Source organism: Limanda limanda, chromosome 16 (assembly GCF_963576545.1).
Source record: "Limanda limanda chromosome 16, fLimLim1.1, whole genome shotgun sequence".
Classification (NCBI taxonomy): Eukaryota; Metazoa; Chordata; class Actinopteri; order Pleuronectiformes; family Pleuronectidae; genus Limanda; species Limanda limanda.
In genome coordinates, this window is record NC_083651.1 from 5,462,244 (window position 1) to 5,513,373 (window position 51,130).

The 51,130-nt window shown below is 41.9% G+C and overlaps 4 protein-coding genes across 5 annotated transcripts; 2 read left to right on the forward strand and 2 right to left on the reverse strand.

Moving 5' to 3' along the window:
• Positions 1–1,603: 1,603 nt before the first annotated feature.
• LOC133022001 (ras-related protein Rab-17-like) lies at positions 1,604–6,045 on the reverse strand. The gene is made up of 6 exons (XM_061089013.1): positions 5,743–6,045; positions 4,856–5,007; positions 4,640–4,765; positions 4,454–4,547; positions 3,588–3,752; positions 1,604–1,719 (listed from the first exon to the last, which is right to left on the reverse strand). Exons 1-5 carry the CDS (start codon positions 5,906–5,908, stop codon positions 3,622–3,624), a joined length of 669 nt encoding a protein of 222 aa, XP_060944996.1. The 5' UTR covers positions 5,909–6,045; the 3' UTR covers positions 1,604–1,719; positions 3,588–3,621.
• Positions 6,046–7,960: 1,915 nt separating this feature from the next.
• On the forward strand, positions 7,961–29,116 carry LOC133021697 (collagen alpha-3(VI) chain). The gene is made up of 8 exons (XM_061088654.1): positions 7,961–8,228; positions 14,883–14,991; positions 16,764–17,363; positions 17,943–18,542; positions 19,119–19,718; positions 26,162–26,776; positions 27,046–27,645; positions 27,781–29,116. The coding sequence occupies exons 2-8, from the start codon at positions 14,907–14,909 to the stop codon at positions 27,816–27,818; spliced, it is 3,138 nt and encodes a 1,045-aa protein (XP_060944637.1). The 5' UTR covers positions 7,961–8,228; positions 14,883–14,906; the 3' UTR covers positions 27,819–29,116.
• A 4,698-nt stretch (positions 29,117–33,814) lies between these two features.
• On the forward strand, positions 33,815–34,932 carry LOC133022045 (trace amine-associated receptor 13c-like). Its single transcript, XM_061089060.1, has 2 exons — positions 33,815–33,987; positions 34,113–34,932. Exons 1-2 carry the CDS (start codon positions 33,815–33,817, stop codon positions 34,930–34,932), a joined length of 993 nt encoding a protein of 330 aa, XP_060945043.1.
• A 12,152-nt stretch (positions 34,933–47,084) lies between these two features.
• On the reverse strand, positions 47,085–50,030 carry LOC133021941 (ras-related protein Rab-17-like). 2 transcript variants are annotated; one of them, XM_061088952.1, is made up of 6 exons: positions 49,771–50,030; positions 49,043–49,194; positions 48,827–48,952; positions 48,632–48,725; positions 47,777–47,944; positions 47,085–47,197 (listed from the first exon to the last, which is right to left on the reverse strand). In XM_061088952.1, exons 1-5 carry the CDS (start codon positions 49,934–49,936, stop codon positions 47,811–47,813), a joined length of 672 nt encoding a protein of 223 aa, XP_060944935.1. In that variant the 5' UTR covers positions 49,937–50,030; the 3' UTR covers positions 47,085–47,197; positions 47,777–47,810. The 2 variants fall into 2 exon arrangements, with proteins under 2 accessions (XP_060944935.1, XP_060944934.1); XM_061088951.1 differs by lacking the exon at positions 47,085–47,197 and having other exon boundaries at positions 47,624–47,944.
• Between the last annotated feature and the right edge of the window lie 1,100 nt (positions 50,031–51,130).

The following is a 51,130-nucleotide window of genomic DNA, read 5'->3' on the forward strand; positions in this document are numbered from 1 at the left end:
ATTCCAAAGAATAACACATCTCCACATGCTGAACATTACACGTACACGACACTTGTAGCTTCACTTTCCAACACTGATGATGATTCCAGATGATTTGTGCCGCAGAAACATCCCAGTAATGAAAACAGTCTTAATAATAACAAATAAAATACTTCCTTTAATTCATTGCTTATGTGTGAAAGTCAACTGGGAGTTAAGTGGAATTTTGAATTCTCAACTGCAATTTTCTCTGAATTAATTTAATAGTCATGATGATAACTTTATTTATGGGTTTTGAGAAAAAATGAAATGAACACTGTGAGAGAATAAAGTCATTTTGAGATTTCTACTGAAGCTCCGGTCACAGAATCATTTAGTCCAGAAGCAGAAGGTAAATTCTTCACGTGAATTTTCCCCTTTAAGATCCGATGTGATCGTTTTCCAATGTAAGTCTTGTGTATTTTAAGTATCATACATATTTTCCTCGGGAGGTCGGTGATGGCATCATCAACTTCCCCCCTCCACCTCCCAGCTGGAATATAAAGAGATGATGAAAGAAGTGATTAAGTGAAACCGACACCCAGAGACAACATCGTCCTCCCAGTGCAGGTGAGATCTCAAATCAATCTGTGTCTCTCACAGTCGCATTATTTGCTTTGGTCCAATCTGCTGTGGTTTTGACTGGGCTTTCATTTCATCAGGGATTCTACTGGGAACCGCTACTTCGGTTTCTACTGGGCGATCAGGAAGAAGATATCCCTCAGGGCATTTAACAGTAAGTCTTCCTCTTGGTTTAGTATTCATGCTGTGTTTTCACTTTCTTTAAAACATAAGAATTCAAAAATTCAAGAGCAAAATCAAACAGTCTAAGGCAAATTAGCAAAAACTGATATTGGTGCTGAAGCATAAAAGACTGTTTCAAAAATAGGACATGTGTTGAACAAAAGCAAAATATTCCTTCAGATGTGATTGATTGTGTTGTTTTTGTTGTGTGTTTTGTGTGTAGCTCAGTGATGGGGCTGTGTGCAGTCCTTTGTGTCGTCCTGCTGCTGCTGAGTCCAGCTCTCAGCGACTCTAATGGACACGGTTCCATGACAATAAGAAGTAAGGGATCCTGAAATCAAATCAATGCCTGAAGTGATTATGAGTTTGTTGCCATGTTATTCTTCAAAACGTCTGTTTGGTGATTGACTGTCACATGTCCTTGCTTGTTTCACAACCAGTTCTTCAATAACTAAGTTACATGACCATTGGGGAAAATACCATTAAGAAATCTGGAATTATATAAAAAGACTAAATGTGATAAATGCTGTAGATTTACTCTGGTAAAAAAAAAAAAAATGTTAAAAAGATAAGAATAACGAATGAATAATAAAAGGTTGAATTAGGTCATTTAATTTATTGGATTGAATGTACTTTAATTATAAGTAATTATTATGTATTTCATTATATATATTTTTATCTTCTCCTGTATAGTTTTGGGCTGAAAACCATAAAGTGACATTCTGCAGCTTCTCCTCTTAGTATGTTTATTTTCACAACACTGGAAATCGACCAGACTAAAGGACAAATTAAATCATAACGAGCACAGTACAAAGGATACAAAGTTATATCATGTATATCATGTTCACCAGCAAAGTCATGTTTTTTATTTCCTGCTGTGTCGTTCAGATCCAAACATCGATGCGTCCTGGTACACGGGCCGAGGAATCAGACCTGTGGGGAGGTTTGGCCGAAAAGCTACGAGGAGAAATGAGCATCGTGTCACAGCCGGAGTTTACAGACTAAAGACCGACAGAGACGGCAGAATCTGGATCCATCAGTGATGACAACCACCGGAGGATACAAGAGAAGAGAAGAGAAGAGAAGAGAAGAGAAGAGAAGAGAAGAGAAGAGAAGAGAAGAGAAGAGAAGAGAAGAGAAGAGAAGAGAAGAGAAGAGAAGAGAAGAGAAGAGAAGAGAAGAGAAGAGAAGAGAAGAGAAGAAAGATAAGATCTTTTATCAGTCCCACAATGAGGAAATCTGCAGATGATATCTACTATGCTCTCTTTTCTTTTCAGTTTTCTAATACACATTGGACATTTTTTTTAGTTTTTGTCATTTTCTGAAAAATACTTGTGTTGTTTCCGTCACTACAAAAGCTCTGATGGTGAAAAGTAAAATACTTTTCATACAAAATCCATTAAAAATGTTTTTCCTTGACAATTGTTTTGTAAATTCAATAAAGAACATTAGACAATAAAGTTTTAATGCAGTGTTTGTACCACTGGTGTGTTCTCCTTCCAATCACTTTTATGCCTCATTTCAAAAATTACTTTGAACTCTTCTCTGTCAAGAATTGATAATTATGCAACTTATTCATTGTTTAATTATCACTTTGGTTATGTCCATAGCTCAGCTGTTAAAATGAAGACACACTTTTCACTGAGATGATTCCGGGGGTTTACACAACATCTGCAAAGGGGCGTTGTTGTTTTTTTAGATTCTCAATATTTATATACAATGAAAACCAAATGATTCCTGTTTTATAGTTTTATTTACTTCAAGTCATCTTCTCAGCAGGAGGTCTGCTGTCTTTCTTTCTTTAACTAAACCAAGCAATCAGTTCCTCTGGCTCTGCACAAGCTTGGTTTCATCAGCTCAACAAAGCCTCTTCTGAGTGATGCTTGAAATCAGGAACACAAAGTTCACACTTAGAGGAACACTTGTTGTGTGTGTGTGTGTGTGTGTGGACATAACATAACAAAACATTTAGCAAGAGCCCGACTGCAGGGGAGAGAAGTCGGTTTATATAAGAGCGTTGATGCAGCCGAATGAAGACAGAAATCCTCTTAATCCCAATTTTATGGATGCCCAGGGACTATATTTGGGTTATTTATGACTGTTGATGACTGAAGGATCTGGGAGAACTAAGGGGAGGAGGAGGAGGAGGAGGGGGGGGTTACAGCCTCCTGCAGCGGATCCTAAAGAACATACAACGCCCTCTGTCCCTTCTCCTCTCCTCCTGGTACATGTCAGAGGCAGAGGTGATATAAGTACACACATCCTTTACTCAAGTAGAAGTAGCAGATACCTGTGTGAAAAACAACTCAATTAAAGGTATAAAAGTATATTTATATAATATATTGATTAAACCTCTTTACTTTAGTATAAGTATATAAGTACAGGCTCTAAAATGTGCATATAAAAGTATAAAAGTAAAAAGTTAATTTCTACCGGCTGTTTCTGTGCTAAGCAAACTGAGACTCATGTCACATTAATAGAGTCTGAGCTATTTAAGTTAAATCACGTTTACTTCAAGGAAATTAAAAATAATAAACTAAAAACGGGGGTTAAAGCAAAAACATAGTTTATAGGTTCAATTCCTGTGAAGTGAAACAACCTGAAACCTGAACCTTTCAAAAAAGAGACACAACGTTTATTCCTCTCGATATAAACAAAAGTGTGTTTATCTCATTTATTTTTTAGGTTTTCTAAAATTTCCCATGTCAATGAAAAGAGGGACAGTCACATTAACTGTAATAAATTAAGTTATCAAACGTTCCTGTCGTCCCAAGTCGTCTCATATCGCTCTGCTCCAACCAATGCAGTGGATTTCATTACATTACCTCCGTCTCTTTCCCTCTTTTCTCCTCCTCTCTTCTAGGGCCCGACTCGGCAGCAGGAAGCAGAAGAAGCGAACGTGTCCCCGCGTCGCAGATTCACCACCGGGGTCTCCCTCCACTCTGACAGACCCTCCTGCTGGGCGCCTACACACTCGTACACCCTGAGGGCTGAGCCACACAGCCCTGTTAGAACATGCATCTCATGCACACTGGTATTACACAGGAACAGGTCAGAGGTCAGAGGTCAGGAGATCAAGAAGGGAACGAAGGCTGGTCACCGGTAAAGACCTTTAGTTGTCAGGAAGTGTCAGGTTGATGATGAACCAGTGCTGCTTCTGTTGGTATCTACTGCCCACTAGGGGTGGGTGTGTGGCCTTTTTGTGGACTGGTTTCTAAATCCAGGTAAGATAAGCAATGAATATAATCTTCATATAGTCTATATCTAACAGTTATTGATTGATGGGGCCTGTTAGGTCAAAGCTTCTCTGAAAACACAGGGAACAGAGAAATGCTCACAGAGACCTTTTCTTCTTAGAAGACTCAGTGGCCTGGGATTCAGTCATTAGATTGTAGAATTTGAGCACAAATCTCAAAGTGTTTAAACTTTTCATCTAAAGGCATAGCTTCCACCTTCTGCTCAAACAGTTTGAGCCAGTTTTAGCTCTAGGGGGCGCTATAGAGTCTCTCTGGCAACTCAATCGTTATAAAAAGTCTTTCACTCCAAGTGCTCCTAGTTTTCCTTACCCTGCAAAGTCGTTGTTGTGTTTTGTATGTTGTCGATTCGTTTGTCTGTAAGCCAAAGACAATTTTCCACTTTTGCAGACAATACAGTTCTATTTTATTCTAAATGACTCAACACATTTACTCACCTATAGCTGCAAACAACTCGCTGACCTGGAACCCCGACAATGCAGATGTCTCTGAAAAGTACAAGCCCCTGTCGCTGGCCAGCCCCTGTCCTTCCTGTGTGACAACAGACACATCAGAAATAATGTGACTATATAAATTGGGATTGATTGTGATACCATTTATTGTGTTGTCATCCTTGTGTGTACCTGCACTGAGACTTGCCTCTCCTCAGCCAGATCCCCCTTGTTGCCCACCAGCCACAGGACACTAGATCCTGGGATGACCTGCTTCTCCAGCTCTCTGAGCCACACCTGAGCTCTGAGAAACGTTTCCTACAGATGCAAGTACACAAACAGATGCAACACAAGCCAAGAAAAGCCCAGGCGACTTATTTATCATGTGCACGTGTGTGTTTCTTTTACCCTCTTGCTGATATCATAGACCAGGAGGGCAGCGTGGGCTCCTCTGTAGTAAAGAGGGGTGACACTGTGGTATTTTTCTTGCCCTGCCGTGTCCCATATCTCAAAGCGAAGATTGACGTCACTCAAATACACCATCCGGGTCAGGTAGGCACCTGGAGGGTCAGATGGCAAAATTAAATATTAAAGATTAAAAATTTAAATGTCTCCCAGTGAGTTTTTAGACTTGATCTTGACTCCAGTATAGTTAACTTGTTTTTGAGGTATCATCAGGTGTGTGAAATATGTGTAAAGTGCTTTTGTATGATACAACCAGGGCTGGGTCTAGGCAGGGGCAAGAGGGGGCCTGGCCCCCTCAAATAAATGTTGTGCCCCCTCAAACTAAATCCCAATTTATAATAATAATAATATAATAAAGCACAATGCCCCCTCAAGATTTGTGGCTGCCCCCTCATACATGCCTGTCTAGACCCGGCCCTGGATACAACTAGATCAAACTTTTCTTTAACGACAACATTTAAGTTCGATAGTTTGGGAAATTAATGTATTTACTTGATGCCACTCTCAAGTCTGTGTGTTATTCAAACGTATGATGAAGGTATAGTAATGAGTCAGTTAGCCTAGCTTGAAAACAAGTGGTGTTTTCATGTTGAGCAAAATAAATCCGGCCTATAAACCACTGTCGAACATTAACTAGGTTGCATGAGAGATCTGGAGGTGTTTGTCTCTGTTAACCTCTTGATACAGTTTCCAGGCTGTATTTTATTCACTGTATAACTTTACTTTGAGCGTGAACAGACATCAGAGGCATCGATCTTCTTCCAGCAAAAGAGCAGAAACACAAATTTCACACAAAGACAAGATCAAAATCAATTTTATCGTGAACTCACAGCCAACAGTAGGCGATGTGCTCTTGAACTCATCCTTCCCAAACCGCAGAGCCAAACATGACTTGCCCACTCCAGAGCTCCCCAGAAGAACCATCTTAGCCCTAAGGGTTTGCACAGGTCTCCTCAGACGAGCTCCTCCTGGCGACATCGGGAGATTCTCCCCCATGAGAAGAACAGGTGAAGCAAAGTCTGTGAGTCCTGATCCGGTACAGATAAATGTTTTCCTTCTAAAGAAGCAGCAGCTGCTCCAAACTGCACAGAGGAGCTGACACGGCTTCTTTGAGGAGAGAGTTTGACGCAGCGTCAGCTTCAACTTGCAAATCAAAAGTAAAACCAAAGTCCAGTCTTAACTTGCAATACAGCACAATAACACACAATCTCACTTCTCCACTGAGTCATAACAACATAAATCTGGACTGTTCTTCCTTGTTGGCTCCTCACATGACACCTCTACACCACAGGGGGGCGGCATTGCACTGTTTACGCCTCCTGCTGTACCAGTAACAACCAGCAGGTGTCAAGCCTCTCAGTTTATGAACACGTGTTGAATTCACTCTTTTATGTTCCTCTGTGCAAATTTTGTTTTGAAAGAACAAAAAAAAATGTATTCACTGAAATGCATGATCATTCATAATCAATACCATTTTAATAAGTGTTGGTTTTGGAATCACTTCCATATCCACAGCCAAACTCTGTGACAAGTCTGAGCCCGTAAAATAAGGAAAGATGGAGGAGATTAGACCCCATGACACTTTGGCAGCCTGCTCATGACTGGCTTACAATCTGAATCACAGGAAACAGGACTTTATGGTGAGTCAGTGTCACAAACATTAAAAGGTCTCACGGACAGAACGGTGAGGAATGAAAGAAAAACACAGACGTTGAGGTGAAGTCCCTGCCGGGCGTTTTACCTTCTTATCAGAAGTAATCCAACATCCATTCACCTTGACCATTCACATGACGTCACGACCATTCACATGTGCTGATCGTGCACATGTTGGTGTAAACAGGAAAAAACAGGTGGTCTGTTTAGAGTTGGTTGCTTAGTTGCACATTTAGAAAATATGTGGACGAGAAACAGCAATGGTGGAAAGAAGTAAGAGCAGTATTTATTTTCTTGGACTGACAACAAGGTGGATTCGTTACTGACAGAACTTAGTGTTCAGCACTTCAGTCCTGACCAATAAGATCCAGTCAGGAAGTGACAGATGTTCCCTCATTTGTTAAATCGATGTCTAAACTCCAAAAAGTAACAGGTGTAGTAATTGACTGTTGAAAGTCTACACATCTTTCTCTGCAGACTAAAGACTCATCTTGTCCGACTAAACCTTGGTTTAGAAGATGATGGTTTAATAAACATCATCAAAGAAATGCATATATGAAGTTTAATTGCACTTATATGTTGCACTTTGTAGATTGGCTTTTTTTAAGCTTATGTACTCACGTGATTCTTGTTGTTCTGGGTTTGTTCCCTCATTGTCCCCCCTTACAGACTCATTTATATAACTCCGCCTCCCTCCCAGCACTGGGAACTGGGTTTCTGCTCATTCTCATGGTTGTCATGACGATAGCCATGTTGCTATTGCTGTAGCAGCCAGAAAGAACATCTGTGATTCATTGTCATTTTGACAATCTCAACAGAACTTATTTTCTGATGTTGGTCTGGTGAACGTGACCGGATTCTGTTGTGATCCATGAGTTGATGAAACACACGGATCCGGTCTATGAGACTTTCTGTTCAGTAACAGGTTCGGCCCGGTTCACACAAGGTAAACGACTTGGTGATGTTTTAGCAGATCTTCTCTTTTGAGGAAACAGATCCCCTCTACAGTGTCTTGTATTAATCAGCTGTCTAGTGTTTGTGTTTCAGTCTGTCGAAAGGTTTTGTGTCAGATGTCAAACTCTTACATTTTGGAGAAGTTTAAAAACAAGTTTAATCCAACAAAGCAGAGCAGAATCTGATCTGCTTCATCCACATTAATCTGATCTAATCTGTTCATTCTGCAAAATGTGCCTCTGTGAGGAGACAGTTATAAAAAATAGGCCACATTTGCTGTGACGCATTTCATTTTGCAGTTGCAATAAACAACCAAGTTTGTAGCGCTGTCTTTCTCCTGCAGCAAGGCGGAGGAGGAACAGAGAGGTGGCAGCACTCCAGGAGTTTGGAAGTTTGTCCCATCCCAGTCTTGAACTCAGCACCACAGCTCCTCTGGTTTGAGACTGGAAGGGTGTCTGTCTCTTTCTGTCTCGGCCGTTTACCCCCCCTTCACTTAGGACCCCTTCCTCTGTAATCAGGGACCTTATCACTGCTCTGCTCAGCCACCGTCCCTCGGGAGGTGCTGGACAAGCCAGCGAGGGGAATTTACCAGGAGGAGAATGACCCAAAGTCCAGCTTGCAGGCATTTTACATAAGTGATTTATTATTTAGGCATTTTTCTTTCTTCTCAAAAAACAAATACAGTGGAGAACAACTACTTCAGCTCAGGGTAAGTTTCTAAGTTTGCTATTTTAGAGAATGTTGCAGAAAGATTCTTGCACACTTGAATTTTAATACTTCACAACTAGATTCTAGTCATAACATGTGAGCCTATGATAGATGTCATAACTACAGCGTTGCACAGAGGTTTTGGATTCTAGCTCATAAATATCAGACAGCATGCGTTTAGCAGCGTGACTGAAATGTCTTTAAAAGAACTCTGACATTTTAGAATACATGTTGTAAGTTGCTGGGACCTGAGAGAAGTAAGATGTGTGTGTTTTATTCCATCTGCTTCATCCACATTAATCTGATCTAATCTGTTCATTCTGCAAAATGTTCCTCTGTGAGGAGACAGTAATAAAAAAATCAACTCAAGTTCTAGGCCGCATTTGCTGTGACGCATTTAATTTTGCAGTTGCAATAAACAACAAAGTTCGTGGTGCTGTCTTTCTCTTGCGGCAGCGTTCACATTTTGTGCTGCACAAATTAAGTTGTTTTATTCGTCTCAACATTACAGTGAACATTTCCCATTACTAATAATTCTCCCTGAGCTTCTTCTTCCACATAGTTTTGTTTTTGCATGAAATCGGTTGCTAAGACACAGAAGGGAAAAACTTGGTCCCTGTTCAAGGGCAGAAGCCCCTATGGCCCTATTGAAACTGTAAGGATTTTTCTTATTATTATTTCCCTTTGGGGGAGTTTTTCAGGGTCTAGACCAGAGGTCTTCAACAGGGGGTCCGCGAAATCTTTGGTTGATTAGACAATTTTTTAAATTTTTTATAATTTTTTTTTTTTTTTTTTCACAAATTTAATTGTCTTTCAATACACATTAACATGCATCCAACATATTGTGAGGCTGCTTTGACCCTCTGCCGGACAACCTCCATCCATCCAAGATTAGATAAGTTGTGTGCTACCCATCAGGGTCCGACATCTCACTAATGTGGGAGTATGTGTGCCATCCACAGATGAGGATTCACTGTCTCTTCTACATGTATGTTTAAAATAAAAACATGAATCTGTGAATTACTTTAATAGCTCAGTGTTGTATGCAAGATGTACAGTGGGTACGGGAAGTATTCAGACCCCTATAAATATTTCACTCTTTGTTTCATTGCAGCAATTTGCAAAAATCAAAAATGTTCATTTTATTTCTCTTTAATGTACACTCACCACCCCATCTTGACAGAAAAAAACAGAAATGTAGAAATTTTTTCAAATTTATTAAAAAAGAAAAACTGAAATATCACATGGTCATAAGTATTCAGACCCTTTGCTGTGACACTCATATTTAACTCACATGCTGTCCATTTCTTCTGATCCTCCTTGAGATGGTTTTACTCCTTCATTGGAGTCCAGCTGTGTTTAATTAAACTGATTGGACTCGATTAGGAAAGGCACACACCTGTCTATATAAGACCATACAGCTCACAGTGCACGTCAGAGCAAATGAGAATCATGAGGTCGAAGGAACTGCCCAAAGAGCTCAGAGACAGAATTGTGGCAAGGCACAGATCTGGCGAAGGTTACAAAATAATTTCTGCAGCACTCAAGGTTCCTAAGAGCACAGTGGCCTCCATAATCTTTAAATGGAAGAAGTTTGGGACGACCAGAACTCTTCCTAGACCTGGCCGTCCAGCCAAACTGAGAAATCGTGGGAGAAGAGCCTTGGTGAGTGAGGTAAAGAAGAACCCAAAGATCACTGTGGCTGAGCTCCAGAGATGCAGTAGGGAGATGGGAGAAAGTTCCACAAAGTCAACTATCACTGCAGCCCTCCACCAGTCTGGGCTTTATGGCAGAGTGGACGACGGAGGCCTATCCTCAGTGCAAGACATATGAAAGCCCGCATAGAGTTTGCCAAAAAACACATGAAGGACTCCCACACTATGAGAAATAAGATTCTCTGGTCTGATGAGACCAAGATTGAACTTTTTGGCGTTAATTCTAAGCGGTATGTGTGGAGAAAACCAGGCACTGCTCATCACCTGCCCAATACAATCCCAACAGTGAAACATGGTGGTGGCAGCATCATGCTATGGGGGTGTTTTTCAGCTGCAGGGACAGGACGACTGGTTGCAATTGAACGAAAGATGAATGCGGCCAAGTACAGAGATGTCCTGGAAGAAAACCTCTTTCAGGGTGCTCTGGACCTCAGACTGGGCCAAAGGTTCACCTTCCAACAAGGCAATGACCCTAAGCAGACAGCTAAAATAACAAAGGAGTGGCTTCGGAACAACTCTGTGACCATTCTTGACTGGCCCAGCCAGAGCCCTGACCTAAACCCAATTGAGCATCTCTGGAGAGACCTGAAAATGGCTGTCCACCAACGTTCACCATCCAACCTGACGGAACTGGAGAGGATCTGCAAGGAAGAATGGCAGAGGATCCCCAAATCCAGGTGTGAAAAACTTGTTTCATCATTCCCAAGAAGACTCATGGCTGTACTAGCTCAAAAGGGTGCTCCTACTCAATACTGAGCAAAGGGTCTGAATACTTATGACCATGTGATATTTCAGTTTTTCTTTTTTAATAAATTTCTACATTTCAGTTTTTTTTCTGTCAAGAACGGGTGCTGAGTGTACATTAATGAGAAATAAAATGAACTTTTTTAGATTTTAGCAAATGGCTGCAATGAAACAGAGTGAAAAGTTTAAGGGGTCTGAATACTTTCCGTACCCACTGTATGTTTATAAATGGCAGTGGCATGGCCACCCTATACCTTGCACATGTTTAAATTAAAAACATGAATATATGAACCCGTGTAATATTTGTTGGGACTGAGGCCCAGTGATCTGAGTTTTCAACAAAGGCCCATAAAACTTGAGGCCTAAACGCGATCCTGAGACCAGCCCTAGAGTGTTCCGGGGTGTCGACACCCCAACCCCCCCCCCAGCAGCAGGCCCTGGTGGGAGATGCTGCAATCAGCTCTGCTGAGATCCAAATGAAACCTGAGATGTCCGCTGAGGGCGAAGCCCGCCCCTGGTGGCCAAATCCTGACAACTCAATTGGCTGGAGGGCCACACTGACCCCTGACCCCTCCTCCAGGGGGCTGGTACCTCCAAGGTACTACAAAAGGTGCTGACCTCCCAGAAATCATTCTCTTTTACTCAGATGCCCAAGCTACAACAGAACCCCTAGGGGTTTTACTAGTTAACTCGGTATTTTTAAGAGACTCTCTTTGTCCTCCTCTTTTCCACCCTACTCAAGTTGCAACAGACCTTCCGAGGCCGACCACGCGACTCAGTAACTAAGGAGGCGATTAGACGTTTGTTTAATATCATTTTATTTGAAGTCGTTTCATTTTCTTTTATCTCAGTCGACGTTTTTATTTTGATAGGACGTTTTGCTGTTTTAACTTTAAAGGCCGAAACAGGAAGCACCCGCGGGACGGCACTTCCACAGACTTTTTCTTTTTCCATGACCCACAAACGGCTTCCACAAAGCCGTTCCCTGCAGAAGCGCGACGTTCATCCCGCTGAGGAGTAAGAGACAATTCACTCCGTTCCTGTAAACCAGCACGTTCTCCGCTGTTACAGAAGAAAGGCGAAGTTTCATTCCGTCAAGGCAGCAAGAAGAATTCGCTTCCTTTTCCGGTCCAGCGGCCGAGCCCGGAGCTTTGCTCGTGAGAGAGACCACGTGATTCACTGGCCCCCGACACATTCGCGCAGACGCGCAGGCACATCGCGAGGGTTGTACAGTAAGAGACTTGATTATCTGGGCAGATACGTAGCATATTGTTTAATGTTTGAGTGTATTTGTTTGTGGGACCTCCGTGTCTCATTGTTTAGCCACGCAATTCGGCTACTTCCGGTTCATTTCCGGTTACGGCCTTGTGCCACAGTTTTTAAGCGCCGTGACTAAACGTCTCCGGCTGCACTCGTTCCCGTCTGAACAACCTTACAGAGATTTTACCGTCAGACTTCAGCACACAACGCCGTTTGGGTGCTGAGCGGTAAAGTAAATGTAACTCGTTTCTGACGGTGTTTTTAAGAGCTTCTTTGAACTCTCCTTGCATGCCTTCTCTCTCTCTCTCCTTCTAAACCGACCTATACACCCGTTCCGATCTGTATTGAGAATACAGTTCATGTAACATAGTTAAATCTATATTTAAAGGGCCTGAACGCATCTGGCCGCCATTTTGAAGCCAAAACTGAGCTAGAACAAAGAACCCCTTTGTTCTGCCTCCTCCTTGTGTCTTACACGTGGTCCGGCGGCCATTGGAGATTATGCATCTCTAGACCCGCCCTCAATTCTGGCTCTAAATTCATAACGAACCCGCCATTTTGTTTTGTAGTTTTAAGCCTAACATTGTCGGCCTCCATCTTGGATGTGACGTCACTACGTGACTGCGTCATCGCCACGCCCCCCTTCTTTGTCTCTCTCTCTCTCTCACACACACACACACACACACACACACACACTTTGATAGACACAGACAGACGCACACACACACAGATACACATAGATGAATACATGTGTTTTCTAAATTGTGATAAATGCTGCTGCTGTTGTGATCTTTGAAATATGGGAGTTTGTTAAGATGATGAATCATTAAATAACACTAACTTTATTTCACACACACACACATAGACACATACACACAGAGAGACACTTTGACACAGACACACACACACACACAGACAGACATACATAGGTAGACCGCAGGTTTACATGTATTTTCTGAATTGTGATAAGTGCTGCTGCTGTGTTTTTCTTTGAAATATTGGAGCTTGTTAAAATGATGAATCATTGAATAACATTATAACTTTATTTCCCCTTTTTAATAAATACTTTTGTAATTAAAGTATCTGTAGTCTGTGATTATTTGTGCATAAGTGTGTGAATACAGCTGGATTATGATTGCCTGTGCTCGAACTTAGAAGCCTTCACTGTTTATTAAGTAATCGTTAATATTAAAATATTGACATTATTAATTTGACATTTATCATTATGAGACTGATAATTATAGCTTGACATCGTTGGTCCCTGGAAACCAGGGTGGTGCCCCTCTACGATAAGTTATGGCCTTATCATTTTTAATTATTTTTAATAAATAATCTTTTATTATTTTAATAATCATATTTCATGATTATTAATAATTAGCCAACGTCAAGTCTACTCCTATTGCACAACATATTTGAATAGCTTAGTATTGAATGTACAATATCAGGGTAGTTATGTTGAACATGGCACTAGGTCCAGTTTAATATAAAACACAATTTTATGCAATATATATAGTAGGGGGTCCCTGCTCCATCTCTCCACCTGTTTGGGGGTCCTTGGCCTGAAAAACGTTGAAGACCTCTGGTCTAGACAGTCTCAAAAAGTTATGAAACTTGGCAGGAAATTCAAGAACTACGGATATTTTACTATTCTGGAGTAATTTGAAATGGGCGTGGCAAAATGGCTCAACAGCGCCCCCTGGAAAGCAGCCCCTAGGTTTCCCTTTGACCGATCTTCACGAAAAATTGATACACAGGTGTATAATGTTCAGATGCACAAAAAAGTCTCAAGGAGCATTATGAAAAACGCAACAGGATGCCCGCCATTTTGGATTTAGTGGCCATTTTGGTTATATTCCACATTTTTACTTTGACGTACTTGTCCATGGGCTTTCATCAGATCAACTTAAAATGTAGATGAGTGTCATCACAACAAGATGGAGAAAAAAACAAGTTATCAAAATATCAACTTTTCGTCACACCGTGTGACTGTGGCGTGGCGTCAAAGTTTGATTAAAAGCCATCAAAACACGAGCTTCTGTATCTCGCACATACACGATCCAATCGAGTCCAAATTAGACATGTAAGACAAAAGTCCCGCCCTGATGACATCGACACAGAAATCATTACTTTAATTCACAGCGCCCCCTGGTGGCAACAGGAAATGTCTTGTTTTTTGCATGTCTTACACTTGGATGTGTTCCTCCTCATCCATTGACCTCAACCATGTCAAACTGTAACAAATGGGTCTCAAGACATTGATAATGAAGACATAAGATTACTGTGACTTTTCGTCAAACGCCATAGTAATGGCGTGGCATCAAAGTTCATCAACTCGCCGTGAAACACGAAATTGCTCTAACTTCCGTGTTCATGGCTCTATCTCACTCAAACTACATGTGTGTATCAACAGCCCCCCCCCCCATGAAGATATTCAGATGGTTTTAAGGCCGTGTGACCGTGGCGTGGCGTCAAAGTTTGATTAAACGCCATCAAAACACGTATGTCAAATTGAGTGAGTTAGATATTCAGTTTGTTTGCATTAAAGCAGGAGTTCACTGTGCTGCTCTGTTTTCCTCTGTGGCGGCGAAGGGAAACCATGGTGTTGTACACATGCTGTTCGTTTTAACAGGTGGTTCTGATCAGTACCACCGCTGTGGCTCCCGGGTCTGCACTGATGTCCTCAGGTCAAACAGGCTGTGGGCATGAAAGGGTTAAAATAAGGTTAAAATAAGGATTTAAACAATTAAGAGGTCAGGTTTTGAAATGGCACCTTTTTGGACAAGGGGAGCAAGCTCTATTCTGCCTGGTGATAATGTATTGAGATGGATTATTAAGCAACTCAGTTATTTTCACACTGCAGCAGTTACATTTCTCATCTTTCTCTTATGTGTTGTGCTGAAGATTAAATGCTACACTTTTTGTTTTTCATTTCCCAGGCGTGGCCTTTCTCTCCTCTGAAGATGAGGCGGCACCGGTTGTTACCGTTCTGTGCGCTTCTGGGCGTCCTGTTCGCAGGATTCCTCCCAAAACTCGATGCTCAGGAAGGTAAGTTGAACCAAGTTAATCTCAGCAGTGCGATCTTTTTGCAGAGGATCTCTTTCTTTTCAGCAAAGCTCAGTAGGAGATGAATTTGTCGATCAATTATTTAATCTGCATCTACACCTGTTTAAATATTGAATTTTACGCAAACTAAACTAAAATATTTACAAAGTATGGAATGTATTTTTCTCTTCTTCACTCCAATGAGCATTGGTGGTGAAGTTAATAGAATGATTACTATTATATTAAAATGTGATTTCAAACGGAGTATCTCAGTGAGAAAGAAACATTTAAATGAAATCCCAGAAGCGGAGTTCCAAGTCCAGTCGGATGCTGTTGATAAACAAAGCAGAAAGATTCTCTCAAAGTTAGAGTTTCATGTAAAACCATGACAGTTTATATTCATGTTTAGGTACTAAAACAATTTTTTGGTCCCAAACGCGAAGCATCTTTTTCACTGGTCTTTGATTCTGTCCTCTACACACTCTCTTTTGAAGATTGTGCACAAGGGTTGGCAGCAGATGTATACTTTCTAGTGGATTAATCTTGGAGTATTGGAAAGGAGAACTATGAGCATGTCAGACATTTTCTATACAGCCTGATACAATCGCTGCACCAGGTTGGAGAGGACAGGTTTAAATTTGCCCTCGTGCAGTACAATACCAGGCCTCAGACTGAGTTCCAGCTCAACAGCTTCCCATCAACACAGGGTGCCCTGTCACACATCAAGCATATGTCTTATCGTGGTGGGGGTACCCGCACTGGCCTGGGCCTGGAATTCTTGATACGTACACACTTGACCAAGGCATCGGGCAGCCGGGCTGCTGAAGGCGTGGCGCAGGTGGTGGTGGTGCTAACAGACGGGCGATCCCAGGATGACGTGGTGGAGCCGGCTCAGGTCCTGCGGCTGGCAGGCATGGAGATGTTTGCAGTTGGAGTTCAGGATGCAGTGGACTCGGAGCTCAGGGAGATGGCTAGTCGGCCTCATGACACTCATGTTTTCAGTGTAGACTCATTCCTCTCCTTGCGGGACATAACCCAAGATTTAGTAGTGGGTCTTTGCGGCGCAGTGGCCCAGTCATGGGGGGCTCCGGTGGCAAATGAGGCCCCTGTGGCTGGAGGAGGGACAGGTAATGAAATGGGACCAGTGTCACTACTATACTTATATGTGAACATGTGCAGGCGGAAGATGCTGCATATGTGTTGTATTCCAATCATATCTCTTAAATTTCAAGGAAAAACAAATGCAGGATTTAACGAATTAATCAATTGCATGAACTCATAATTAATATAATTTATTGTACAAGGTAAGATATGTTTGTGCTTAACATTAAATTGCTTTATTTTAAATTGCGATGAGAGCTTTTGACGGGTGGTGATAACACAGTTTAAGTAACAATTAAGAACTCTTTGTGTTCTGAACTGAAATATTTTGAAAATTTAAACTAAAAGACATTTAAACAACAGAAAACATTTCAAATGCTTAATACCTGACTGCATGGTTCAGATCTTGTTGTATTGAACACTATACAATGTGGTGGGACATTATCTCAGCTAGTACAATCTAGGAAAAATGTATCACACATTTGTATTATTAACAGACAAGATCATAAGTTAACACACATCCCAATTAATTGAATACAAATACAAAATATAGATCTAATGACAGAAAATCCTTTGTAGCATATGTTAACTCAATATTCACAGATTTATTAACATTTATTGTCTAAAACATTGTTTTTATTGTCATTCATGTTGAATTCTTCCTTTCTTTTCAGTCTTGGTTGTTGGAAAACGAGACATCATTTTCCTTATGGACAGTACCATGGGTGCAACGCTAGTCATCTCTGTGCGCGAATTCATCAAGCGGTTTATCGACAGCATGCCAATTGGTCCCGATGATGTTCAAGTGGGTGTGGCCACGTTCGGAAATATCCCTCGCCTCGAGATGGATCTCAACTCCCATGGATCCACAGAAGCCTTGACTGCTGCCTTGTTCTCCATCAAACCAAGACCTGGACAGAGTGTCAATATTGGAGCAGCTTTGGAGTTTGTGCGAACCCAAATGATAGCTCCTGAGAAGGGAAGTCGTTATCAACAGGGGATACCGCAACTTTTACTGCTGTTGACCAGTAAAAAGTCCAATGACAGTGTGGAAGCACCTGCCATGGAATTGCAACGCATGGGTGTCCTGTCCCTGGCCGCAGGCTCCAAGGCTGCTGACGAGCAGGAGCTGAGGCAGATCGCCTCTACTGACAGCCTCGTGTTCATGCTGAGGGACTTCCGTGGACTGCTCCGCCCACCCATCCCAGATCCAATCATTGGTGCACTCTCCACTCTAGCTGGGGTGGTTGTGACTGAAGTACCCACAGAGCCAGGTGTTGTATTCCAATCATATCTCTTAAATTTCAAGGAAAAACAAATGCAGGATTTAGCGAATTAATCAATTGCATGAACTCATAATTAATATAATTTATTGTACAAGGTAAGATATGTTTGTGCTTAACATTAAATTGCTTTATTTTCAATTGCGATGAGAGCTTTTGACGGGTGGTGATAACACAGTTTAAGTTACAATTAAGAACTCTTTGTGTTCTGCACAAGAAATATTTTTAAAATTTAAATTAAAAGACATTTAAACAACAGAAAACATTTCAAATGCTTAATACCTGACTGCATGGTTCAGATCTTGTTGTATTGAACACTATACAATGTGGTGGGACATTATCTCAGCTAGTACAATCTAGGAAAAATGTATCACACATTTGTATTATTAACAGACAAGATCATAAGTTAACACACATCCCAATTAATTTAATACAAATACAAAATATACATCTAATGACAGAAAATCCTTGGTAGAATATGTTAACTCAATATTCACAGATTTATTAACATTTATTGTCTAAAACATTGTTTTTATTCTCAATCATGTTGAATTCTTCCTTTCTTTTCAGTCTTGGCTGTTGGAAAACGAGACATAATTTTCCTTATCGACAGTACCATGGGTGCAACGCTAATCAACTCTGTGCGCGAATTCATCAGGCGGTTTGTCGACCGCATGCCAATTGGTCCCGATAATGTCCAAGTGGGCGTGGCCACGTTCGGCAATAACCCTCGCCTTGAGATGGATCTCAACTCTCATGGATCCAGAGAAGCCTTGACTGCTGCCTTGTTCTCCATCAAACCAAGACCTGGACAGAGTGTCAATATTGGAGCAGCTTTGGAGTTTGTGCGAACCCGAATGATAGTTCCCGAGAAGGGCAGTCGTTATCAACAGGGGACACCGCATCTTTTACTGCTGTTGACCAGTAAAAAGTCCAGTGACAGTGTGGAAGCACCTGCCAGGGAATTGCAACGAATGGGTGTCGTGACCCTGGCCGCAGGCTCCAAGGCTGCTGACGAGCAGGAGCTGAATCAGATTGGCTTCACTGACAGCCTCGTGTTCATGCTGAGGGACTTCCATGGACTGCTCCGCCCACCCATCCCAGATCCAATCATTGGTGCACTCTCCACTCTAGTTGGGGTGGTTGTGACTGAAGTACCCACAGAGCCAGGTGTTGTATTCCAATCATATCTCTTAAATTTCAAGGAAAAACAAATGCAGGATTTAGTGAATTAATCAATTGCATGAACTCATAATTAAAATAATTTATTGTACAAGGTAAGATATGTTTGTGCTTAACATTAAATTGCTTTATTTTCAATTGCGATGAGAGCTTTTGACGGGTGGTGATAACACAGTTTAAGTAACAATTAAGAACTCTTTGTTTACTGAACTGAAATATTTTTAAAATTTTAATTAAAAGACATTTAAACAACAGAAACCATTTCAAATGCTTAATACCTGACTACATGGTTCAGATCCTGTTGTATTGAACACTATACAATGTGGTGGGACATTATCTCAGCTAGTACAATCTAGGAAAAATGTATCACACATTTGTATTATTAACAGACAAGATCATAAGTTAACACACATCCCAATTAATTGAATACAAATACAAAATATAGATCTTATGACAGAAAATCCTTGGTAGCATATGTTAACTCAATATTCACATTTTTTAACATTTATTGTCTCAAACATTGTTTTTATTCTCATTCATGTTGAATTCTTCCTTTCTTTTCAGTCTTGGTTGTTGGAAAACGAGACATAATTTTCCTTATCGACAGTACCATGGGTGCAATGCTAATCAACTCTGTGCGCGAATTCATCAGGCGGTTTATCGACAGCATGCCAATTGGTCCAGATAATGTCCAAGTGGGCGTGGCCACGTTCGGAAATATCCCTCGCCTCGAGATGGATCTCAACTCCCATGGATCCACAGAAGCCTTGACTGCTGCCTTGTTCTCCATCAAACCAAGACCTGGACAGAGTGTCAATATTGGAGCAGCTTTGGAGTTTGTGCGAACCCGAATGATAGTTCCCGAGAAGGGCAGTCGTTATCAACAGGGGACACCGCATCTTTTACTGCTGTTGACCAGTAAAAAGTCCAGTGACAGTGTGGAAGCACCTGCCAGGGAATTGCAACGAATGGGTGTTGTGACCCTGGCCGCAGGCTCCAAGGCTGCTGACGAGCAGGAGCTGAGGCAGATTGGCTTCACTGACAGCCTCGTGTTCATGCTGAGGGACTTCCGTGGACTGCTCCACCCAGCCATCCCAGATCCAATCATTGGTGCACTCTCCACTCTAGTTGGGGTGGTTGTGACTGAAGTACCCACAGAGCCAGGTGTTGTATTCCAATCATATCTCTTAAATTTCAAGGAAAAACAAATGCAGGATTTTAATAGCATGTGAAATTGGTTGTGATGTGTGAAATTGTTGATTGATGTCAACCCAACTGAACACATAAGTGACATTTTGGGCAGATTAGTTATCAAAACAACAATTTGGTAACAAATGCACCATGAAACAATTAGAGGATTAGCTTTGCAATTTTGAAAGTTACAAAATGTTGATGTCTTGCAATGCAATAATAATAATAATAATAATAATAATAATACATTTTATTTCACAGCGCCTTTCATGTCACTCAAGGATGCTTTACAATTTAAAACAGGAGCAAACAAATAACAAAACAATTAAAATTAAAAGTGCAAGTAAAAACAGCATGGCAACTACAGTGACAATGCAATCCTGAAAAGGTGGGTTTTGAGAGAGGATTTGAACTGAGGGAAGGAGTCAATGTTTCGGATGTCAGGTGGGAGTGAGTTCCAGAGTTTGGGAGCAGAGCGGCTGAAAGCTCTGCTCCCCATGGTGGTAAGCCGGGCAGAGGGGACAGTTAGATGGATGGAAGAGGAGGATCTGAGGGAGCGGGTGGAGGTGGCAGTGTGAAGGAGGTCAGACAGGTAGGGAGGGGCAAGGTTGTGGATGGCTTTGAAGGTATGAAGAAGAATTTTAAAGTTGATACGGAAGTGAATTGGAAGCCAGTGGAGTTGCTGTAGGATGGGGGTGATGTGGTGGAACGAGGGGGTGAGGGAGATGATACGGGCAGCTGAGTTCTGGACCAGTTGGAGTTTATGGAGGGATTTCTGGGGGAGACCAAAGAGGAGAGAATTACAGTAGTCGATACGGGAGGTGACCAGGCTATGTACAAGAATAGAGGTGGTATGGGGGGTGAGGGAGGGACGGAGGCGATTTATGTTACGGAGATGGAAGTAGGCGGTGCGGGTGGTGATGTTGATATGAGATTTGAAGGAGAGTGAGCCATCGACGATGACACCCAGACTCTTTACCTGGGGGGAGGGGGAAACTATGGAGCTGTCAATTGAGAGGGAAAAACTGTCAACTTTGAGTAGAGTGGATTTAGTACCGACTAAAAGGATTTCGGTTTTATCACTGTTAAGTTTGAGGAAGTTTGAGGTGAACCAGGTATGAAGTGCAGAAAGGCAATCTGTCAAGGATGAGGGAGGAAGAATGGAGTTGGGTTTGGTGGAGAGGTAGAGCTGGGTGTCATCCGCGTAGCAGTGAAAAAGAATATTGAATTTACGGAAAATAAGGCCAAGGGGAAGGAGGTAAGTAATGAAAAGGAGGGGACCCAGGACAGAGCCCTGGGGGACACCAGAGGAGACAGGGGACGGTTGGGAACGGAAGGATTTGAGTTGGATTAACTGAGTGCGGTCTGAGAGATAGGAGTGGAACCAGTCAAGGGGGATGCCAGTGATGCCGATGGAGGATAATCTGTTGAGGAGGATGGTGTGGGAGATTGTGTCGAAGGCCGCACTCAGGTCAAGGAGGATGAGGATGGATAGTAAACCGGAATCAGCTGCAATAAGGAGGTCGTTGGTGATTTTCAGAAGGGCCGTTTCAGTGCTATGGCGGGGACGGAAACCAGATTGGAACTGTTCATATAAACTGTTTTGAGATAGATGGGAATGGAGTTGAGAAGCAACGGTTTTCTCAAGTATTTTGGAGATGAAAGATAGGTTGGAGATGGGGCGGAGGTTATTAAAGTTGTTGGGATCTGAACCAGGTTTTTTGAGGATTGGGGAGACAGCAGCCGTTTTGAGGGGTGCGGGAAATGAACCAGTAGTGAGAGAGGAGTGGATGATAGCAGCAATAAGAGGGAGCAGTGAGGGGAGGCAGGATATGACCAGGGCAGTAGGTAGGGGATCTAACTGGCATGTGGATGGTTTTGATTTACAGATGAGATCAGAGATAGCAGAGGGATCAGGGAGATAGAAAGAGGAAAATGGCAGACTGTAGGGGAGAGGTTCAGAGGAGGGGGCAAGTGAGGGAGTGGGGCTCAAGTGCTGGTGAATTTTTTTAACTTTCTGATTAAAAAACTGAAGAAGGGAGTCACACGTGTCCGAAGAGTACAGGTGGGGGGGTAGGAGATCTGGGGGTTGAAGGATTTTGTTGAGGAGTGAAAAGAGTGCCTTGGAGTTGCCATGGTTGGAACAAATAAGACTGGAATAATAAGTGGATTTGGCAGAAGCGATAGAGTCCTTATACTGTAAGATATGATTTTTGTACATGTCATGATGGACAGTGAGACCAGTCTTTTTGTGGAGACGCTCAAGTTGACGTCCTTTGGACTTGATGGAACGGAGTTCAGGGGTGAACCAAGGGGCAGAATGGGAGAATGAGACAGACCGAGTTTTAACAGGAGCGAGGGAGTTGAGAATGGTAGTGAGCGAGGTATTGTAGTGGAGAACCAGTTCATCAGGGGAGGAGGAGTAGTCCGGGTCCGGTATAGAAGCGATGGTGGAGGATAGGGTGTGAAGATTTATGGCCTTGATATTACGGAATGAGATGAGACGTGGTGGCTTGGTCATGGAGAGGCGGAGTGTGACATTGAATGAAAGGAGGAAGTGGTCAGTGATGGGGAGTGGATCAGCTGTGCAGTTGGAGGGAGTGAGACCAGAGCAACATATTAAGTCCAGTGTGTGACCTTTGATGTGGGTAGGGAAATCAGTGAAAATGCGGTAACCAGAGCTCTCAAGGCAGGATGAGAAGTCACAGGTGAGGGGGAGAGTGGTGTTGTCCAGGTGGATGTTGAAATCGCCCAGCATAATCACATTAGGGGAGAGAGTGGAGAGATGGGCGAGTAGAGCAGCAATGTCATTTAAAAACTCAGAGTGGGGCCGAGGTGGACGGTAAACGGTGGCCACAATGGTGGGAGTAGGGCCAGGTAGTTTACAGGCAATGCACTCAAATGAGCTGGATGCAGATACAGAGACGGGAATCACTTTCCAAATCTCGCGGTGAATTATCGCGAGACCTCCGCCGCGACCTGAGCCACGGGGTTGCGAGATGTAAACAAACCCAGGAGGGGTAGCGTCGTTGAGTTGCGAAAAGTCATTTGGCTGCTGCCACGTCTCTGTCAAACAGAAAAAGTCATACTTGCGGTCGGTGAAGTAGTCCTGGACAATATGGCCTTTGCTCGTGAGTGAGCGGATGTTCAGAAGCCCGAAGTTGATGGTGGAGTTGTCATTATGGACAGTAGTGCTAGCCGACCTGGGTAGGCTGGCTAGCAAGCTGGGATCAACCCGGCGGCAGCTGGTGTTTCTCGGAGGGCGACGAGTGGAGGACCAGAAGGATTTTATTGGTTTGGAGTTGTCCGTATGGAAGTTCCGGCGGGAGCCACGGTGAATGTATTTTCGGCGGTGCAGGAGAATGACATCCCGAGGGCGCAGCACCGCAGGCGGAGGCTCAAACAGGTGGGAACGGAGCCGGAGGAGCTCGGCAGCCGAGTACTGGAGAAGACCAGCCACGGGTCGGTGGAATATCGACAATGTATTCCAGGCGAGTGCCGAAGAAAGTATAAACTTGGCGGACAACATTTTTAACCGAGAAGCCAGATGAGCTTTCTAAACACAATAAAACAATAAGAACAGCCGGTGAGTAGCGGCAGCAAGACGCGCCAGCGTGCACACCCCAGCGACCGGAAAAAAGAAATGACAGAGTGGTAGACATTTGCTGATGATAATGATGCAAGTATAAATGTCCACCACAAAACACTATAGGATGATTTTGCAGCAAAAGTTGAGCCGGATTCCAAAAAAATTAACCAAATGATTACATCCTCTTTAGATGTTAGCAACACCGCGCCATTTACACTCAGTTGGTGTTAAACATGGGACATCGTATTACAAATGAGTAAGTCTTTGTTTCTTGTGCTTTTTTCCTCAGTGGTGGAGATAACCACAGTGCAGACTCAAAGAGTGATCAGAGATATAGTCTTCCTTGTGGATGGCTCAAACTACATCGGCAATACTAACTGGCCCTGTAACGGCCCCCCCGCTTCTCCATACAAACTTCTGAGTCTCTTGACTGATGTACACGGCTCTTTATTTTTGTATCTGGCCTGCCGTAGTAGCACCGTAAAACTGTAATGACAGTTTACAAGTAACAAAGATTTTAATCATTAAAACCAAACACTAACGTTTAAAATACAACGAACAAACAAATCGCCACGTGAGACACATCCGACTCGTTAACGTGACATAGCGACTCCCTTCCGCACCACCCGCAGCAAAGTAAATTGGACCAGCTTCCTTACCTCGTTCCGCTTGGCGAGGGGTGTTAAGCTATTGTAGTTTGGATGGTTCTGAGGTCCGAGAAGTGCCGCAAGGCTGGCGTCCGGTTTGGTTTCCGCTCCTGATCTGCGCCGGGCTGTACGGCCGGTATTTTATTGCACTGGGGCGGAACGGAACGAGGGATCTGGTGTGTCGATTAAAACCGTCCGCTCCTTTGCTGCAGGTATTAATGCGAGGGGAGTCGCTACGTGTAAAGACAATAAAATAAAACTGAAAATACCCCAAGGCCTAGCTGCACATAACGACAAAATAAACCGAACCCAAAATAGCAGAATAAACAGTATGCATAAACTGGCTGGTTGTGCTGACAGTTACAGGCCCTATGTGAGAGACTTCATGATCAATGTGGTCAACCAGTTAGATGTACGCCCTGAAAGGGTCCAGATTGGCCTAGTGCAGTTTGCTGCAGATCCAAGAATTGAATTCTATTTGAACAGCTACAACAACAGTGCAGATGTTGTGAATACAATCTCTCAACTCAGTCTGATTGGAGGCTCAGTTTTGAATACAGGAGCTGCCATGAACCATGCCCTCGTCAATGTGTTTTCCTCAGCCGGGTCACGCAAGAGGCAAGGAGTCCAGAAGGTGTTGGTTCTGATCACAGGTGGTCCATCCCAGGATGAGGTCAAGACCGTAGCTGATAAGGCAGGTCTGGGGAGAGTTTTGATCTTCACAGTCAGTTCTGGGCAAGCAGATGAAACCCTCCTGAGATCAGTGGCCTTTGTTCCAGATTTGGCTTATCATGAGAGGAGCTTCTCTTCTTTACCCGCTATGGCAGAAGTCATCATGCCAAAGTTGATAACAGTGGTTGGCGATACAGATATCACATATTTAGAGGAAACAGAAGAACCTGGTGAGTCTCTTTCAATATAATAAATCTTTAGATAAATGACATAAATGTGATGTCAGAATCACTTTTTGTTTTCCCGTAGTTACTGTAGCCTGAAGGGCTACCTTCCTTTAAATCCGATAGGTGGTTTCAAGAAATTCAGAATACTCTTGATTCCAAGTATGAACTTGATTCTGCGTCATCATCATAGTCATAGCTTGCAAATTATCTTCTTTTTCAGATCATTTATTTTATCAATATCTTCCTTTTGATCCCTATCATAATGGCTTTCTAGACACTTCTTTAACTTTTTTTGTTTCTTCCTTTATATTTACTTCAAAATACTGAGTAAATGGTTTTGGTAAAGAGTTATCTCATATGAATCATGTCCTTTTCTGCCAGCATTGTCATAAGGCCCGTCTCTGTATATTCAAGCAATTTGGAATCATCTTTCATTTTTTTTCTGTTTGCATGTTTTTTGATTTTTGAATGATGCACCAAATTACAATTCATAGCTCCATAAACAAGTTTCTTTTATTCAAAATAGGGAGAAAATTAACTATTGTCCAGAAAAGTTATGTACAAATTAATGAGCCTTTCTTATATTGCTCATTAAGAGATCGACATACCAGATTAAAAAACTTGGGCTTCAAATACAAGAGGTGTACAACTCTTATCCAACATTTTGGTATGTCATCAAATGTTTTGCATTTTAAATAGTACTGAACGCTTCCATCTTAGTCAAATTTTCCTTTGTGTTTTCTGCTGATGCCCGGAGAAGTGTCTGGGTCCTGATATTTTAATTCAGCAGAAACAGTATTTTGTTTGAGATGTTATCAGCCATCTGGTGGATCATAAATTCACTTTCTATACGGATGTTTAAACTTAAGGGCCACAGATGCAACATCATTGGAGCCAGTGTAGACTTTGGAGAAGGTTGTTGTTTTAAAACATTTCTTGCTCATTCACAAAATATAGAATAACAAAAAATATTTATCTTGGAGAAACATAAATCTTGAATACTTTTTAAAGATACACACATTCAGGTATTTCCAAGCAAGTAAAATGGAAGCTATGTAATATTGGCATGCATAGCAGCAGTGTTTTGCACTAATTGTCACCAATTGTGTTGTTAATCCTCTAAATATTTCAGCATTTTCCAATTAAGGTGAGAAATATCATCATGTTGCATTGTCAAGTACACCACTTTTTACTGTATTTCAGTCATTGTGTATATTTCTGTCAGGAACTTTATAGTTAGCACTAATACAATTTTCTTTTGTTTACCATCTTTTTGAACAGCGGTGACACCAGCACCCGCACAGGGAGTGAAGAGGGATGTTGTTTTTCTCATTGACGGGACGACAGCTGGACGTAGCGAGTTCCCTGCCATCCGGGACATGATAAGAAGAGTTACGGAGAAGCTGGATATTGGATTGGATAAAGTCAGAGTTTCTGTGGTTCAGTACAGTGATGAGCCAGTGTCCGAATTCCTTCTGAATGAACACTCCACCCCAGACGAGCTACGCCAGGCTGTGGCGAGGCTTCAAAGCAGAGGTGGAAACCTCCTAAACACAGGACATGCGCTTGGGTGGGTCTCCAGACGCATCTACCAGAGGTCAGCAGGAAGCCGCATTGAAGAGGGTGTTCCTCAGTTCCTCATTCTAGTTACAGGTGGCAAGTCATCAGATGATGTGTCCACGTCAGCTGACCTGCTTAAGAGAAGCCATGTTGCTCCTCTTGCCATTGGTTCAAGGAACGCAGACCCAAATGAACTGAGACAGATTTCCCTGAAGCCCGAACTTGTATTCACAGTTGACAGTTACCAGCAGCTTCCGAGAGTGGAGACCCAGCTCATTGAATCTGTGAAAACAATATCCACTGATGATATCATTACTCATGTTCCTCAAGTGGAAGGTAAGAAATACTATCTCTCATATTGAAGGTTTACAATGACTTTGAAGTGATGATTGGTGTTTTCAATAATAGCATTTGATGCATGATTTGTTTTGCATTTGCCATTTAGCTGAGAAAAGACTCACTGGTGTTGCAGGAGAAACATTCCCAACGTCTGCAAATCACTGAAGCCTCTAGAGTTCTGTTATATTGGTGGAATTTGACATTTTTTAATGCTTTATTATTTTGGTAATATGCTTGGAAATCTCTTTGCTGTGTTTTCATTACAGTTTCCCTGAATCTTGGGAAGAAGGATATTATCTTCCTTATTGATGGCTCAGACAATACTGGTCCTGAAGGCATCGCTCACATCCGGGACTTCATCCTCAAAATAGTTCGACAACTCGATGTGCAGCCTGATCAAGTTCGAGTGTCTGTTGTCCAGTATTCGGACAAAGTCAAATCCGAGTTTTCACTCAACTCACACAACAACAAGCCCGCTGTTATTTCTGCCATCCAAAGACTTCGCCAGATGGGTGGACGGTCATCAGACCTGGCTGACGCCATTAAATATGTTATGCAGAATGAGTTAATACCCTCTGCTGGTGTTCGTCTGTCTGAGGCTTCCCAGCATCTTGTGGTTCTCACAGGTGGACGTTCTTCCCAAGATGTTAGTATGTATGGACCTCTGCTTAATAACAGCCGGGTAAACTGCATCGGGGTTGGAGCTTCAGGTGCTGACACAAGACAGCTCGGCCAAATTGCCACCAGCTCAGAAGATGTCCTTCACGTCCCTACTTTCCCAGGTCTGTCAGCAATCAGGGAGAGGTTTATTACCAGGCTGAGTGGGACTATGCCTGAGGAAACACCCACACACGTCTACGATTCCGGTAAGTTGAGCAAAATTCTTCAGAAACATATATATCTGTGTTCAGGAATCACATGTCAAAATGCAGTCAATGTAACTCAATTTATTCACATGTCCTGAATTGTTTTTAACCTCATCCTTCTCCTCGTGGCAACAGACCTGCCTGCGGCTAAGAAGGCTCCTGGAGACACTTGATTATGAAGTGAGGGGGTAGCTGTGTGTTGGGGTGCAAGACGGTCCTAAAAGTAATTATCTTGGTTCATGCTATTACAATTTACAAAATAACAATGACGTTTCAGTTTTCTTCATGAATTGACGTAGATCCACTGCAGGAGCATATTGTTAATTTGATGCCTGTGGGACGTGGAAGTCGAAGAAACATCGTGTGGGAAACAGAAATAGCTACAGGAACTCACAACAACAACAACAACAACAGCAGTGGCTGAAGGGAAGATTGAAAAAGGTGGGGATTTGGAGCTTTAGAAATAGCCCAGTGTTACTCTCTCTCTCTCTCTCTCTCCAGTTATTCCAGTTAAAGGGTGAATTACTTATATTGACCGTCAGCTGGAGCGGGACGGCTTTGTGTTTTATAAAAAATTTGTTGCTATTAATTAGTAATTTTACCATATTCATATTATGATTCAGTTACACATGATGTGCACTAACATTACTTCAATTGCGAAAGCATTTACATTTGTCATAATAATCTGATATTGTTAAGATGCTTATTCCAATGTTGCAGGTCCTACAGCTGGTAGCTGGCCAGTCTGTAAACACTTTAATATCATCTGTCACATATTGTTAATGTTTTGTGATATTTCATTCATATCTTTGTGAAGGAGAAATGAAAAGCCAGTTTAAATATCTACTTTAAGGTGTGTGAGTGTGAATGTGAAGGAAATTAATTCAGTCTGTAGAGAAATGCACAAACAGTGGATTGCAGCTGGTGACCAAGACAACTGAACTGCAATAAGTCATAATTCATCTTTTAAAATATACATATATATATATAATTAAACGTTTTGTATTGTCACATAATATAAACAAATTCGAATTTGTATTATTTTCGGTTTTTCTGCATATTTATAGCAACAAGACACTTAAAGAAATGTGACTTTTTCTATATCAACATAATCAGTAGGTTTATATTCAACCTAAACTCAGATTGTAACAAAATTCAAAGGAACAAAAACTATTGATTTCTTTCTCATTATCTCCTCAATCAATTAATGTCAGATAACTGTATGTTGCATATTCTGAATCCAGATGTTGAAGGAAATTGTGTTTTTGAAGATGATTGAATAATTCACATTAGTTTTGCGTTCATGCAGTCGAGTGACAAATTAAATGAAAACGCTCAATGAGACACAAAACCAGAGCAAATGCTTTGGTAAAGTTTGAGATCAGAGAAGAATCCTAATAGATGATCATTATATGTCTCAACATGAATTCTATTAATTGTCTATTTCTTATTAAATTATTTACAAACGAAATCTTCTTTTGTTTGTTTGTTTTTGTTTGTTTTTTGTGATCTAATAAATGTAACATGAGATTTCCTGTTTGGCCTTTGCTGCTGTGCCTGTCACAGATCTGCATCATCTCACCATAACCCTGACAAATCATTCAACACACATTGTTCTCGTCTTCTAATAAAAATCACTGACACGACAAAATGACACGACAGCCCTGTTACCAGTTATCAGAATAAACAGGAACATGTCCAGTATGCAGTGGAATAAAGTCTGTGAGGGTCCTGATGCAATAAGACACTGTCATTCCAAAGAATAACACATCCGCCTCTTCCTGTTCTACAAACTCACAACACAAACATCAAACTGATGCTGAACATTACACGTACACGACACTTGTAGCTTCACTTTCCAACACTGATGATGATTCCAGATGATTTGTGCCGCAGAAACATCCGAGTAATGAAAACAGTCTTAGTAATAATAAATAAAATACTTCCTTTAATTCATTGCTTATGTGTGAAAGGCAACTGGGAGTTAAGTGGAATTTCCAATTCTCAACTGCAATTTTCTCTGAATTTGTTTACTAGTAATGATGATAACTTTATTTATGGGTTTTGAGAACAAATGAAATGAACACCGTGAGAGAATCAAGTCATTTTGAGGTTTCTACTGAAGCTCCGGTGTTGGGACATGTTTTTTGCGCAAACCTCAGGCCTCTCTATAGGCCTGTATGGGTAGTCAAAACCTGAAGCACATGTTCTTTGTCTTGAGAAAGCCACATGTGCTGGAGCGAACTCAATCTCCCAGTGTGCAACGTGTTTTCTTTGTTCTTGGAAGGCCACGAAACTCAGGCTCCCAGAGAGCTGCATGTCCCCTTTGTTTCAGCAACTTCACATAGAGGTCTGAAGTGCTACTAGGATCAGATGCCATTTGGTCACTCTGGCCACATGACCTGAGGGTCATCAGCTCTATAAAAGACCAAGGCTCCCCCAATTCTCTGAATTTTCTGAGTCGTGTGGTCAGGCCTCAGAAGGTCTGGTTACAACTTGAGCAGCAGGAAAATGGCCGAGTTCTCTGGGAGCACAGCGGTTTTGTTGTACCTGAGAGGTCCAGCCTCCTCAGGAAGTGGTCATGGGCTCCAGTTGGCTCTCAGCCAATGAGATGTCAGGATTCAAATCTCAGGGAGCGGTTAGAAACACAGTGGGGGTCCTCTGAGGGAGCCCAGGAAATGCTCCCCTGCTGGGAGAGGCTCCATGTTGTCTGAGGAAGGTGTGAATTAAAAGTGAAAACTGGTTGTATTGGTTTCAGCTGGGCCTTGTAGGCCTCAAGTATTTACAAGCCATTGTTTGATGGTCAGCACTCAGGACTCTCCCCCAACAACAACATGCAAATCGCTGCTCACGGCTGTATTTATATTAAGCTCTATAATATATACTATATACAACTGGTTGGACATGCTGGCTTTTTTTTAAACTATTGTACAAGAAACACGAAAAGCATCAACAAGCTGAAATGGTTACAACATGCAAATCACTGCTCCACAAGCTGAAATGATGAATGATCTGGTCTGGAATGTATGGGGGCAGGAAAGAGATTGACAGGGCTCATTGTTCAGGGTTGTCTCTTGAGATTTAGCTCCAGGGAAGAAGACGGAGGAATGACAAGATCAGGTATGTCCAACCAACCAATCACAAAGTTAAAAAAGTTACAGCTTTGCATAACTTCACACAAACGCACACATACAGACACACACGCACATAAACTCCAAGATGTATGCAAATCCTGACACGTGACATGTGTTGGTAGGTCTCCATGTGTGTCAGGGATGTGAACTGTGTTTTTTATTCAGGAGCATCCTTTAGAGCAGAGGTCTTCAACGTTTTTCAGGCCAAGGACCCCCAAACAGGTGGAGAGATGGAGCAGGGACCCCCTACTATATATATTGCATAAAATTGTGTTTTATATTAAACTGGACCTAGTGCCATGTTCAACATAACTACCCTGATATTGTACATAAAATACTAAGCTATTCAAATATTACACGGGTTCATATATTCATGTTTTTAATTTAAACATGTGCAAGGTATAGGGTGGCCATGCCACTGCCATTTATAAACATACAGTGGGTACGGAAAGTATTCAGACCCCTTTAAACTTTTCACTCTGTTTCATTGCAGCCATTTGCTAAAATCTAAAAAAGTTCATTTTATTTCTCATCAATGTACACTCAGCACCCGTTCTTGACAGAAAAAAAACTGAAATGTAGAAATTTTTGCAAATTTATTAAAAAAGAAAAACTGAAATATCACATGGTCATAAGTATTCAGACCCTTTGCTCAGTATTGAGTAGGAGCACCCTTTTGAGCTAGTACAGCCATGAGTCTTCTTGGGAATGATGTAACAAGTTTTTCACACCTGGATTTGGGGATCCTCTGCCATTCTTCCTTGCAGATACTCTCCAGTTCCGTCAGGTTGGATGGTGAACGTTGGTGGACAGCCATTTTCAGGTCTCTCCAGAGATGCTCAATTGGGTTTAGGTCAGGGCTCTGGCTGGGCCAGTCAAGAATGGTCACAGAGTTGTTCCGAAGCCACTCCTTTGTTATTTTAGCTGTCTGCTTAGGGTCATTGCCTTGTTGGAAGGTGAACCTTTGGCCCAGTCTGAGGTCCAGAGCACTCTGAAAGAGGTTTTCTTCCAGGACATCTCTGTACTTGGCCGCATTCATCTTTCCTTCAATTGCAACCAGTCATCCTGTCCCTGCAGCTGAAAAACACCCCCATAGCATGATGCTGCCACCACCATGTTTCACTGTTGAGATTGTATTGGGCAGGTGATGAGCAGTGCCTGGTTTTCTCCACACATACCGCTTAGAATTAACGCCAAAAAGTTCAATCTTGGTCTCATCAGACCAGAGAATCTTATTTCTCATGTGGGAGTCCTTCATGTGTTTTTTGGCAAACTCTATGCGGGCTTTCATATGTCTTGCACTGAGGATAGGCCTCGGTCGTCCACTCTGCCATAAAGCCCAGACTGGTGGAGGGCTGCAGTGATAGTTGACTTTGTGGAACTTTCTCCCATCTCCCTACTGCATCTCTGGAGCTCAGCCACAGTGATCTTTGGGTTCTTCTTTACCTCACTCACCAAGGCTCTTCTCCCACGATTTCTCAGTTTGGCTGGACTGCCAGGTCTAGGAAGAGTTCTGGTCGTCCCAAACTTCTTCCATTTAAAGATTATGGAGGCCACTGTGCTCTTAGGAACCATGAGTGCTGCAGAAATTATTTTGTAACCTTCGCCAGATCTGTGCCTTGCCACAATTCTGTCTCTGAGCTCTTTGGGCAGTTCCTTCGACCTCATGATTCTCATTTGCTCTGACGTGCACTGTGAGCTGTATGGTCTTATATAGACAGGTGTGTGCCTTTCCTAATTGAGTCCAATCAGTTTAATTAAACACAGCTGGACTCCAATGAAGGAGTGAAACCATCTCAAGGAGGATCAGAAGAAATGGACAGCATGTGAGTTAAATATGAGTGTCACAGCAAAGGGTCTGAATACTTATGACCATGTGATATTTCAGTTTTTCTTTTTTAATAAAGTTGCAAAAATTTCTACATTTCTGTTTTTTTTTCTGTCAAGATGGGGTGGTGAGTGTACATTAATGAGAAATAAAATGAACATTTTTGATTTTTGTAAATTGCTGCAATGAAACAAAGAGTGAAATATTTATAGGGGTCTGAATACTTCCCGTACCCACTGTACATCTTGCATACAACACTGAGCTATTAAAGTAATTCACAGATTCATGTTTTTATTTTAAACATACATGTAGAAGAGACAGTGAATCCTCATCTGTGGATGGCACACATACTCCCACATTAGTGAGATGTCGGACCCTGATGGGTAGCACACATCTTATCTAATCTTGGATGGATGGAGGTTGTCCGGCAGAGGGTCAAATCAGCCTCACAATATGTTGGATGCATGTTAATGTGTATTGAAAGACAATTAAATTTGTGAAAAAAAAAAAAAAAAAAATTAAAAAAATTGTCTAATCAACCAAAGATTTCGCGGACCCCCTGCAGTACCTCCGCGGACCCCCTGTTGAAGACCTCTGCTTTAGAGAACGAGGTCTACCCGGCCAATGAAGACCACCACTATTTATTTATTTCTTATTATGCTATATTCTCTGTACTGTAAGAAAAATGAAATGAAGATGGACGACACATCTCAACTTCCTCCTGTTGCACATGAATAGTATAACCTGTGCAGCAGTGATGGTGGAGTCGAGCCACAGCATCGAGGTCCCGCTGTTATACGCACTCCACCAGTTACGAGTTGATCTCAGCTTTCCATGACCAAGCTGACAGTGTTTGTATGAAAGATATTGTAGGGGGATATTTGTGGGAGGAAGTGGAGACAGGTTGTCCATCTTTATTTACAACCTCTGGTTTATATAACGAGCCTAACGGGGCAATGATAAACAAACAAAGAGGAAAAGCTTTGTGAATCTAAAAATATGAACGCTGAACAGTGGAGGAGGGAGGGTGGTATGAAGTCGGGGGAATAGATGATGCAAGAAAGGAGAAGAAGTGACTGAAGAAAGGAGAAGTTTGATGGTTGCCGTGGAGAGAGAACTGCCAGGGGGGTGCGTGCTGGAGAGATAAATCAGTTCTGGGACTGAGGAGCTTCAGTGGGCTTCTCGCGGCTCCTCCTTCGCTCTGGTGATGCAAACGCTCCGGGAGGCTGAACTCTGTTTCCCGCTGCTCCTCAACTCGTCCTGCAGGAAGCTGGTGCTCCCTCAGCCTGAGAGAACCATCTCCTACCTCCTGCTGTCGTCCATGTCTCTGCTCACGGTGACGCTCAACCTGCTGGTCATCATCTCCATCTCACACTTCAGGTCACCAGATGTGTTTTTGAATGCGTTTATTTGACTCCTCACAGATTTCAGACTGCGGCGGCTGCCAGTGCAATGATAACTGATGCTGTTAATGATGTGAAGTATCTGGTGTGTTTCCTCCCCAGGCAGCTCCACACTCCCACCAACCTCCTCCTCCTCTCTCTGGCCATCTCGGATTTCCTCATCGGCTTCCGCATATCCTTTCAAATTGTGCTCCTCGACGGCTGCTGGCTGCTCGGTGACCACATATGTGTTGTGTTTATCATTTTGGATTACATCATCACCTCTGCCTCCATAGGAACCATGGTGCTGATTTCTATCGACCGCTACGTGGCTATTTGTGACCCCATGCATTACCCGACCAAATTCACTCAGAGAAGAGTTAAAGTCCACGTGTGTTCGTGTTGGGCGGCTTCAGCTCTGACTCAGATTCTGCTGCTGAGGGACAAACTGATGGACCCGGGCAGCTCCCACTTTTGCTATGGAGAATGTGCTCTCTTTCAGGATCAAGTTTCTGGACTTGTTGATCTACTTCTGTCCTTCATCGGCCCGGTCAGCATCATCATCGTTCTGCATGTGAAGGTGTTCCTCGTGGTCGTGGCTCAGGCCCGTGCCATGCACTCCCAAAACGCAGCCGTCGCTCTGGTGAAGGTCAGAGTCAAGAAATCTGAAATCAAAGCAGCCAAGACCCTCGGTGTTGTCATTGCTGTGTTTCTGATTTGTACCTGTCCATATTTTTGTGCTTCACTCATTGGCCAGGACCAGTCCTTCAACATTATATCTGATACCTTTGTGATTTGTCTGTTTTACTTTAACTCCTGTCTCAACCCCCTGATCTTCGCCTTCTTCTACCCCTGGTTCAGAAAATCCATGAAACTCATTGTTACACTGCAGATACTGAAGTCTGGCTCCTCTGACTCCAGGTTGGTGAAGAGCGTGCAGTGACACTGAACAAATATGAGTTTTTTTATGATGCTCATTTCATGCACGGGTTGATTCCAGATATACTGTGCATAAACGAAGTTCAAGGAAATCCAGTCAAAGAGCACAGGTTAAAAAGAGTAAAAGAGGTGAAGAGATTGAAAAAGGTAAAGTAATAACTCACAGTTTAATTCACAATCAACAATCCTCTGCATATCTGTGTTTAACTTATACATACATATATATATATATATAGTATTATAGCATTTAAATTGTCAATCCTCTAATATGTATTATTTTATAGAATTGTATTTTACTATTTTTACATTAAGCTCTTTTACATTGTTTTATTTGAATGTATTTCATTATTGCTCTAATTACACTGCTGAGCTGACCTGTTCTTGTCCTTCTGCACTTTCCATTGTACTGTTTAACCCTTGATTAACTTGAATATGACAAATAAAACTTGTTGAAGAATGAATTTTGTATAAAAAGTTGGACATAAGTTAAAAATAGAGACGATGTGGGGGGGGGGGTGATAAAGACACTTTGGGTTCATGGTCTTGTCAATATTTATAAATGATCAATGAGCCTACAGGTCTTATAGTTTGTGATTGATATGGTTTGTTAATAATCATTTAAACATAAAGACACAACCGTTAGCAATGATGCATGAATGTAAGATAAGATGATAAATAGATAAATAGCAACTGTGATATACTGAAGTGATCGAGAACCTTCAGTTTCCTGTGCTCTGCAGCTTTGTTTCAGAAAATGTTTTTTAACTCACTTTAAAACAAGAATGTTCTTAAAACATGAATTTCAACTTGATCTCGTTGTTGAAATTCAGGAAAATGACAGGAGCAAATATGTTGTCGTTTCAACTTGAGGCCAAACAGCAAATGTTCTGTGTTATGCCTTTGTTTTATTTATTTTTATATATCAATCAATCAATCCATCAAATTTTATTTGTATAGCCCGTATTCACAAATCACAATTCGTCTCATAGGGCTTTAACATGGTGTGACATCCTCTGTCCTTAACCCTCAGCAAGAGTTAGGAAAAACTACTAAAAACCCTTTTAACAGGTAAAAATACGTAGAAACCTCAGAGAGACACATGTGAGGATTCCTCTCCCAGGACGGACAGAAGTGCAATAGATGTCAAGTGTAGTAAAACATCATCGGGATTAAAGTTTTTAGCAGCATATATAAATGTGATGAACCTGTATAATGCAGTTGTGCACAGGTGAGCTTGTGAGCCTGTTGTGATGCTGTTTCAGAGTGAAATGAGGTTGACATGTGGAGAAATAGCAAAAGAACGAGAACAATAGTAACACAATAGCTGTAAAGGTCCTGATACAAACTCACGCATCCAAACAGGTAAACACACGTGCACATCCACGTACACACACTGTTTCTATTAATCGAGCATTTACATTCATTTTCACATAAAGCTTGACGGGATTATATGATTTTTAAATTATCCTTATTATTGCAATTTTCAATGAGGAGATCATTGAATAATTGAACAGTTTTGATCCTTTTTCTTTTCATGTAGCTGTCTCAGTTCAGACTTTAACCCTAGAACACTAACGTCGGGTGTTTTTTAGCCAAGCGAGTGTGGTCATGGGTTTTTCATTGTGTTGCTGCTGCTTTTGTTGATTGTGAAAGTAAATAAATGTCAATTTTGTTCCTAATTTGCTCTTTTTTTACATAAAAAAAATTGAATATAGAGACAGAAGATTCATAAAGTATTGGAATGAAAAGCAGAATCAGTAACAGTCAAATTGACACAGCAAAGAAATACAGGGAGAGTTTTCCCTCATTCATGGATAAATAGATCAGAGTTGACTACTCAGAAACGTTATGTTTGCTTCAGGTCCAGTCCAGGGTGCTTTTATTTTAACTTTTCAAAACTGAACATTAAAGATCCAGTGTTTAGGATTCAGGGGACTCGATCAGCAGGAAATGAAAATGAGGTCTTATATTGTTATTATTGTATAATCCCATGGAACTAAGAGTGATGTGTTTTCGTTACCTTAGAACCAGTTTTGAATATCCACGTTAGGAGTGGGTCCTCTTCACCATGTTTCTACAGAGGCCTAGAAGGGACAAACCAGGCCCTGGCTCCAGAGAGGAGCTTCAGATGTTTTACATTGTGGGTCCTCTGGAAGGGAGGCTGGGGCTTTTCAGCTGGTTGCATTTGCAACTTCACCACTAGATGTTGGTCTTGTATCAGTCACTGCGGTTACATGTGTCCGATTGAAACCCGATGTCTGGCGTTGTCGGGTTTCAATCGAAGATCCATGTCATGTAACTCCACAAATCTAGATTTCTTGTGTCCGACTGAAGTCGGATAACCACCCCCAGATAAGTAGATCGGATCTGGCTGTATATCGGACAACGCGCGCATGTAACTCTGGAAGCTAGACAACAACTGGAGAAGACGTCTTTGCGCATGCTTGAGATCCTGCCCCCCCTCCTCCCTCCCTCCCTCCCTGGCCGTGACCCGGAAGTCGACACGTAGATAAAATGTCGCTGCCCGGTGCCGGCCAGCACTCGCCATTACCATTCTAATCAAATGCGCTGTTCGCATTCGCAGTACTCCTAGAGTAAACATGCACAACATCATGTAGAGGGACGTAGCTTCACCTTGCTCTCCGTTCGTCATCTTTCTCGCATGCTGAGTTGAAGGCTGTTGTTGTTTTTGTGTTGCTAGTGGTGAGGAGGTCAAGCGGAAATGGCAGGATCACCACTAGCTGTAATGAAAACAGCGCCACCTATCGTAGCGGGGTATGAAATGCTTTCGGACAAGAGTCGGATTTCTCAGTGCCATGTACCCTGAGATAGAGCAGTTAACCCCCCATGGATAGAGAAACCCGATTTCGGCTGAAATCGGGTTTCTGCCATCATGTAAACGTAGTGAGTGTAGTCACAATGACGCCATCTCCCCTGCACATGACGTAAACAACTCTATCAAGCCGGTTCATGCTTCCAGTGACGTCACACCCGTAGACTCCTGCCTCCTGCAGCAACAATTAATGAATCCCAAAGGAATCAAATTGTAGCAGGTAATCTGTTCCGTTATTATGGAAAGATTCTGATATATGAAACTGGGCCTTCACTCTGATCTCAGCTACAAACCTGTACAAACGATTCAGATTCCGTCGTGGGGGAAATAATTTATCATGTTAACGCCTCAAAACTGCTTCTGTGGTTGTTTCTGCTTCAGTCGGTCCAAGACCACATGTTGCATGATAATTTGCACACACATGTGTCTGATGAATATCAGTCTCTTTAACATATCTGCTTTCTTTCATCAAGATCCTTGAATTATTCTCTGGGTAATCAAAGCAAGTGTTTAACAGACGTAATAGTGAGGCGGGTATAGTTGAACCTTTTGATATAGTTGAACCTTTTGATGTCTATGAAAAGGTTCAACTATACCAGCCTCACTATTACGTCTGTTAAACACTTTGTTTGATTACCCAGAGAATAATTCAAGGATCTCGTTGAAAGAAATCAGATATGTTAAAGAGATTGATATTCATGAGCCTGTTCAAATTGGTGCAGATCCAAGTAAACCTCTGGATAGAGAATTTAAATGTGATTTCATAAGCCAGCTGTTGGGCCTCGGCGCAGGTCTGAACCAAGGGGCAACATCCTGGCCTGAGCGATGAAGCCGATGCGGAAGTGAAAAAAGCTGCAGTTCCATGGGAAGCCGCTACGCCTGGCTCCAGAAGCGATTTTAGAGCAGAATAAAACCTGTTTACAGCCTGGTACAAAATTTGGTTTTAGTCTCAATCGCAAGGTTATTCTTTCAAGATAACTCTGAGGGGGGTGAATTTAATTCTAACTCCCTCGTTTAAGCGATAAAGAGGTTTGAAATTCACGTGACGTCACAGTAAAGTCGACAGACTGCCACTGCTAGCCTGGTGTCTGCTTGTCTCCAGCGGAGCTAACAGGCTAATGGAGTGAACACAGGCTGAGACCATGGAGAGGCTTCCAACCGCACATCGGAGGAGTAACACGGTTTGAAGAGCTGCTGGTTCTCCTGACTGAGCACCTACAGGTGTCTGTGCTCCCGCTTCTGTGGTAAGTGAAGTTTAGTCTTTTATTTAGTTGTGTAATTAGTTATTCCCAGGTACCGGTGTCTCTGTAGCAGGCTCACTAGCTTAGCTACGCTAACCAGCAGTCAAGAGACCACCAGTAATAGGATGCTAACCGGGCTAACCGGACCGGACGGGAGTTTTTATCTACACACACCGGGATGCGCCGATCCCCCAGCACAGAGAAGCGGTAGAGTTTGGTGATGAATCTTTTAAACTGAGAGAGGAGACTGTGTGTGTCCGGAGCTAACGTGTCCGGAGAATTAGCTTCACCACGTATCATAACTAATGTTATATAAAGCTGTTTCACTCACCATCCCATTTGACTTGACTGTGTGACACAGATTCTTATTCTGCAGAAACAAATTTACTGTGATCAACTGAACCCTGAGTATTTAAAGTCACATCTGCATTGTAAGAGCAGCTGTTTTAAAGTAGCATAACGTCTCCTAAAGCTCTTTATTCAGAGTATTGGTGTTGTGTTGTAACGTGTTACAGTGAAAACTAAACGTGTCTGCTACCTTCAGTTTTTACATCGTTAATCTTAGGCCGACTTCACTGAATTATTGTGTTAATTATAAATAAATTATAGGAAGTGTAACTTTACTAGAATAGACAGTCACATAGAGAAGCTCAGGCTGATGTACACAACCTATTTCCTAAGCTGAAATGATTACCCGTTAGCTCCCCGGTTAGCATGTAGCGAGTAGCCAGTTAGCCGTAGCCTGAGCTAACCAGGAAACTAGAGCTCGTCTGCCGTCGCTAAACTGTGAGTCAGCAGTCACGCTGCTCGTCCTTGCCCATTGATTGGTCAGCGAGGAACGAGGAGGAGTCAGCACCGGCAAGATGGCGCAGAAGGAACGCCTCCTACTAGCTTCATTCACCCTCTGCAGAAACCAATGGGTGACGTCACGGACGCTTCGTCCATTTATATATACAGTCTATGGTCTGAACTCTACTGATTGACATTCTATAAACTTTATTATCACTGCACTATCATCACTGAAGTGTGATCAGTTAAGAAGACTTAGAAGTTATTAAAAAACAGAGTTTATATCCAATATTCAAAAAATATTAAAGGAAACTTTAAAAACATGAAGAATTCTTCTTGACAGAGTTTGGTGGATTTGCTTCCGAAGCTGTGCTGGTTCAGGAAGCAGAGGATCGTGGGTAATATCCAGTGTTCACTTGTGTTTCAGGAACTCGACAAATTGATAGACTTTGATTTTTCTCCACATGAAAACCAGAAGGAGTCACCGTGTGTGGCAGCAGAGGGCGCTGTTGCTCAGCAAATATTACACCGCCTTGCTTTAAGACAGGGGTTTTCAACTTGTCCCAGGGACCTGGGTGCCAGACGAACTTAGCCCCTCCCACACCATTTGGGGTCGGGAAGTTCGGTCTGGCATTGCTCCGTTGGGGAGAAACTATGGCCGAACAGGAACTTATCGGACCAATCAAATTGTCAGGGCGGGCTTTATACGATGATGGACAGATGATCAACAGTAACGTAATCAACCATGTCACCAAAGAGCGCTTGGGACGCACCGTGAGCGCCGATGCCAGCTGTTAGCACGGTGCTGCGCCTCTTCAGGAACTGACCAGGCAGTATACTTAGTTAGAAGGAGAGAGACAGAGAAAGAGAGCATGTATCTTGCAAGAAGGGATAGGCATAATTATTCGACGATCGATTAATTGATCATTAAGAATTAGTCTTTCATCGATAAAACTATTGCATGTTCGCTATTTGGCAGGAGGTCGTTATATCCGAGGTGCCCTGAACGCAGCACAGCGAGGCTGTTAGCAGCTGGAGGAAGCAGCCCGGAGCTAGCCTCCGCGGCTCGGCTTCATGTCCACACACGGACCGTCAGTCCACGGGGAAGGGAACCCGAACCCGGAGCGGCTAGCTGCCCTCTCAGCGGGGCTTAGGAGTACAGCAGCGCATATTTTCAAGTGTAACCATTGAACGGATTCCGTTTAACTGCCACAAGAGTTGTTCATCTTGTAATAAAGATCTCAATGAGGAAACGCGCTGTGTTGTGTTTTCTTTTTACCGTGGTATCGAAATTGGTTTGTGTTATTTTACTGGTATTGGCACAGATACTGAAATTTTTGGTATCGTGACACCCCTACTTACAAATGGTAAGAGAAAGTCTTGACTGTCTGACTTAGTAAATAACTCACAATGTCGCTTTACATACGTCACATACTACGTTGCTCTGATTGGTTGTAGGTCTATCCAATTGAGCGAAGAGGCATTTCTTTTCCTGGTCCGGTTTAAACACGCCCCATAATCACAGCCCAACGGAGCAGTATCAGACTCATATTCTGACTAGAATTATGAGTATGACAACGTCAGGCTAAGGGACCACCTTTCTGACTAAAATGAATCAGTGGCCCACTGATGTGCCTTCTTGCGCGCGTGCCTACGTGTTTGTGTGTGTGTGTGTGTGTGTGTGTGTGCAGCATACGTGCATGTGGATAGAAGGAAGTTTTAACATTTGGTATTTCCCAGGTTGGTTTTAATTAAAAACCTCAGACAAATCCAGAAAAATCTTTTGTTATTGCTATTAATTGTTTTGGCTATTATGCCAAATTATTTTTGTTATTACAAAGTATTTGTTTTTCGCTCTTTTGTTTTTTTAATATTTTCATTATTAATTCTGCCGTTTTGGGCCTTCTTTTTGGGAAAATAAAAATTCCTATCATACAAACTACATCTCCAAGACTTCCTGAGAGTTTTTCTACCGAGCTCAACCGCTCTTCTACATCTACCTTCAACACGCATGCACAGGGAAAAACTACTGGCAGTTTCTATCCCCAGGCCGGTTTCAAGGTTCCCCTTATCACCTATATATTATTTTAGACATATTTTTCTTATTTGAGATATTTTTCAGGATATTCAAGAGTAAGCTGAAAATGTGTTAAAATATCAAAACGAATTTCGTTGACCCCCTGCAATGCCGTCGCGCAGCAGAGGTCACTGTTGCTCAGGAAATATTACACAGCCTTGCTGTAAGACATCGCTGACGTCAAGTCACACCGCCTGTTTGCTCCACTGGTCATTTATGGTGATTATTTAAAGGGACCCCGCCCCCAATCGAGACGAGATGAATTTTAATACAAACCATTTACAGGCCATCATGAAACTGGGCCTTCACTCTGATCTCAGCTACAAACCTGTACAAACTATTCAGATTCCATCGTGGGGTAAATAATTTATCATGTTAAAGCCTAAAAACTGCTTCTGTGGTTGTTTCTGCTTCAGTCGGTCCAAGACCACATGTTGCATGATGACTTGCACACACATGTAGACATCTAAAAGTTCAACTATACCCGCCTCACTATTACGTCTGTTAAAGAGACGTCTGTTAAACTGTTGTGTCGTATTTGTGAGGCTGATATCACAAGAGGTTAGTTTAGGTCAATTACTTTATGATTTTGGCCAATGGGTCATGTCAGGTTCATGTTGATTTGTAGTGGTTGAAGTCAAACTCCAAAGTTTACTTGTTAACTTTGAACTGTTGGTGAACAGAGCAATAGTTGCATCATGTGTTGATCGTGTGTTGATGTTGACTTTGTGTTGTGCTGCAGTGACGCCTCTGATTGCAGTCCTGTCACTATGGGACGCTAATGAAAGCAGGTGTGAAACTGTCCTCATCCACAGAGGTTCAGCTAATGGGTCACACCGAGCCCTGCAGGGGTTTATTAACACAATGTGTGTGTGTGTGTGTGTGTGTGTGTTTGGTAAAACTTCTGTTTAACTTGAATTTGACTCATAAAACATTTTACAACTATACAGAAATTAGGGACAATAACTGAAATGTCACTAAAGTTCATTCCTCCACCGAGGTCCAACTGTTCCCTCATGGACCTGCATTTAAATCTGCTAGATTCAAATTCCTTTCATTAAAATCCATGAATTGTCAAGCTTTGAACATTTCAAAAGCAGGAAATATACAAAATATACAACTACTTGGGGCCACCTTTGGTTGAAATGCAGTATTTCCATGGTTCACTTGTGGCCCAGATCTGGCAAATGGCCCAGCTGCCATCATTACATGTGGGATGTGGTCTGAATGTGGGTTGCGTGGGACCAGTGGTGGAGAAAGTACTGAAGTTTAGTACTTAAGTAAAAGTACAAGTACCCATGAAAATATATACTTCAGTAAAAGTAAAAGTACTACATCAACAATCCTATTTAAGTAAAAGTAAAAAGTACTTCCTTTTAAATTTACTTTAAGTATTAAAAGTAAAAGTACTCACGCAATGGGTTGTCTCTCAATGTCTAGGCCAGACATGGGCAAAGTACGGCCCGCGGGCCGTATACGGCCCGTTGGGCTTTTTAATCCGGCCCGCCGAACTTGTCCAAATTAAAAAAAAAAAAAAAAAAAAATTAAATTAAATTAATTTTTTTTTTTTTTTTTGGAAACTTACAATTTTGTAGCACTTAAATGGCATGTACTTATAGAACTTTGTTGTTTTTCTTTATTTTTGAAGAAATCGTACTTTCTTGATTCTTGTTGTTCTGGGTTTGAACCCTCGGGGTTGAATGCACTTATTGTAAGTTGCTTTGGATAAAAGCGTCAGCTAAATTAAATTTGCCAGGGAGTGTGGTGTATAGGGCTTGAAAAGGCACATGATCTCCCTTCACTTTTTCCCTTTGCCCTGTGAGCCCTTCTGTAAAATGAGAGGATCAAGGAAACAAAGAGTGGACAATGAGTGCCGAGTGTTTAACATGGAGTCGACAACAAAATACTTTTTCACTGAAGTCCAATCGAAGGCTGTATGCCTGATATGCCGAGAAACTGTCGCAGTTTTCAGGGAGTACAACATCAGCCGTCACTTTGCTACGAAGTCAGTCAACGCAAGAACGGGTGGCTGCAGCTCAGAGGTTGGCGACTTATTTACAGACTCAGCAAATTTTTTTTCACAGACAAACTGCGATTAAAGAGTCATCTACCAAGGCATGTTTTTTGGGGGGCATTCGAAAAAGCAAAGGCTAGCAAGCCTTTTTCTGAAGGCGGGTTTATGTTAAATGGCCTTGCAAATAAGTGCTTTGCTACTTGGTAAAGGCAAAATCCTTTCATGTAATGATTTTTCCATGTCATTTATATTAGTTCACAAAACCCTCCATCCATCTGTTCCTGGCCCGGCCCCTCTGTCAAATTTTGGAACCCATTGTGGCCCACGAGTCAAAAAGTTTGCCCACCCCTTGTCTAGGCTTTGCCATTTTGATAAAGAATGCAAATATAGCTACTGGTAATACTCATGCCTCTACAGATGTCACTACTAGTAATAATTATAAGCAACAACATTTGCAGGTATGGCCTGCCCCTTTAAGGAACGGGCCCAGAGAGGGACGTAGTGCACCTAGGTAACTTGCGCAAGAAGTGTGTGAATACGAGAAGTGAACGACCACCTAGAGGTGATGAGAGTGTTGCTCCGGTGGACAGTCAATAAATAAAGTGGCGGCGTTAAATCTAAAGAAACGTCTCCTCCTCCTTCTTCACGGAGTGGTCCGGACGGCTGCTTACCGGCCACTGTGTGTGTGCGTATGTGTGTGTGTGTGTCAACACGAGAACCACCGGAGCACCGCTTGAGTGACCACGTGATCCACTGGCCCCACGGCACATTCGCGCAGACGCGCACGCACACCGCGAGGGTTGTACAGTAAGAGGCTTATATTGTCTGGGCAGACACTAGTTTTAATACTCAGCGTATTTGTCTTTATTTTTGTGTATTTGTTTATAAGACCTCCGTGTCTTCATTGTTTAGCGAGTCGCCACTTCCGGTTTCCGGTTTGCCGGCCGCGTTTGTGTTACAGTGAATAGGGCCGCGAGAAAAGCCTCCGGCCGCGCTGTTAGCGTCCGTGTAAGTCTGCAGTGATTTTACCGGTCAAAACATCAGCCCACAACGTCCGCTTGGGGGCTGAGTGGTGAAATCACTGATAACTTACCTCCGGAGTGTTTTTAAGAGCTTCTCTGTTCTCTCCTTGCATGTTTTTCTCTCTCTCTCTCTCTCTCTCTCTCTCTCTCAACTCCTAAACCTACCTACACACATAGGGCTGAACGATTAATTGCATTTGCGATAAAATCGCGATATGACAACACGCGATTTCCTAATCGCAACGTAGACACAGACAGACATACATACATAAACCATAGGTTTCACATGTGTTTCTGAATTGTGATAAGTGCTGCTACTGCTGTTATCTTTGAAATATTGGGGTTGTTAAAATGATGAATCATTAAATAACATTAACTTTATTTCCTCTTTTTAATAAATGCTTTTGTAATTAAAGTATCTGATAGCCTGTGCTCAAACTGAAAACCCTTCATTGTTTATTAAATAATCATTAATATTAACTATTGAGATTATTAATTTAACATTTATCATATGAGGCTGATATTTATAGATTGACTCGTTGGTCCCTGTAACCAGGGTGGTGCCCCTCTACGATAAGTAATAATAGTCAAGGCAAAGTAGCGTTTTACGACCGACTAATTGTAAAATAATTTTTTTCAGCATAGATCATTTCTATGAGGTGTCCAGAACAACATACTAAAAGTCCTAAGAAATCCTAGTTGAGGAAATATGTTTAATTCTCATCAATGTGTGCCAATAAGGCCCGGCAACTATACAGCCCAAAAAGACTATTTTTTTCCTTTACCCCTATCAAAATAAAACTTTACACAATGAAAGCAACCATGAAACGTAACATTTTTTGTATTACAAGTTTCTTTTCTTTAATAATCATATTTCATGATTATTAATAATTAGACAACGTCAAGTCTACTCCTATTGCACAACAATGTGTTGCTGAGTTTTTCAAACAAATGCTGTTTATTCCTTCAGATGTGATTGATTGTATTGTTGTGTTTTTTGTGTGTAGCTCAGTGATGGGGCTGTGTGCAGTCCTGTGTGTCCTCCTGCTGTTGCTGAGTCCAGCTCTCAGTGACTCTAATGGAGACGGTTCCATGACAATAAGAAGTAAGGGATCCTGAAATCAAATCAATGCCTGAAGTGATTATGAGTTTGTTGCCATGTTATTCTTCAAAACGTTTGTTTGGTGATTGACTGCCAGACAACCAATCACATGTCTTTGCTTGTTTCACAACCAGTTCTTCAATTACTAAGTTACATGACCATTGGGGAAAATACCATTAAGAAATATGGAATTATATAAAAAGACTAAATGTGATAAATACTGAAGTAAAAAAACAATTTTTTTTAAAAAGATAAGAAAAACTAATGAATAATAAGAGGTTGAATTAGGTAATTTAATTTATTGGATTGAATTTACTTTAATTATAACTAATTATTACTAATTTCATTATATATATTTATCTTCTCCTGTATAGTTATGGGCTGAAAACAATAGGTGACATTCTGCAGCTTCTCCTCTCAGTATGTTTATTTTCACAACACTGGAAATCAACCAGACTAAAGGACAAATTAAATAATTACGAGCTCAATACAAAGGATACAGAACTATATTATGTATATCATGTTTCCCAAGATGAATGTGGGATTTGATTTGTCAGTTGTTTTCATGTCTGTATTTTATTTATTTCCTCCTGTGGGGAGGTTTGGCCGAAAGGCTACGAGGAGAAATGAGCATCGTGTCACAGCCGAAGTTTACAGATTAAAGACCGACAGAGACGGCAGAATCTGGATCCATCAGTGATGACAACCACCATACAAGAGAAGATAAGATAAGATAAGATAAGACAAGATAATCCTTTATCAGTCCCACGATGAGGAAATCTGCAGATGATATCTACTATGTTCTCATTTCTTTTCAGTTTTCTATAACATATTGAACATTTTGTTTAGTTTTTGTCATTTTCTGTACAATACTTGTGTTGTTTCCTTCAATACAAAAGCTCAGATGGTGAAAAGTAAAATACTTTTCATACAAAATACATTAAAAATGTGTTGATGATTCCGGGGGTTTACACAACATCTGCAAAGGGGCGTTGTTGTTTTTTAGATTCTCAATATTAATATACAATGAAAACCAAATGATTTCTGTTTTATAGTTTTATTTACTTTGTATCATCTTCTCAGCAGGAGGTCTGCTGTCTTTCTTTCTTTAACTAAACCAAGACCCTCAGTTCCTCTGGCTCTGCACAAGCTTGGTTTCAATCAGCTCAACAAAGCCTCTTCTGAGTGATGCTTGAAATCAGGAACACAAAGTTCACACTTAGAGGATCACTTGTTGTGTGTGTGTGTGTGTGTGTGTGTGTGTGTGTGTGTGTGTGTGTGTGTGTGTGTGTGTTAAAGGTAACTCAATTAAAGGTATAAAAGTATGATCAAACATCTTTACTTAAACATAAGTGTATGAGTACAGACTCTGAAATGTGCATATAAAAGTATAAAGTTAATTGCTATGGGCTGTATCTGAGTCTCAGAGGAAACTGAGACTCAGATGTTTAAAGCAAAAAAATATATTTTTTTACAGTTATGAAGTATTTGTTATTTGTTAATTTAAAACACACCCTCAGATAAATAGCTCATGGCCTCAATTATGTGAAGTGAAACAACCTGAAACCTGAATCTTTCAAAAAAGAGGCACAAGGTTAGTTCCTCTATAAACAAAAGTGTGTTTATCTCATTTATTTTCTAGGTTTTCCAACATTTCCATGTCAATAAAAAGAGGGACAGTCACATTAACTGTAATAAATTAAGTTATCAAACATTCCTGTCGTCCCAAGTCGTCTGCTCCAACCAATGCAGCTGATTTCATTACATTACCTCCGTCTCTTTCCCTCTTTTCTCCTCTTCTCTTCTAGGGCCCAACTCGGCAGCAGGAAGCAGCAGAAGAAGAGAACGTGTCCCCGCGACGCAGATTCACCACCGGTGTCTCCCTCCACTCTGACAGACCCTGCTGCTGGGCTCCTACACACTCGTACACCCTGAGGGCTGAGCCACACAGCCCTGTTAGAACATGCATCTCATGCGCACTGGTATTACACAGGAACAAGTCAGAGGTCAGAGGTCAGGAGATCAAGAAGTGAACGAAGGCAGGTCACTGTTAAAGACTTTGAGCTGTCAGGAAGTAAACCAGTGCTGCTTCTGTTGGTATCTACTGCCCACTAGGGGTGGATGTGTGGCCTTTCTGTTGTCCTCCAGAAGATAAACCCACTGGGTGACACAATTTTCAGACAGTTTCTAAATCAAGGTAAGATTAGCAATGAATATAATCTTCATAGACTATATCTAACAGTTTTTGATTGATGGGGCCTGCGATTCAGTCATCAGATTGTAGAACTTGTGCACAAATCTCAAAGTGTTTTAACTTTTCATCTTCCTGGCTGGTACAGTTAAGCTGCAGATGCAAGCAAAATAATCAGTAAACCTCAGAAGACTCAAGTCATCACTGACAGGACGAGGACCAAAGGCAGAGCTTCCACCTTCTGCTCAAACAGTTTGAGGCTTTGAGCTCCAGGGGGCGCTATAAAGTCTCTCTGGCAACTAAAATTAGTTTTCTGCAAAGTCGTTGTGTTTTGTATGTTGTCGCTTCGTTTGTTGGTGAGTCAAAGACAATTTTCCACTTTTGCAGACGTTACAGTTCTTTTCTATTATGAATGACTCAACACATTTACTCACCTATAGCTGCTAACAACTCGCTGACCTGGAACCCCGACAATGCAGATGTCTCTGAAAAGTACAAGCCCCTGTCGCTGGCCAGCCCCTGTCCTTCCTGTGTGAAGACAGACAAATCAGAAACTGTCTGTTGATATAGAAATATATCAGTGTGATTGATTGTGATACTGTTTATTGTGTTGTCATCCTTGTCTGTACCTGCACTGAGACTTGCCTCTCCTCAGCCAGATCCCCCTTGTTGCCCACCAGCCACAGGACACTAGATCCTGGGATGACCTGCTTCTCCAGCTCTCTGAGCCACACCTGAGCTCTGAGAAACGTTTCCTACAGATGCAAGTACACAAACAGATGCAGCACCAACCAAGAAAAGCCCAGGCGACTTATTTATCATGTGCACGTGTGTGTTTCTTTTACCCTCTTGCTGATATCATAGACCAGGAGGGCAGCGTGGGCTCCTCTGTAGTAAAGAGGGGTGACACTGTGGTATTTTTCTTGCCCTGCCGTGTCCCATATCTCAAAGCGAAGATTGACGTCACTCAAATACACCATCCGGGTCAGGTAGGCACCTGGAGGGTCAGATGGCAAAATTAAATATTAAAGATTAAAAATTGAAATGTCTCCAAGTGAGTTTTTAGACTTGATCTTGACTCCAGTATAGTTAACTTGTTTTTGAGGTATCATCAGGTGTGTGAAATATGTGTAAAGGGCTTTTGAATGATACAACTAGATCAAACTTTTGTTTCACGACAACATTTAAGGTCGATAGTTTGGGAAATTAATGTATTTACTTGATTCCACTCTCAAGTCTGTGTGTTGTGTTATTATCAAGACGTATGAGGAGGGTCTAGTAAGGAGTCAGTTAGCATAGCTTAGCATTAGGACTGGACACAGTTAACACAAACCAGCACCTCTGGAGCTCAATAACTAAGAAAGTGAATTGTAAAAACAACAAGTTTGGCTAAATCAATCCAACCTATAAACCACTGTCGAACATTAACTAGGTTGACTGAGAAAGCTGGAGGTGTTTGTCTTTGTTAACCTCTGAATACACTTTCACACGCATCGATCTTCTTCCAGTAAAAGAGCAGAAACACACATTTCACACAAAGACGAGATCAAAATCGATCTTATGGTGAACTCACAGCCAACAGTAGGCGATGTGCTCTTGAACTCATCCTTCCCGAACCGCAGAGCCAAACATGACTTGCCCACTCCAGAGCTCCCAAGAAGAACCATCTTAGCCCTGAGGGTTTGCACAGGTCTCCTCAGACGAGCTCCTCCTGGCGCCCTTGGGAGATTCTCCCCCATGAGAAGAACAGGTGGAGCAAAGTCTGTTAATCCTGATCCGGTACAGATAAATGTTTTCCTTCTAAAGAAGCAGCAGCTGCTCCAAACTGCACAGAGGAGCTTTGAGGAGAGAGTTTGACGCAGCGTCAGCTTCACCTTGGAAATCAAAAGTAAAACCAAAGTCCAGTCTTAACTTGCAATACAGCACAACAACACACAATCTCACTTCTCCACTGAGTCATAACAACATAAATCTGGACTGTTCTTCCTTGTTGGCTCCTCACATGACACCTATACACCACAGGGAGGCGGCATTGCACTGATTTCACCTCCTGCTGTACCAGTAACAACCAGCAGGTGTCAAGCCCCTCAGTCTATGAACACGTGTTGAATTCACTCTTTTTGTTCCTCTCTAAAGGATCTGCAGTTTGTTTTGATTATACAAATACAATTTTATTCACTGAAATGCATGTTTGTTCATCTTCAATACAATTTGAATAAGTGTTGGTTTTGGAATCACTTCCATATACACAACCTAACTCATTTAAATACATAGAGAACTGTGTTTTAAATGCTTTTACTGCCTCATCACAGATACGATCATAAGATAACTGCCACTTTCTCCACAAAGAAGATAAAAGTTTCTACCTTTAGCCTCTCGCTCCTCATGTGAGTCCAGACAAACATGAATCCATCGTACAGGTTTAAAGGTTCAGTGTGTAGAATCTGGTGACATCTAGTGGTGAAGTGTGATGTTGCAGCTGAACACCCCCTTACCTCACCCTCCTCTTCCAAACATGGAAGAGAACCTGTGGCAGCTTCAGGTGTGATAAAACTCAAAAGGTTTAGTTTGTCCAGTTTGGACGACGGTAAAAAACATGGCTGCCTCCGTAGAGAGGATCCACTCTGATGTAAATATAAAGAATTTAAATATAAATAGTCTATTCTAGGGTATAGAAAACAACAATTCATACAATGTAGATGAAACACACGAGTGAAAACATCACTAGGATTCTTTTATTAGGGGCCGAGCACAGAATGGTGAGAGGCCCTATTGAAACTGTAAGGATTATTATTGTGACTATTCTGAATTGGCTTTTTGAGGGCTTTAACATGCTGAGCTTCTTACCAAACTTTGCAAAAAATTAGAGAGTGGTGAAAATTTACATATTCTGGAGTATTTGGAAATGGGCGTGTCAAAACGGCTCAACAGCG

Coding starts and splice junctions, on each gene's coding strand:
- LOC133022001 (XM_061089013.1), bottom strand. CDS start 5,908: ATGGGGGAGAATCTCCCGATGTCGCCAGGAGGAGCTCGTCTGAGGAGA. Junction 5,008..5,742: donor CACATCGCCTACTGTTGGCT/GTGAGTTCACGA, acceptor CTGACCCTCCAG/GTGCCTACCTGACCCGGATG. Junction 3,753..4,453: donor CGAGTTGTTTGCAGCTATAG/GTGAGTAAATGT, acceptor TGTGTGGCTCAG/CCCTCAGGGTGTACGAGTGT.
- LOC133022045 (XM_061089060.1), top strand. CDS start 33,815: ATGCAAACGCTCCGGGAGGCTGAACTCTGTTTCCCGCTGCTCCTCAAC. Junction 33,988..34,112: donor ATCTCCATCTCACACTTCAG/GTCACCAGATGT, acceptor TTTCCTCCCCAG/GCAGCTCCACACTCCCACCA.
- LOC133021697 (XM_061088654.1), top strand. CDS start 14,907: ATGAGGCGGCACCGGTTGTTACCGTTCTGTGCGCTTCTGGGCGTCCTG. Junction 14,992..16,763: donor AAAACTCGATGCTCAGGAAG/GTAAGTTGAACC, acceptor CTTTCTTTTCAG/TCTTGGTTGTTGGAAAACGA. Junction 18,543..19,118: donor TGAAGTACCCACAGAGCCAG/GTGTTGTATTCC, acceptor CTTTCTTTTCAG/TCTTGGTTGTTGGAAAACGA.
- LOC133021941 (XM_061088952.1), bottom strand. CDS start 49,936: ATGGGGGAGAATCTCCCAAGGGCGCCAGGAGGAGCTCGTCTGAGGAGA. Junction 48,953..49,042: donor TCTATGATATCAGCAAGAGG/GTAAAAGAAACA, acceptor TTGCATCTGTAG/GAAACGTTTCTCAGAGCTCA. Junction 48,726..48,826: donor AGAGGCAAGTCTCAGTGCAG/GTACAGACAAGG, acceptor GTCTTCACACAG/GAAGGACAGGGGCTGGCCAG.